The sequence below is a fragment of the Hippopotamus amphibius genome, chromosome 17, assembly GCF_030028045.1.
Source record: "Hippopotamus amphibius kiboko isolate mHipAmp2 chromosome 17, mHipAmp2.hap2, whole genome shotgun sequence".
NCBI lineage: Eukaryota > Metazoa > Chordata > Mammalia > Artiodactyla > Hippopotamidae > Hippopotamus > Hippopotamus amphibius.
Genome location: NC_080202.1, coordinates 25139321 through 25203715, shown reverse-complemented (window position 1 = coordinate 25203715; position 64395 = coordinate 25139321). Strand labels below are relative to the sequence as shown.

The following is a 64395-nucleotide window of genomic DNA, read 5'->3' as shown; positions in this document are numbered from 1 at the left end:
TACTGAGCCTGTGCTCTAGAGCCCGTGAGCCACAACTACGGAAATCCATGTGCCAAGAGCCCGTGCTCTGCAACAAGAGAAGCCACTGCAATGAGAAGCCTGTGTACCGCAACGAAGAGTAGCCTCCACTCTCTGCAACTAGAGAAAGCCCTTGCAGCAGCAATGAAGACCCAACAGAGCCAATAAATAAATAAATATTTTAAAAAATTAAAAAATATGTATCTCTTAGCAACTTTCAAATATACAATATTGTTAACTATGTATAGTCACCATGAAGTACATTACATCCCCAGAACTTATTTATCTTATAACTGGAAGCAAGTACTTTTTGACCACCTTCATCCATTCCCCTCCTACCCATCATCCACTCCACCACCCCACCCACCTCCTCATCTGACAACCATCAATTTGTTCTTTGTTTCTATGTTAGGGTTGTGTTTTGTTTTTTTCTAGATCCACAAATAAATGAAAGCATGCATAAATGAGATAATTCTTGGTAAGGATTTAGCATAGAGTCATACACAGAATAACTAATCTGTTTGATTTTTATTATTATCATTTTTTGACATCCCAAGTAAGAGCTCATTAACACAAATTAATCCCATTTCTACTTTAAAGCCAGAGTATTTTTTTAAGAACTTTTATTGGGATACAATTGACATACAATAAACTGCATATATTTAAAGTGTACAATTTGATATTTTTTTTCTTATTAGTAATGTATATATGGCAATCCCAATCTCCCAATTCACTCCTCCCCACCCCCCACCCCCCGCCGGTTTTCCCCACTTGGTGTCCATATGTTTGTTCTCTACATCTGGCTCTATTTCTAAAGCCAGAGTATTTTTTAAAAAATAAAAAATCTAACTATTTGAACTTCCAGTCAGCTAAATCAAAATCAAACACTGAATTATGGCTTTCCACATTTCTTCAAGGAAGATTTTTTTTTTAATATTACAAATTGAAGAAAGTGTTCATTATAGAAAAATTAGAAAATAGAGATATGAAAATGAGTATGTCTATCCAAAAACCTGCCTACAGATGTTTATAGGATCTTTATTCATAATTTCCAAAACCTGGAAGTAATTAAGATGTCTTTCATTAGATGAATGGATAAACTGTGATACATCCAGATAGTGGAATATTATTCAGCACTAAAAAGAAATGAGCTAGCAAATCATAAAAGACACGGAAGAAACTTATATGCATATTACTAAGTGAAGGAAGCCAATCTGAAACGGCTATGCACTGTATGTATGAGTCCAACTATATGACATTCTAGAGAAGACAAAACTATGGAGACAGTAAAGAGATCAGTGGTTTGGGGGAAGGGAGGAATGAATAGGATTTTTAGGGCACTGAAACTATTCTATATGACACTTTAATGATGGGTACATTTGTCCAAACCCAGAATGCATGACACCAAGAATAAACCCTAATGTAAACTATGGATTTGGGAGTGATAATGATGTGTCAAGGTAGGTTCAGAGGGCTTCCCTGGTGGTGCAGTGGTTAAGAATCTGCCTGCTAATGCAGGGGACACAGGTTCGAGCCCTGGGCCAGGAAGATCCCACATGCCGTGGAGCAACTAAAGCTGTGTGCCACAACTACTGAGCGTGAGCTCTAGAGCCCATGAGCCACAACTACTGAGTCCATCTCTGCAACCATTGAAGCACATGCGCCTAGAGCCCCTGCTCCACAACAAGAGAAGCCACTGCAAAAAGAAACCCTCGCACCGCAATGAAGAGTGGCCCCTGCTTGCTGCAACTAGAGAAAGCCCATGCACAACAACAAAGACCCAATGCATCCAAAAATTAAAAATAAATAAATAAACAATAAAATAAATCTTAAAAAAAAAAAGGTAGGTTCAGAGATTGTAACGAATGTACCACTCTGCAGCCTGGTGTTGATAGTAAAGGAAGCTATGCCTGTGTAGAGGCAGATGGTATATGGGAATTCTCTGTACTTTATGCTCAATCTTGCTATGACCCTAAAACTGCTTTAAAAAAGAAATCCATTTTTTTAAAGCAGGGAAAAAAGAGTAAAGAAAAAAAGTAATCAAATTCCAACACGTTTTAAATATTTTGGTATATATTCTTCTGAGCTCGATAATTTCTTTTTTGTATTCCATAAACCTTTCAAAATCACTGCGTCTTTTTCCATTGATGCGAGTCAAGAGAAATCTGTTCACCTTGCTTTGAAAGATGTTTTTAAAGTGGTGATTCTCAAATTATAAAGTGTGTACAAATCATTAGGGTTTAGTTGAAATACATGTTTTGATTAGTAGGTCTTGAGTGGAATCTAAGATTCTGCATTTCTAAGAAGCTCCTTCTTTGGTCTGCAGACTACATCCTGTACAACAAAGTTCTCAAGCTTAAAGGTAAACACTTTTCTACTTTTTTTTTTTATTGGAATATAATTGCTTTACATTCTTGTACCAACTTTTCTACTTTTAAAAGAGTCACTTTACACTCTTCTGTTGTGGAATTTTTGTATTCCTTGAACTGCAAACTAACTGTTTCCAAGATGCTCAGCATTGCTAATTATCAGATAAATGCAAATCAAAACTACAATGAGGTATCATCACACACTGGTCAGAATGGCCATCATCAAAAAGTCTGCAAATAATAAATGCTTCAGAGTATGTGAAGAACAGGAAACACTCCTACACTGTTGGTGCAAATGTAAATTGGTGCAGCCACTATGGAAAATTGTATGGAGGTTCCTTGGAAAACAGTATGGAGCTTCCTCAAAAAACCTAAAAATAGAGTTACCATTTGATCCAATAATCCCACTCCCAGGAACATACCTGGAGAAGATGAAAACTCTAATTTGAAAAGATACAAGTACCCCAATTGCACTATTTACAGCAGCCAAGACATGGAAGCAACCTAAGTGTCCATCAACAGATGAATGGAAAGAAGATATTACTTGGCTATAAAAAAGAATAAAATATTGCCATTTGCAGCAACACGGATGGACTTAGAGATTATCATACTGAGTGAAGTAAGCCAGACAGAGAAAGAAAAATACATTATTTCACTCATACATGGAATCTAAAAAAGAATACAAACGAACTTATTTACAAAACAGAAATAGACTCACAGGCATAGAAAACAAGCTTATGGTTACCAAAGGGGAATGGGGTGGGGGCCGAGGGGATAAATCAGGAGTATGGGATTAACAGATACACACCACTATACATAAAATAGATAAATAACAGTATTTACTGTATAGCACAGAGAGCTACACTCAGTATGTTGTAATAACCTGTAATGGAAAAGGATCAGAAAAAAATTGTATAACTGAATCAATTTGCTATACACCTGAAACTAATGCAACATTGTAAATCAACTATACTTCAATAAAAATCAAATCACTATTGGTAATGAAAAAAAGTTGGAGGTGAGATGAGTGGGTGGGTGAATAGCTGTATGTCATAAAGAAAATATGATGTAGGAAAGGATTAAAAGGTTAAATATGGTGAAGTCAATTAACCTGTTGTAGATGCTCTATAAATATTCAAGAATTAAATCTAGCATAGTGTGACTATAATTCCTTTTCAAAACCACTTACTTCTGCCTTTACCTTGCATGTAATTATTGTCATTTTAGAACTGTCACAAACACAGCTCTCCTCTTCACTAAAATGACTTTGTAACTTACTCATTAAACGTTGTTGTTTATCAAGAAGAACAAACAAAAAATCTTAACTGCTTCTAAATTTCTTTCTGATATTTAATTTCCTACAGTCTCCGCTTAAGAAAAATCTTAAATTAGCTGTGGTGTAGGACTAGGTAAACCCTTGGCCAAAAAAACTAGGACAGGAGAAGAGAGAAGCGGAACCTAAAGCGAGAGGAAAGCAGGAAATGAAAAAGCGGAGGAGGGATTTCAATCTTGGACAAGAGCCGGTTCCGTTTACCGGACGGACCGGAAGAACTCTAGAGTAGTCTCCGCACCATGGCGGGTCCTGTCAGCTTGCGAGAGCTTCTAATGGGCGCTTCAGCCTGGACAGGCTCTGAAAGTCCCGAGGGGTCCCCTACAGAGGGTGGTGGGAGCGCTGCTGGCGGAGCGGAGCCTCCCTGGCGGGAGGATGAGATTTGCGTGGTGGGAATCTTCGGCAAGACGGCTCTGCGCCTGAATTCCGAGAAGTTTTCACTTGTGAACACGGTGTGCGACCGACAGGTCTTTCCCCTTTTTCGCCACCAAGATCCTGGAGACTCGGGGGCTGGAATCAGGACCGAGGCTGGGGCCGTCGGGGAGGATGGTGGGGCTGGGGACCCTGGGGCCGGGGCCGGGGCCGGGGATCCAGTCCGGGGAGGCGTAGCTGCCGCGGAAGGGAACCGAACTGAGCCAGGTTCCCAGGACTATAGCCTTCTGCAAGCCTATTACAACCAGGAAAGCAAAGTTCTTTATCTTCTCCTCACTTCCATCTGTGACAATTCCCAGCTTCTGCGGGCTTGTCGGGCCCTTCAGAGTGGGGAAGCTGGAGGTGGCCTTTCTTTACCTCATGCAGAAGCGCACGAGTTCTGGAAGCATCAAGAGAAACTGCAGTGCCTCAGTCTCCTTTACCTTTTCTCTGTTTGTCACATCCTGCTTCTGGTCCATCCCACTTGTTCCTTTGACATCACTTATGATCGAGTATTCAGAGCCCTGGATGGACTGAGACAGAAAGTACTGCCCCTCCTCAAAACAGCCATTAAGGATTGTCCGGTTGGCAAAGACTGGAAGCTAAACTGCAGACCTTGCCCACCTCGACTCCTTTTCCTCTTTCAACTCAATGGGGCACTCAAGGTGGAACCGCCTCGGAACCAAGACCCAGCTCATCCAGACAAACCCAAGAAGCATTCTCCCAAAAGGAGACTGCAGCATGCCCTGGAAGACCAGATCTATAGAATCTTCCGGAAGAGTCGTGTCTTGACTAATCAGAGTATCAACTGCCTCTTTACTGTGCCTGCCAATCAAGCTTTTGTGTACATAGTTCCTGGGAGCCAGGAGGAGGACCCAGTAGGCATGTTGCTGGACCAACTTAGGAGTCATTGTACTGTGAAAGACCCTGAATCTTTGCTGGTGGTCCCTGCACCCCTTTCTGGGTCCAGGCGATACCAGGTGATGAGGCAGCACAGCCGACAACAGCTTTCTTTCCACACTGACACCAGCAGTTCCAGTTCTTCGGCACAGCTAGTGGATTTCACTCTCCGGGAATTCCTATGGCAGCATGTAGAGCTAGTACTAAGCAAGAAAGGTTTTGATGACAGTGTGGGCAGGAACCCGCAGCCTTCCCATTTTGAACTTCCTACTTATCAGAAGTGGATCTCAGCAGCTTCAAAACTGTATGAAGTAGCTATCGATGGGAAAGAGGAGGACCCAGGATCTCCCACCGGGGAGCTAACATCTAAGATTTTAAGCAGTATTAAAGTCTTGGAAGGGTTTTTGGATATTGACACAAAGTTCTCAGAGAACCGATGCCAAAAAGCATTACCCATGGCCCATAGTGCCTACCAGTCAAATTTGCCTCATAATTACACGATGACTGTCCATAAGAATCAGCTTGCCCAGGCTCTTCGAGTGTACAGTCAACATGCTAGGGGCCCAGCCTTTCATAAATATGCCATGCAATTACACGAGGACTGCTACAAGTTTTGGAGCAATGGCCATCAGCTCTGTGAGGAGAGGAGTTTAACTGATCAACACTGTGTACATAAATTTCACTCCTTACCTAAATCAGGTAGCTAAAATTTTCTCAGCATTTTGAACTCAAAACTTTGAGCTGTGTTTTTATTCTTGTTTTAAGAGAATTTGTTCACAATGTATTGACATTTTAAAAAGAGAGCCCTACAGAAATTTAGGTACATCAGATTTAAGTTTTCTCTCCTGCTCTAAAAAGAAAAATGACTTCAGGAGCTATGACTCCTAATTTTACGTTCTTGTATTTAAAGAGTGAACCCTAGGGGATTAGTAGATGAGAACTATTAAATAATACAAAGTTTCAGGGATTTCATATTAACATTTTTACCTTGGAGCTTTTGTTTAACTGAAATGAATATATTGAAATGTATGGTCACTGTGATGATGATAAAATTTACTTGGAAACCCTTAAAGTTTAGATTAAAAATATGTATTATTTCATGTATTTTTACTTGCTTCTGTTAGGTGTGTTTAGTCAAGATTTTGTGTTTTTGGTGTTTTGGGATTTTTTCCCTTATCATTTCCAAAGAACTGTTTGGAGAAATTTGGGGGTTAAGATGCAATTGAATGCAAAGTAAATTTAGGTCGCATTGTATGTAAAATTAATAATGACTTACATTTTCCAGGAGAAAAACCAGAGGCTGATAGAAACCCTCCTGTGCTATATCACAATAGCCGAGCTCGATCCACTGGTGCCTGTAACTGTGGAAGGAAACAGGCACCTCGAGATGATCCCTTTGATATCAAGGCAGCTAACTATGACTTTTATCAGGTAGACTCTACATTTTTTTCTTCCTCATCTCTCTCTCCCCTCTCTTTTTTGGCTAACTACCATCTGAGTAAAAATATATTTTTCAGAAGCAAAATATCTAGATAAGTAAATGTGACTTGCAGTGTTATATGTAACAAGGGAAATTTCTTCATATATACTTATTTGCTTACCCATTAACTGTTGATCTTGCTTTTTAGTGTGAAGAATGCATTGTTTTTAATGAAAGGTTCACAGGATTTGTTTGGTTTTTCCCCTTCCTCCATAGCTTCTGGAAGAAAAATGTTGTGGAAAATTGGATCACATCAATTTCCCAGTATTTGAACCAAGTACTCCAGATCCTGCTCCTGCCAAAAACGAATCATCTCCTGCCCCTCCAGATGCAGATGCTGATAAACTTAAAGAAAAAGAACCTCAAACCCAAGGAGAGAGCACAAGCCTGAGTTTAGCTTTAAGTTTAGGCCAATCCACAGATAGTTTAGGTACCTATCCAGCTGATCCACAAGCGGGAGGAGATAATCCAGAAGTTCATGGTCAAGGAGAAGTAAAAACTGAAAAGAGACCAAACTTGGTTGATCGACAGGCATCCACAGTTGAATATCTCCCAGGCATGCTACATTCAAATTGCCCCAAAGGTCTCCTACCCAAGTTCTCCAGCTGGTCTTTGGTGAAACTAGGCCCTGCAAAGTCTTATAACTTTCATACTGGTTTGGACCAACAGGGCTTCATTCCAGGAACAAACTATCTTATGCCTTGGGACATTGTCATCAGGACTAGAGCTGAAGATGAAGGAGACTTAGACACAAATTCTTGGCCTGCTCCAAATAAAGCGATTCCTGGAAAGAGAAGTGCAGTGGTAATGGGAAGAGGGAGACGGCGAGATGACATAGCACGAGCATTTGTGGGCTTTGAATATGAAGACTCTCGAGGTCGAAGATTTATGTGCTCAGGACCTGACAAAGTAATGAAAGTAATGGGAAGTGGGCCCAAGGAATCAGCTTTAAAAGCCCTGAATAGCGATATGCCCTTATACATTCTGTCGTCATCTCAGGGTAGAGGGCTAAAACCACACTATGCTCAACTTATGAGGCTTTTTGTTGTGGTTCCGGATGCTCCTTTGCAGATAATACTGATGCCTCAGGTAAGAAATATAACCCTTTTTGTCCTCAGACAAACAAAAATTGCTGATGCTTGTTTCGATTGTATGAAAAAAGTATAGGGTATCAAACTAATTAAACAGGTCTTAATTTCAAATACCTCTTATACCCAATATTGTTTCTTGAAAAATAAATTGAAGGTGTGTTAATCCGTTCACACTATCAATTCACATCATTTGATTAGAGGCAGAACTCAAAGTTAAAAATCTGTAGAAAAGCAAGATAATATTTGAGATTATTTAATGTAATATCAGTTAAGATTGGAGTTAAGGGTATAAACATCACCTGCTTAATCTTATGTGCCTTTTGAACCTATCCTTTGTTTAGGCACTTATCTTTCAGGTGTTTCTTATTGAAACGTGTTAAAATAATCACATAACCTGTGTTTTTCAGGTTCAGCCAGGCCCACCGCCATGTCCAGTATTCTACCCAGAAAAACAAGAAATCACTCTCCCACCTGATGGCCTCTGGGTTTTGAGATTTCCTTATGCCTACGTGACTGAGAGAGGACCTTGTTTCCCTCCGAAGGAAAATGTGCAGTTGATGAGTTACAAGGTGCTCCGTGGGGTTCTTAAAGCAGTAACACAATAAGTGTTTTCCAGCCAGTGCAGTCCTAAAACTGGAGCTGAGTTTTGGTTTTGGTGTGTATGGGGTGTTTTTTGGTATGTGATACTGTTTCCTTGAACCCAAATTGTGTTTTGGTTATAGGAGTTCAGTATTCGGACAATAATTTTTCCACGATTTCATGATGTTGTTGATATTTATTATAAATGGGGGTACAACTTCCTAATAAACATTGTTTATTCTAGAAAAGGACATAAAATACATGGTTGATACCTCGATTTTCTCTTGTTTCTGTTTCACTGTCCATAATAAAACATATTTCTATTGTAATTGAATGTTGCATTATCATGTTGAGCCAAAGCTTTGTTTTTGCAAAAATGGTGTTTTAGCTGGGATTTTCCTTAAAAAGCTGCACCTGAAATTATCTTTAAAACAAGATGATCCAAAAAAAAAATAAACAAAATGATCCAGTAGATTATCTGGTAATTGTATGAGGACTTAATTGCAAAAAAAAATGCCCTAATGTTTGGCTCACAGTTCTGGTACCTGAGTTACATTGTTTTATTCTCACCATTTTATTCTTGGACTGATGAGATACCATATTTTAAATGAATGCTCTCTGAACTAAAACTTATTTATCCAGAATGTTAGTACACAATTTATTCTTTGAAAATTGCTATACTGTGAAACAGTTTGCTTAGTGATCAAAATTTTTTCAATTCATATCAGTGCTAACTTTCACCAGCATCAGCATGATGACACTAATGTATCACTAATTAGCTAAGTGTGCCAGATAAGTTAATATGCCAGTTCTAGTGTAATTGATTATATTTTCCTGGACACATTCGTTTTGAAATGCTGAGCAAATAGAATTGGAGATTTTAGTTGCAGTATATGAGGGTGAGTCAAAAATTATCTGCACTCCGGTTATATTAAAACTTTTGTAAATTCTACAGCCAGAGTGTGGATAATTTCTGACTCACCCTCATATATGAAATGTAGCATTTGTTTAACACATCTTGCTACCACCTTAAAATAGTTACTTAGGTTTTGACTTTAAAATCTATAGAGAGAAACACATAACTAGCAGCCAATTTAAAACTGATTTAATTAGATGTATTTTTATGCCTATGTTACTGTAGTTTAATTAGGAGGAGAATCTGAGCCAATGTGAACATTAGTCTATATTCTTTCATCCCATCCTTATTTTTCATCCTTTTCCTTTACATCTTTCATTCCTTTTATATCCGTTTTTAAAATCACAGTTACTTTTGTATTAAGCATAGTCCTTTGTTGTTCCATTTGGGAAATATAGCTAGATTGCTCTGTAGGACATGTACTAATAGTTGTTTTGTTTTTTAATAGCCTCTAAGACTTGACTAACAGGTTGTGTGAACTTGTAGGCCAAAAGAACTGTAAGAAAGTAGTTTATGAGAACAGATAGGTTTCAGAAGAGCAAACCTGTGTCTTTTTTGCTTTATTTCTTTTTTGATGTCATTCTACATGGAACAACTTTACATTATTGCTTAAATTAGTAAGTGATTGATTTGGTTATAGAAGCCACCCTAATTTGAATTTCTATAGCATTTTTAAACACCAAACTTTTTTTTTTTTAAAGTATTTACAATGTTGTGTTAGTTTCTGGTGTACAGCAAAGTATTTCAGTTATACACACACATATATATACATATTCTTTTTCACATTCTTTTCCATTATGGTTTATTACAGGATATTGAATATAGTTCCCGGTGCTATACAGTAGGACCTTGTTTATCTTTTTTTTTTTTTCACCCGCACCTTGTGGCTTGTGGGATCTTAATTAGTTCCCCGACCAGGAATTGAACCTGGGCCACAGCACTGAAAGCACAGAGTCCTAACCACTGGACCACTAGGGAAGTCCCTATCATTTTATATAGAGTAGTTTGTATCTGCTAATCCCCAATTCCTAATTTATTCCTCCCCCACTCCCTCCCTTTTGTTAACCATAAGTTTGTTTTCTATGTCTGTGAGTCTGTTTCTGTTTTGTAAATAAGTTCATTTGTGTCATATTTTAGATTCCACATGTAAGATATCGTATGGTATTTGTCTTTCTCCTTCTGACTGACTTCACTTAGTAAATACAAAACTTTTATGCTATTTGTACTTATAACTTGCTTAAGAGACAGTTGGCAGCACTTCTTCATGCTTGTTTTTATCCATAAATAGGTTTACAGGGTGTTATATTAGAGAAATGTGGACTATGCAATCTGTATTGCTTACTACCTTTTTCTTTAGTCATACAAACCTTATTTCAGCAAACTTCAAACGTGATGGCTTTATTAAAGAAATTATATTTCTTCTGGAGCAGCATTTGCATTGTCCTTTGCTTAGTAGATTTTTTTTTTTTTGAGATATAAGCAGATGTTTCAAATTGATTCTTTTTTAAGAATCAGGACAGAAGGGCATCCTTTGGCCTATTGTTAAGTCTTTTGATGTATCCGTGAAAAGTTGTATAGAATTAAAATACTTAGGAAGTAAATCATATTTTGTTTGAGTGCTTACTCTTTACAGAACTACTATGATAAACCTTATAAAGTAAATTACATTAATCTAATTTTTCTAATAGTTTCACATGTTGGTTTACTTAAAGTTAAGTTTCCCCCCGCACCACTTAAACAGTGAATCTGTTTCTTAGTTTAAACAATTAAATTAAAAATTAAAAAGACTTTAAAGGAACAGGAAAAAAATTAGAAAAATGGAACTAGAGAAACCTGATTCATAAAAATAACAATAGCTACTGTGTACTGAATGGCACACAGTAATAATAGCTATTTCATGAATATCCACTTGCTGGGTACTTTAGTAAGCATTTTGCATACATTGCCTCTAATCCTCAAAGCATTGCAAGATGGATATCATCCATATTATCAGGAAAGTAAAGGTTGAAGTGATTAAATAATTTGTTCCAGGTCACATATAGCTAGCGAGTAGCAAAGTCAGAATTTTTTTTAAGCTCTTTATTGGAATATAATTGCTTTATACTGTTGTGCCAGTTTTTGCTGTACACCAAAGTGAATCAGCCATATTTATACATATATCCCCATATCCCCTCCCTCCCTCACTATCCCAGCCCTCTTAAGTCATCACCCATCAGTGAGTTAATCTCCCTGTGTTATGCAGCAGCTTCCCACTAGCTATCTATTTTACATTTGGTGGTGTATATATGTCAGTGCTACTCTCTCACTTTGTCCCAGCTTCGCCTTTGCCACCCCCCATCCCCTGCCGTGTCCTCAAGTCTGTTCTCTACGTGCAAAGTCAGAATTTAAATTAAGGACTTTGATTTCAAAGCTGCACTTTTCCTATGTTCTGCCTTTTTAGAAAATATAATGATAAAAACTGCATGTCAGTTTCTCTAACTGTGTTTTTTAAAATTAATTAATTAATTTGGCTGCGTTGGGTCTTTGTTGCTGTGCACGGGCTTTCTATAGTTGCTCTGCAGCATGTGGTATCTTCCTGGCCTAGGGACTGAACCTGTGTCTCCTGCATTGGCAACGAATTCTTAACCACTATGCCACCAGAGAAGTCCTTAATTTCTTTTAAGAGTGTAAATCTTTTTTTTTTAAGATTGATTTGTTAATTTATTTATTTATGGCTGCCTTGGGTCTTCATTGCTGCGCACAGGCTTTCTTTTGTTGTGGTGCTGGGGCTACTCTTCATTGCAGTGCATGAGCTCCTCATTGCGGTGGCTTCTCCTGTTGCAGAGCACAGGTTCTAGGCACCCGGGCGTCAGTAGTTGCGGTGCGTGGGCTCAGTAGTTGTGGCAGGCAGGCTCTAGAGTGCAGGCTCAGTAGTTGTGGTGCTCTGTGACATGTGAGATCTACCCAGACTAGGCACCAAACCTGTGTCCACTCATCGGCAGGTGGATTCTTAACCACTGCACCACTAGGGAAGTCCAAGAGTATAAATCTTGATTCTCTCTAAAACTGTATTGAAATTTATATTCTTATATCCTCTCCTGTTCCATATTTTCTTCTGTATAAAATAGTGTTATAGTAGATTGAAGCCAAAAAGAGTTGACTCCACCACTTAAGAAACCTGATAGTCTACTTAATCTTTGAGTGTTATTTTCTCTAGAATGGTAATAATTATTATTTATCACAAAGGGTGGTTATGAGGATTGAAGGAGTATATATAAAGCACCTAATAGAGAAATTCTTGATAATAATTATAATTTATCTTAAATTTACTTTTTAAAGGTATCCCATGATTCTAATAGTTTGGGAGTCTTGGTTAGTTTTAGTCCTACATTTTATAATCAGGTAAACAGTGCCTAGTACATGTACCTGTGGTAAGTACCATGACTTATAGCAGTTTTGTAGACTTGACTTGCACCTTTTCTCTTGTACCTTTCTGTGTCTTTTAAAAATTGGGTTTAGTTTTTGTTAGTCTGTTTATGCTTTATATAAAGCAGTCTCTCAAATCCCTTGGCCATTTAATTGCCCCTTGTCTGTTCTATCTCCCACAACTTTGTGTCTGTCCTAAGATGTAGCAAATAGAACTGCACTCAGGTTTTGGAACACTGCTTAATTTTGCACAAATGCCAGCTAATAGTTTGTTTAATTTTTAGTACTCTTAATAATGTTTGTTGGCCTGAGTTGGCACAGCAGCTCATTGGGTTGGTGTCTTGAGATAATTTACTACATCTCCTAACATTGGAGCCCATCTAAAGCTTAAGTGTGTTGTTGATTTGTAAAGTGGAGGTAATAACTCTTTTATCTACCTTAAAGGATTCCTGTGGTTCAAACACTTAAAGAATTCATTAATTGAAATCCTTTACAAACTCTAAACTGTTTTATAAATATAAGGGATTGTTATTATTCCCTGTTTGTAGCTGATAGCTTTGATCCAATCATCTTTTAAATACAATTTAAGTATTTTTCCAAAACCTTTCCATACTGAGAATAATCCTGCCCGTAGGTATAGCAATGGTACAGTTTGACTAGGTATAAGAAAAATTTCTAAAGTGTAAATTATATCCTGTGGTTCTTCTTTATTCCAGACACTTTTAGAAGACTATATGACCACAGTTGCTTATTACTTCCTTTCTCCTACAAAGTTATGTGTACTTGGGTATCGAGTGACTTTTAAAAAAAAAATTTTATTTACTTATTTGGCTGCACTGGGTCTTAGTTGCAGTACATGGGATCTTTGTTGTGGCATGCGGGATCTTTAGTTGGGGCATGTGGGATCTAGTTTCCTGACCAGGGATGGAACCCAGGCCTCCTGAATTAGGAGCCACTGGACCATTAGGGAAGTCCTGAGTATGGAGTGAATTTTATCTTTTATTTTATCCTGGCTATTTTCTAAATATAAAAGCAAGACTCTCTAGTTTATAATCCCATTTAAAACAATTTTTGTTTTTGAACATACCTTTGTTATTTTCGTAAAACAAATATGTAGTTGTTGTACCTGTTATTATTTAACAATTTTTAAAGGAAATATTTATTTATTTATTTGGTCGTGCCAGGTCTTAGTTGCAGCAGGCAGGCTTGTTAATTGCAGCTCCAGGTTTCCTTAGTTGCAGCTCCAGGGATCCTTAGTTGTGGCACATGGGTTCCTTACTTGTGGCATGCGATCTCTTAGTTGCAGCAGGCATGTGGAATCTAATTCTCTGACAGGGATTGAACCCAGACCCCCTGCATTGGGAGCGCTCAGTCTTATCCACTGCTCCCCCAGGGCCACTGCACCACAGGGAAGTCCCAACAATTTTTTTAAAACAAAGATAAGTTTACCTGCAGTTCCACTGCTTTGCTAGTGCTCTGGTAACCACTGTCAGCATTTTAGTGAATGTCCTTCTAAATATCTCATGCATACAGGCACATGTGGATATGTGTTCAGTTTTACGTAATTGCAATCACAGAATACAGCTTGTTCTGTAATCTACTCTTTTTCACTCTACAGTATGTGGTAAACATTTTTCCTCTCAGTGGCTGCATTATTTTCCTTCATCATGACTTATATAATCTGTCCTTTATTGTTTGATATTTAGGTTCTTTTAAATTTAGGACTTCTATGAACGATGGAATACCATGGTGCATATATCTTTTATTCATACTTGTGAAATTTTCTTTGCAGAATAAACTCTTAGGCCTGGGATTGATGGGTCAAGGGATATACACATTTTACATTTTGATATATATTGCTAAATTGACCTGAAGGAAATTGAACCATGCTCTAACCTAGTATCAGATTCTCATTGTTAGAGTTGAGAATCCTAATGGCAGTGTGCCAATCTGTTAGTATCACACTTTAATTTATGGGTTCCTTTAGAACTCTTGGGTAAATGTCTTCTGGTCCCAATGATATATGTTCCTATTCAATTGCATTTGCTATCTAGAACCCTAATAATTTGGGCAATACAATTGTAGATGGGCTTGAAATGACAAGTTAAGGACTCATTTGACTAGCATGAATATTCTTTTCACTATACTACAACCTGAATCTGCTACCTCTGATATGCTTCAAAGGACACTTTTTTTTTTTATAAATTTATTTATTTATTTATTTTATTGGCTGTGTTGGGTCTTCGTTGCTGCACACGGGCTTTCTCTAGTTGTGGCAAGTGGGGGCTACTCTTCGTTGTGGTGCTTGGGCTTCTCATTGCGGTGGCCTTTCTTGTTGCAGAGCACGGGCTCTAGGCACATGGGCTTCAGCAGTTGTGGCACATGGGCTCAATAGCTGTGGCTCACGGGCTTAGTTGCTCCACGGCATGTGGTATCTTCCTGGCACAGGGCTCAAACCCGTGTCCCCTGCAGTGGCAGGCAGATTCTTACCCACTGCGCCACCTAGAAAGTCCCAAAGGACACTTTTTAGGTGGGTATTTCCTTAAAACTATCTTCTATAAAGAGCAAGACTATTTTTCAGAAGATCAATACTATCTTCTCCAACCCCTGAACTGAGTTAAGATTGGTGACCTTGTTGTTATATCAGCCACTAGCTGTATAGTCTTGGGCAAACTACTTAACCTCTCCAGATATCAGTTGTCTCTTCTCAATGAAACAGGCCAGTGATTTCTTTCTTCTTCTTCTTTTTTGTTTTGTTTAAGTTTTTATTTTTCTTTATTTTTAAAATGTTTTTGGCCATTCCGAGCAGCATGTGGGATCTTAGTTTTCCAATAAGGGATCGAATCCATGACCCCTGCAGTGGAAGCATGGAGTCTTAACCACTGGACTGTCAAGGAAGTCCCAGACCAGTGATTTCTGATACTCTTTTCTTTTCTTTTTCTTTTTTTTTTGTTGACATACAATAAAGTGAATATATTTAAAGTGTACAATTTGATATTTTTATTAGTAATGTATATATGGCAATCCCAATCTCCCAATTCATCCCACCTCAACCCCACCACCCGATACTCTTTCTTTTTCAACATTTTCCCCCTCTGATAATTGATTGCTTGTGCTAACTTCCTTTCTTGGCTTAAATAATGTCTTATTAACTTTGGAGCCTCTTGTAAATTTCCCTCAAAATATGGCCTTCATTTTGGAAGACATCTCTCATCATGTTTGCTTCTCTATAGGGTTGACCAAAAAGTTCGTTGGGGTTTTTCTGTAAGATGTTCTGGAAAAACCCAAATGACCTTTTTGGCCAACCCAATACTATTATTCCTCACCTGTTCTTTCATTAGTGTTAATTTTCTTGGGCCTTCACTAAAGCATATGTGCCCCTGCTTGGTTACTTATTTTGAATAACCCTGTATACTTTCCCCAAATTTGTTGCCAAATTCTAACCACTAGGAAACCAGGGGACTCCCTAGGATACTTTTATTGCTTTCATTTTACTTCCTTAGATCCTCAAAACACTGCTCTGAGGTTAGATACTAGTATCCCCCATCTTCCAGATGTGAAACTGAGGCTTAAACTAAGTGATATGCCCTGAATCTCTCAGTTTGAAAGTGGCATAGCTATATCTATGGATTCTAGGGACTTCTCTGGTGGTCCAGTGGTTAAGACTGTGCTTCCAGTGCAGGGGGTATGGGTTTTATCCCTGGTGGAGGAACGAAGGTCCCATGCTGCACGGTGTGGCCAATAAATAAATAAAACCATAAATCTAGGGATTCTAAGTTCAAAGTTCTATCTGCTAAGCCACTGGTGCCTCTATAGCAGAAGGCTAAATGTTCTTAGTTACATTTTTTTTTGCTGTTAATATTTACCATATACATATGTCTATACTAATCATAAAGTCATCAAATTTGAAGAAAAATTGCTGTCAAGTGAGATTTTGGGAAAGGGAAACAGAACCATGAGCACAGCTAATCTATGCAATATAATTTGACAGCCCTAAACAGATACTTTCCTTAATTCCCAACAAGGCATTATTTTTCAACTTGTGAGTTTCCTTAAAATGTTTTTAATTTTAAGTTTGATTGTATTTGGAAATTTTTATACTTAATTCTCTTTCTTCTACAAAAGCTTTATCATTTCTTTGGGTATATTGGTGTTAGACCAAGAAATAAGACTACTATGATGGTAAACATGCAAAAGTCTTTTCCTGCTTTTTAAAATCTAATGAACGCCCTTGTTTTCAAGAATCCTCTAAATTTTATTTACTTTTCTTAAAGGAAGTTGGAATCTTTGGGAAGTCACTATTAACAGAATGTGTGAGTTGGAGATTATCATTTAGTAAAAAATTCCTCATTTTACAGATAAGGAAACAGAAGAGAAATTTGCTTAAGCCTGGAGTCAAGAGTCACATGATTTTAAATAATCACTCTGCATTCTACTGCTGTGGGAGACCAGTTCTTCTGGCCAAATTTTCTCCCTCAGCCCTAGGTTAATTCTTTTGCACTTAAATGTGGCTCCTAGACTTATGGTAGTTTGGAATGTGTGGGATGAAAGGAAATTTAGTTTCCAGTCTTCCCAAAACTTTTAAGTGATAACCTATAACCTTGTCAACGTTTCATTATTTTAAACGGACTTATAATTCAACGAACATTTGACTGCCTGTCGTGTACAAGGCATGAGGTTTGCATTTTCACAATCAAATGCCAGAGGAGAGGAGCCATCTCTCAGATACTTGACTGATAAACTAGTACCTTTTTTGGTATGTGTGCCACAAGGGAAAGTTCCCTCTTGGGTAAACAAATGGGTGTATTTATTATCTGTTTTAGTAAGCCTCAACACCTCCATCCGTAAGAGTTCTTTGCATTTCCTTGGGCTAAAGACGGCGCCCTGGAATCATCCCTTTTCGATGTGGACTTTCTCATCATGTCAGGCCTTCCTGAAGGCTCTCCTTGAATAGCCTTTTCTGTCGGAGTGATGACGAAAGCACTGGCGGGTTTCCAAGCACTCGCTTCAGTTTGCATTGACAGTCGGCCCACAAAGCTGGGTGACCACAGTCAGCTCCGGGACCTCCGCCGGCTCCTGCACCTCCGCCGGCTCCTGCCCCGCAGCCCGAGCGCGCCTGCGTGCCGGAGCCCCTTTGTTGCTCCGCCGCCGGAGTCTGGCTGCGCCTGCGTGGTGGGCGGGCGCCGACAAGTGCGCTGCGCCGCGGGCACCGGCCGGGGGCGAGCAGACTTAGAGCCGCCGCCGCAGCCGTTGCGACCGTCTCAGGGGAGTTCAGAGGGCCGGGCGGCGGGAGACTTCCCACAAGGTGGCTGAGATGTCGTCCACTGCGGCTTTTTATCTTCTTTCCACCGTGGGAGGGTACTTGGTGACTTCCTTCTTGTTGCTCAAATACCCGACCTTGCTGCACCAGAGAAAGAAGCAACGATTCCTCAGTAAACACATCTCTCACCGCGGAGGTGAGAGGGGTCCAGGTGGCGGAGGTGGGGGCGGCTTTTTTTTTTTTTTTCCCACCACGACTAGAGCTGAGGGTCCTCCGCAGAAGGCAGGCGGGTGGAAATACGTGAGAGTTTGAGGAAGGATGGGCGTGTGTGAATACGGGGCTCCCCTGGAGATGAAGGCAATGTGAAGGGGAGGTCGCCTGGAGGAAGGAGAGGGGTCTTGAGACAGACCCAAGGTGGGGATCTCTGGAATGCAGCGATGTCAGGGGTTCTCGGAAGGAGGAAGGAGCAGGGTGAGAGTGAAGGGTAGATGGAGGTTTCTCGGCGGACGGAAGGATGATCGCGAGGTCCCTTCCTAGCAGCGAGGCACAAGTGGGGAGCACCGGGCCGAGCCGAGGGTACCCCGCCGGGGGAACTGGGAACAGACTTGTTCCGAGACAGCCAGTGGCTGAGCTTGTGGGAAGATGGGGCGAACTGCTTCCAGGGCTGAGGAACTGCGTGAACCTGGAGCGTGGTGCAGCCCGGGCATCTGCAGTCCCTGGGGGCCGGTTCCAATTCATTCCTCCATCCCCTCATTCTGAGCATGATAATTGAAAAGAGGAGGAAACCGAGTCCCTGAGCCGGGGACCCTTCCCAAGGTGACGATTATAGCTTGGGCTGGAGTGGGAGAGAAACTGGAGCGTCCTGGTTCCCAAGGCTGCAAACCTCGCAGCTGGCTTTTTCTTTGTTTTTTCTTTTTTTCAACCCCACCTTGCACCCCAGCAGTGACGTGTGGATTTCCAAAAGACAAAAAGATGATTTAGTTTTTGACAGGACCATATTGTTTGAAGAAAACAAAGAAGTTTCTTTTGGAACAGTGTCTTGTCAAAAGGAACCTAGATAGTTCATCCTCTCACTTCCCAGACAGCAGGCCAAACCTTTGCCTCTTCATTATTGTGTAATAATGTCTTTATTTCATTTCAAGCATGATGTATAAGATGTTGTGGGATTGGAGCGTTTCAATCAATTTTAGCTGTTCTTTAGAGATGAATGTTAAACCAAGTTAAAATTGCTTGGAATTTACAGTCTAGTGTTTGAAATGATAAATTCTAGGAGTTTACCGCCTAAAATTTGATTTAATGCCATGACTCCTTTTCTAACAAGAATTGGCTGGGAATAAGGTTCTATTGCCTCTGTAAAATCTGTATAATTTTATCAGTAAAATTTATAGTGCTAAAGAGTGACTTCAGTGGTTATGCTAGTCTCCCATTCATGAAAAGTGTCAAAGGTTTTAAGAGATCTATCACCAGCTAAATGCCATGTTATTTCTTATTTGGTTTGCCTGTATTTTAATAGATACAAAGTTAAACTGTAGGATGACATATGACTACTAATGTGCCTTCAACCACTGGAGCCAAAAAACTTTTAGTGTTTGAGTTGTAGCCATAGAAGTATTTTCAATGGTAGTAGTCCTACTCTGGAGATAGGCAATACCTATCGCAGTTGTATTTACTGATTTAAAAAAAAAACAAAAGTGTGCTTACTAAAAACCCAAACCAAAACAAACCTAGGTCCTTTCTAAAAATTTATAGTACTAAAGAGTGACTTTAAACATCTTCAAACATCTAAACTGTGGGTGATCTAGATTTTATTTTAGAAGAAATAATCTTGTTAACTCTATAGGCTTGAAATAGTCCTAAAACACTGTAGTAAATTCCTGTGTGTTAGTGCTTAACATGCTTTTGTTGAATATGTGTACCAAATAATACAGTTGAATCCAGAGTGATAGAGGATATATTTACTAAAAAACACTTTGTAACCCAAGATACTGAGTTTCTGGAAAATGATAGACTAGGAAGCAGTCAGCTTCTGCTTGCTTTTTGTTTTTGTCTTGGACACTGAAAACAGCAATCAGTATTATCTGCGTGTACTTCTCCGTGCATATCACTAACATTTGGCCTGATTCTCTATCACCCTAACCTGATATTTCATGTAAACCAAGACGTATGATCATTCCAAGATTGAAACATTGATCTTTATATAAAGTATATACACCTGAATTGCTTTAACTTAAAACTCTTAATGTGTACTATATTATGTCTGCTATAAAAGCATTAGCACCTGAATCAGATTCTGGACCTATCACTCATTAGCCTTGGGAGTAAGCCTTAGTTTCCTTGTCTATAAATGGAGACCATTTACCTTGCTTCTCTTTGGGTTGTTATGAGGATTAGGTGTACAGAAAGCACTTTGAACACTGTAAAATTGTTTAGAAATATAAGAATGAATACGGGGGTCACATTCATATTTTGCAATAGAACTTTGAGTTGAGTGAGAAAAAAATGAGATCACTCTATACTTAATGTTTTCAAAGTTTTAATGAACGTGTTTGCCTTTTACTGATTGATTGTCCTTGGAAGTAGAAAATACTCTGTTTTAAAAATTAAATGGTGTAGGCCTGCTTTGTTCTTACCTCATTAAAGCATACATTGTATTACATTATATTGTAGTAGGGCATCTACTTCCCTCATTAGACTATTTATCTGTTTACTTGGCTGTGTTGGGTGTTTGCTGCTGCACACGGACTTTTCTCTCTTTATGGCGAGTGGGGGCAACTCTTCGTTGTGGTGTGCGGGCTCCTCATTGCAGTGGCTTCTCTGGTTGTGGAGCACAGGCTCTAGGTGTGTGGGCTTTAGTAGTTGTGGCAGACAGGCTCAGTAGTTGTGGCACATGGGCTTAGTTGCTCTGCAGCATGTGGGAGCTTCACAGACCAGGGATCGCACCTGTGTCCCCTGCATTGGCTGGCGGATTCTTTATTTTTTTTTCATGTTTATTGGAGTATAGTTGCTTTACAATGTTGTGTTAGTTTCTGCTCTGGCAGGCGGATTCTTAACCACTGCACCACCAGGGAAGCCCCAAGGGCAGATTTTAGATTTTATTAATGCTTGGGTCTCTAGCCTCTGGTGCAGATCCTAACATACACTTAAAATAATAGCTTACTGTCTGCTAGTTATCTACTGTGTGCTAGATACTTTCCGTGTGTTTCCTTATCAATTTGGCCAAAGAACACTTTTTGTAACTACAGTGTATTGATGAAATGCAAATGGGACCAAAGATGTACCCTTTGGATTAAATCGAGAGCAAGCCATACTCTCAAAGGCTATTTTTATTATTTCTCTATGAAATTATGAATTTTATTAATATTTTTACATTTGCATAAGTAACTCATATTCACTGTAGAACATTTGGAAAATATAGAAATGAAAAAAGAAAGAACAGTTCCTCGAATTCACCATCCAGACATAATCTCTGTTAACATTTTGAAGTATGTCCTTTTTTAATATTTATTTTTATTTATTTGGCTGCATCAGGTCTTAGCCACGGTAGGTGGGATCTTGGTTGCCACGTGTGGGATCTAGTTCCCTGACTAGGGGTCAAACCAGGGCCCCCTGCATTGGGAGTGTGAAGTCTAGCCACTGGACCACCAGGGAAGTCCCCTGAAGTATATCCTTTAAGTACATATTTTTCCTGCATTTGGAATCATACTGTATATACACTTATTTCAGATGCTCACTGAGTTAATTAGAGTCAGGATAGCAGGGAAATAACTTTTTCATACTTCCTAACCTATCTCTATGAGCCAATTGAATTAAGCAACAGGCTTTTAAAAAAGAGATCTACTTATTAGGGTTTGGTGGCCAAAGAATTACAAAAAAAAACATCAACTGATAAAGTCCTCACTTCACCTTTTAATCTTTCACCCTTAGTTGCAAGGCAAAGTACTGTCACAATCTGGGCATTTTGCCACAGATTGCTTTCTCAGGTGATAAGTTTGAGGGTAAATATTGTTCACGGACACTGGCTGCTTCTGAGTCCTGAACTTTGTTCAAGGAGGAAATTGAGGCATCAGTTTGAGTCTCAGAGTGTCACTGGAAGTAGTTTTGTTTTGGTTTTGAGCACGTAAAGAGAGGGTAAAAGCAAGGATAAAATATTTGTATTTTCCTGTATTTAAAAAAAATTATACGTATTACAAACTTAGAAGAATTACATATCATTACAGAAAAAGTTGAAAGTATGATAAGATAGATAGCAAAAACCACTTATGGAAAAGAGCACACATGTGGTGGTTAGTTGGTAAATGTTGCTGCTGTATCAATATACACTTTGAATATTGTCCTTCTATGCTATTGATGCGTTTTTTTCCCCCTTACATCTGCAAATATAAATTTCACTAATATTTTCCCCCTTGAAATGTAGAAACAATTCCTCAGTGTTCCAGGGATCCCATATTGAGAAATGCTCCTTTGTATATACCATCTCTAGTCCTTACAAGCTCTTTATGCTCTTATAGAAATCATATATGCTCTTATAGAATCATATATAGTTTCCAGGGTGCACTATAAATACTGAGTGAATGAGTGAATTTAGAAATGAAGAAGGAATTTATTTTGCTGCTTGATTTACTGAATAACTCCATTTTAAGTTGAGATAGGATTATGTCTTCAAACATTAAAATGTGTTTTATTTGCACTAAGCTGTCTTTCCCAGTATCAGAAAATATTTAATTTGGAAGTTATTTTGTGGCTGGTGCACATTGTCATATTTGTCACTGGTTTTATAAACACACACACACACACACACAGCATGTATACAGAAGATGTTAATGATAGTGGTGGTTGGATGATAGCTGTAAAATAAGTCTACAGTGTTTATTGAATGTTTATTGGTATATAAAACATTTGGGAGGTAAAAAGGAAACTAAAAAGATATTTCTTTCCTTTACAGTATTTAAATCTAATTAAAGATACAAAAGAGAATGTTTACTTTTCCTAGCCTAACAGAAATTAACCTATCACAAAGCAATTATGAAACACTATATAAGAGAGGAAAAGCTAACATAGAATGAAAAATTGGGAAGTATAACTTTGTATAGTATTGAGAAGTGAAGCTTTTTCAAACAAGTAAACAATGTGAACTGGTAAAGAGGGAGGCAGGAGGACATAAGCAGAGAAATTATGAACAAATTACAGTAGGATAGCATGTAAAATCTATGATACTCATTCTCATCCACAATTCATGGTTAATTACATAAGTAATTAAAAATTAAACTTGTTTACATGTTGAATGGTTATTTGCAAAGCTAGGCATTAAGCTGCTTGTTGAGGGAAAAGAAAAATTAATGGCAGGTGTGCTCTCTGAATGATATGATGGTAGTTGAAAAGAGAAGGAACTCAAACCATTTCATGGGAGAGGAGCTATCACCAAGTAATTCCTTGGAGAGGAATGGCATACTTTTAAATTAGTCCCTTAGTTACTCTCCAGGCTTTCACCATATGAATCTAACAAGTAATTTGTGGGTATTATCATTGTGGGATTTATCTTCGAGCTTTACAAACAGATATAAGAATATGGAAATAAGGACCAATATGAACAGCTTATCTGTAAAACTGAAATAAGAAGATATGTGAATGGCAGCCTAGAAACTGCAGCATAGTTAGTGATAAAAAGGGAGAGATCTGAAGTCACACTGCTACTGCTTATGCTTGAATCAAGTTCCCCTTGTTGACTAGGTGACCTTACCCCCGATTTTTAAAATATTTATTTATTTATTTACTTGGCTGCGTCGGGTCTTAGTTGTGGCATGTGGGACCTTACATTGCGGTGCGTGCAGGCTGTTTGTTGCAGGCTCTCTAGTTGTGGTGTGTGGGCTTCTCTCTAGTTGCGGCATACAGGTTTTCTTTTCTCTAGTTGTAGCATGAAGGCTTCAGGGCCCGTGGGCTCTGTAGTTATGGCACGCAGGCTCTCTAGTTGAGGCACATGAGCTCAGTAGTTGTGTCAAGAGAGCTTAATTGCCCCATGGCATGTGGGATATTAGTTCCCTGACCAGGAATGGAACCTGCATCCATTGCTTTGGAAGGCAGATTCTTTACCACTAGACCACCAGGGAAGTCCCAACCTTACCCAATTTTATTTCTAGAAATGGTAATACTTGCCATGGTTGTGGGTATTTTAATGCAATAATATATAGAGTATTAGCACAGTGTCTAGTTTCTATTAATTATTAATATCTTGACCACCTTTTCAATACTTTATTTTATTTAGTACTGGCTATTAATTTCATAAACTTATAAAGTAGATCAAAGATCTTAAGTAATAACGTTTTCATGCTTAAGCTGTTAGGGTTAAATGAACTCCTTTCCCTCAAACAAAAAGATCAAACAATAAGTATCTTTTATGCTTTTTATTATGGCAAATTTCAAGCATATACAAAAGTAGTAAGAGTCTGTAACCTAGATACAAACAATTATCGACTCATGCCCGATGTTGTTTCATCTGTATCCCTGACCATTCTTCTCACCTGGATTATTTTGAAACAAATATCATATCTTTTCAAACTTAATAAATATTTGTTGAACACTGTTTTGTGGAATATTCCAGCACATGAGTATTACAAAGCTGTTGCTATTGGAATTTGAGACGGTTTACTTTCCCTTCCCAAGTTTGGAACCAACTTAGAAATAAACTGCATGCATCAGAAAGATAGAGGAGGACTTCCTAGGTGGCGCAGTGGTAAAGAATTCGTCTGCCAAGGCGGGAGACATGGGTTCGAGCCCTGCTCTGGGAAGATTCCACATGCCACAGAGTAGCTAAGCCCGTGTGCCATAAAAAAAAAAAAAAAAAGAAAGAAAGAGGAATGGGACTTACCTGGCGGTCCAGTGGTTAAGACTCAGTGCTTCCACTGCAGGGGACACGGGTTCGATCACTGGTCAGGGAACTAAGATCTGGCATGCAGCGCTGAGCAGCAATTTTGTTCCTTCTGAGGGTGGGCTACTCCAAATTAAGGGGACTGTGAAGGGTTGATGGACAGACAGCTCTTTCTACTATGTCACTTTTGCTCCCATGCGGAGGAGTATATGAGGGAGTAAAGACAGGTTAAAAGTGTTCCTTCCATTCTTTTCCCTCCTTGGGGACTAGATTGGAATTTTCCTTTACTAGGTGGAAACAGATAGTTGGGGATAGATGTTCCTCCCAATACTTGCCTTCAAAAAGCCTTCTCAAGGTTTAGGTGGATGTACCAGAATATAAAAAACATAAGACTTAGAAATAAAGGCTTTAAAAAAAAAGTTTAAGGATAGCATACATTAGTAGCACTAACCTTAAGTGTACAGATTAATATCTTTTTTAATGCATGTGTACATTCAGGTAGCAATTACTCAGATCAAGATTTAGAACATTTCTAGAATCCCATAAGATTCCTTTGGTTCCCTTCCCAGTCTGTCCTCCTCCATCCCCAGAGGTGACCACTCTGACTTTTCTCATCATTGATTATTTAAGATGGTGGTTTCAAAGTGAGGTCTGTGGACTCCTGGGAGTCCCCAAGACCTTTCATGGGCCTACAAGGTCTAAACTATTTTCACACGACATTACTTACCTTTTTCACCTTGTTGACATTTGCACTGATGGCGCAAAAGCAATAGTGGGTAAAGCTGCTGTTGCTTTAGCGCAAATGAAAATATTGGTACCAAATGTACTAGTAGCCATTGTATTCCTCACCACCATGCACTCACAATTTTTTTTTAAAAGGCAGTTTCATTTAAGAATATCTTTGATGTATTATAAAAAATTTTTAATTTTATTAAAGTTTAATCCTTGAGTACACATAAATTTTAATATTCTGTGTGACAAAATTGGGAGTACACAAAAAACACTTTTGGGACTTCCCTGGTGGTGCAGTGATTAAGACTCTGAGCTCCCAATGCAGGGGGCCTGGGTTCGATCCCTGGTCAGGGAACTAGATCCCACTTGCATGCCACAATTAAAGAATTCGAATGCCACAACTAAGGAGCTCTCACAACTAAGATCTGGCGCAACCCATAAAATTTAAAAATAAGTAAAAAATAAAAAAACCCCAAGAAACCACTTTTGCTGCATACCAAATATGAGGATGATTGTCTTGAGGAAAAGCGCTTGTGCAATTGCTTGAATTCTGAGCTGGCTGAGCCTTTTTTCTTTTTCCACAGAACACCATTTTTACTTAAAAAATTGACTAACTCGTTATTCACACTTGAGTATTTGACAGATATGTTCTTGAAAATTAATAAATTGAGTCTGTCATTAGAAGAAAAATAATCTAGTTGCCTTCTATTAAGGCAATACCAATGATTAAATTTGAGCTTTCAAGCAAAAATTAGACTTCTGAAAAACTTGTGTCATCCACTGTGAGCTTGGTACCTTTCCAATTTTTAAAGATTTTCCTGATGATATGAGGTATTAAATGTGATTTTTAAAAAATATTGTCTAATGAGATGTGTAAATGTTTAGAAGATCAGCATAATTGAGTGAATCAATAGTTTCCAAAAAACCAGTGCATTATATTATAAAACCATGAATATCCATTCAAAGTTCAAGATGGACTAATCAATTTTCATGTAATAGAATATGAAGAGGTCATTGATATGATTCAGATTCCACATTACAACTAACTTTCCAGAATCTGCCATTTGTTGAATTTCGGTGCAGTATCAAAGAAGAATCTTTCTTTTCCAACTATCTGTGTGAAGGTTGATATGTATGTATGAAGCAGACATGAGAATCTAACTGTATTCTATTAAGGCAGACTTTAAAGAGATTTGCAAAAGTGTAAAACAATGCCACTCTTAGCATTGAAAAAAAAAAGGCTAATTCAGCTCAGAATTCAAGAAATTGTACAAGTGCTTTCCCTCAAGACAATCATCCTCATACTTTGGTATGCAGCAAAAGTTTTTTTCGGGTTTTTTTTTTTTGATGTTTAAAATTTTTTTTTCTCAGATCGTTATTTTTCATAAACTGTTATGTTAACATGTAATGGATTTATTGTTGTCCGCAAATTTTTAAAATTTGGAAGTCGATTTCTAATATGTAGTTATTAATGGATACAACCCACATAATCAAAACCTCTTTGAGGTACTCAGTAAGAGTCCTGAGAACAAAACGGTTAGGGACTGCTAGTTTAAGGCATTAACTCTCTCTTTTTTGAATAAACTTATTTATTTATTGGTTGCATTGAGTCTTCGTTACTGTGCACCAGCTTTCTCCCGTTGCAGCGAGCAGGGGCTACTCTTTATTGTGGTGCATGGGCTCCTTATTGCGGTGGCTTCTCTTGTTGTGGAGCATGGCTCCAGACATGTGGGCTTCAGTAGTTGTTGCACAGGGGTTCAGTAGTTGTGGCTCTCGGGCTCTAGAGCTCAGGCTCAGTAGTTGTGGTGCACGGGCTTAGTTGCTCCGCGGCATGTGGGATCTTCCTGGAGCAGGGATCAAGCCCATGTCCCCTGAATTGGCAGGCGAATTCTTAACCACTGTGCCACCTAGAAGGTCCTAAGGCATTAACTCTTGACTGTAATAAGAATCATTGTAATCTGAAGTGATTTTTTAAAAAAACTCTTCATAAGGAGTTGAGACATGAACCCCGCCACTCTCCCCACCCACTCTGTGAATGTCTTGTGGGATCTTAGTTCTGAGCCCTTGGCAGTGAAAATGCAGAGTCTTAACCACTGGACTGCCAGGGAATTCCCAAACTGATTGTTTATTGTACCAAAATGCAAGGAAATTAAAAGGACACAGAAGTCAGCTTGAAGGAGCTAATGATGTTGACTTTGATTATTTGGCAAAAGCGGTGTCTGCCAGACTTTTCTGTTGTGAAGGTACTCTTTTTTTCTCTTTGTAATTAGTATTGTTGTAGGAAAGTACTTTGAAACTACATAAACACTCCATTCCTTATCAAACTTTCCATCCATTTATTAAAATAGATTCAGAATATCCTTTTTTTGTTCAGTGGTTTAAAATTTGTTACAATCATTATTTTGATGCTAACATTGTCTCCGGTTTGGCCAGTAAGAGCTCCTTCAAACTGGCCTCTGTTCTATTAACTTCCTTGCTTTTTGGCACAATAATCAGTAGTTTAACCTAATCTACAAATAACCATTTTAGCACTCTTTTCTTTTTGGTAGTATTCTAGAATGCTTTGTCCTTGAATATTGATGATCTGTATATAACATATTTCCTTAGTTTTTGATGAAAACGAACACCAACTGGACTTTTTTTTTTTTTTTTTGGCTGTATTGAGTCTTTGTTGCTGTGCATGGGCTTTCTCTAGTTGTGGCAAGCAGGGGCTACTCTGTTGTGGTGCGAGGGCTTCTCAATGTGGTGACTTCTCTTGTTGCAGAGCATGGGCTCTAGGCACATGGGCTTCAATAGTTGTGGCACGTGGGCTCAGTAGTTGTGGCTCGAGGGCTCTAGAGTGCAGGCTCAGTAGTTACGGCATATGGGCTTAGTTGCTCCTAGGCATGTGGGATCTTCCCAGACCAGGGCTCGAACCTGTGTCCCTTGCATTGATAGGCGGATTCTTAACCTCTGTGCCACCAGGGAAGCCCTAAAATGACTTTTAAAAGTGCAGTCAGGGGATTCCCTGGTGGCGCAGAGGTTAAGAATCTGCCTACCAATGCAGGGGACACAAGTTCGAGCCCTGGTCCAGGAAGATCCCACATGCCTAGGAGCAACTAAGCCCGTGTGCCGTAACTACTGAGCCTGCGCTCTAGAGCCTGCGAGCCACAACTGTGGAGCCCATGTGCCACAACTATTGAAGCCTATGCGCCTAGAGCCCGTGCTCTGCAACAGGAGACGCCACTGCAATGAGAAGCCCGCACACCACAATAAAGAGTAACCCCTGCTCGCTGCAGCTATAGAGCCCACAATGCAGCAACAAAGACCCAACACAGCCAAAAAAAATTAAAATTAAAATTAAAAAAAAGAGAAAATTATTTTTAAAAAGTCATTTTAACCTCAAAAAAGCACTTACTTTTGAAAAAAAAATTTAATCTCCATATTTGCTTCATCTGTTTTCTACTGTGCATCAATTCTAGTAACTAAAGTGAGTCTGTATCAAATTGAGTTAAGTCAATATCTGTGCATGTATGTGTTTGTGTGTGAAAACATAGCCAGAGAATAGAGACACAGAGGTAGAGAACAAACGGGGGGGGGGGGGCCGGGGAGGGGGATGAATTGGTAGATTGAGATCACCATATATACGTTACTAATAAGAAAAAAAAATCAAATTGTACACTTTAAATATATACAGTTTATTGTATGTCAATTATATCTCAATAAAAGTTCTTAAACAAAAAATATCCTGAGCATGCTGCTTTTAAAGCATTAATGAAACTTTCCCATTAAAAAAAAAACATAGCCAGATTCTACGTAACTTTCACAGATTCTCTAACAGAAGAATAAAGCAAAATAAAAAGCCCCCCAAAAAGTGAACCTAAAGTCAAAGTAGCTTTTAAAAAAAAAGAAGATTTTTATTTATTTATTTTGACTGCACTGGGTCTTAGTTGTGGCACAAGGGATCTTTAGTTTCGACATTCAGACTTCTTAGTTGCAGCATGCGAACTCTTAGTTGTGGCATGCATGTGGGATCTAGTTTCCTGACAAGGGATTGAACCCAGGCCCCCTGCATTGGCACCACGGAGTCTTACCCACTGGCCCACCAGGGAAATCCCCAAAGTAGCTTTTTTCACATGCGTATAGCTTTCTCTCCACTAAATTGATGGAACTTTTAGAACATTATGTTAATATATTCATTTCTTCATACCTTGTGTTTCTATTTATTATTAATTAGATTGCCATAAAAATACAGTCTAACAATATAAAAGAAGAAAACTTTAATAGTCTTGCAAGTATGTTCAGATGTTATTGTATATAAGACATTTTAATTGTTATTTGAACAGTACCCTAAACTTGAAGTGCCTCTTTCGTTAAGAAATTGGCTGTTTTTCCAAAGTATTTGGAAAAGTATTTCCAAAGTATTTTCCCTGTGCATTCTATTAATTATTGGGTTGACCAAAAAGTTCATTTGGGTTTTTCTTTTCTTTTTTTAAATATTTATTTATTTTGGCTGCACTGGGTCTTAGTTGCGGCATGCAGGATCTTCGTTGCCACGTGGGATCTTCATTGCCGCATGCGTGTGGGATCTAGTTCTCTGACCAGGGATCGAACCCGGGCCCCCTGCGTTGGGAGTGCCAAGTATTAACCACTGGACCACCAGGGAAGTTGCTCCCCATTTTTTCTTTTTTTCTTTTGGCTGTGTTGGGTCTTCATTGCTGCACACAGGCTTTCTCTGGTTGTGGCAAGCAGAGGCTACTCTTTGTTGTGGTGCATGGGCTTCTCAGTATGGTGGCTTCTCTTGTTGCCTAGCACAGGCTCCTAGGTATGTGGGCTTCAATAATTGCAGCACGCAGCCTCAGTAGTTGTGGCACCCAGGCTTAGTTGCTCCCCGGCATGTGGGATTTTCCCAGACCAGGGCTTGAACCTGTGTCCCCTGCATTGGCAGGCAGATTCTTTTTTTTTTTTTTTAATTTATTTATTTATTGACTGCATTGGGTCTTCATTGCTACACATGGGCTTTCTCTAGTTGCAGAGAGTGGGGGCTACTCTTTGTTGCAGTGTGTGGGCTCCTTGTTGCCATGGCTTCTCTTGTTGCACAGCATGGGCTCTAGGCGCCTGGGCTTCAGTAGTTGTGGCACATGGGCCCAATATTTGTGGCTCATGGGCTCCAGAGCTCAGGCTCAGTAGTTGTGGTGCATGGGCTTAGTTGCTCCGTGGCATGTGGAATCTTGCTGCAGCAGGGATCGAACCCGTGTCCCCTGCTTTGGTAGGTGGATCCTTAACCACCGTGCCAACTAGGAAGCCCAGCAGGTGGATTATTAACCACTGTGCCACCAGGAAAGTCCCACTCCTCCTTCTTAGAGATAGGGAAACTCAGCCACAGAGAGGTGAAGTAATTTTCCCAAGATCACACAAGTATCAAATCGACTTGAGAGCAGAGATCCTAACTCCAGAGCCCCAACCTCAACTACTACATATACTACCCTCAGCCAAGATGATACAGTCACTTCTTTTAAGTAATTAATGGGAAAGGAGGGAGAGAGATGGGTAAACACTTTATGCTATAAATATGATAAATGCCTTAGTAGAGAGATGCATGAGAGACTATGGGGATTCAGAGGAGAGACATTTTAACTCTGAAGAGGTGTATATGTGCCAAGTCCTCTTCTGTCTTTTCTATGAGAAGCAGATATAGCTTAAAAATCATGTTTAGTTTCTTCTAACCCTCCTGCGTTGCTGTGGCTGTTTTTTGCTTTTGTTTTTTTTTTAAGTAGGAAATCTGTTTGTTTATGGTTGTGTTGGGTCTTCGTTGCTACACACCGTCTCTTCTAGTAGCGGTGAGTGGGGGCTACTCTTCCTTGCGGTGCTCGAACTTCTCAGTGCAGTGGCTTTCCTTGTTGCGGAGCATGGGCTGTAGGCAGGTGTGTTTTAGTAGTTGCAGCACACCAGCCCAGTACTTGCGGCATGGGGGCTCAGTAGCTCGCAGGCTCTAGAGCACAGGCTCAGTAGTTATGGCACACAGGCTTCAGTGCTCCATGGTGTGTAGGATCTTCCTGGACCGATTGAACCTGTGTCCCCTGCATTGGCAGGCAGATTCTTTTTTACCTTTTTTTAAAAGTAAATTTATTTATTATTTATTTATTTATTTATTGGCTGCATTGGGTCTTCGTTGCTGCATGCGGGCTTTCTCTAGTTGCTGCGAGCAGGGGCTACTCTTCATTGTGGTGCGCAGGCTCCTCATTGTAGTGGCTTCTCTTGTTGTGGAGCACAGGCCCTAGGCACGTGGGCTTCAATAGTTGCGGCACATGGGCTCAGCAGTTGTGGCTCGTGGGCTCTAGAGCACAGGCTCACTAGTTGTGGCGCATGGGCTTAGTTGCTCCGTGGCATGTGGAATCTTGCCAGGGCAGGGCTCGAACCCATGTCCCCTGTATTGGCAGGCGGATTCTTTACCACTGCACCACCTAGGAAGTCTGGCAGGCAGATTCTTAACCACTGTGCCACCAGGGAAGTCCCTTTCACTGTGTTTTGATCTTTGATTCTTCCTGATGTGACTATAAACAATTCAAAATATCATTACATTCTTTAACACACTTGTAATGTCTACATAGTATATAAACATCATGATTCACTTGATGTATCTTATTTTTTTAGTTTTTAAAAATTAAGTAATTTATTTTTGACTGCTTTGGGTCTTCATTTCTGCACTCGGGCTTTCTCTAGTTGCGGTGAGGGGGCTACTCTTCGTTGTGGTGCGTGGGCTTCTCATTGCAGTGGCTTCTCTTGTTGCAGAACACAGGCTATAGGCATGAGAGCTTCAGTAGTTGTGGCTTTCAGGCTCTAGAGCGCAGGCTCAGTAGTTGTGGTGCACAGGCTTAGTTGCTCTGAGGCATGCGGGATCTTCCCAGACCAGGGATCAAACTCACGTCCCCTGCATTGGCAGGCAGATTCTTAACCACTGTGCCACTAGCTAAGTCCCTGATGTATCTTATTTGGGTGAATTTCTGGAAAAATAAAATGTTCAAATTAGTTTCAATTTCATGTTTTCACAGGTGCTGGAGAAAATTTGGAAAATACGATGGCAGCCTTTCAGCAGTAAGTATATTAAAAGGTATTCTTTTCTTTTACAGTTTATCTTTAAAGTGATGATGATTCACAAAGTGAGGGTAGTATACATATAGCATCCACTTGTGATAGTTGTTTCTATTTTATTAAAATCGCTTTTTTTTTTTAATTTAGTTAGTCTGAAGTGTTGCAAAGAGTGTTTGGCTTCTGCCTGACTGAAAAACTAGATCAGAGTTTTGGGTAATCAAAAGATACTGTAGTTCCAAAGTTGAAAGAAGACATTTGTAACAAGGCATGTACTGTGTGTAATGCTAATTGGTCTCAGAGAGAAAGAGAAAAGGAGAAAATGAAAACACTGTTACACTGGCTGTTGTTTATGAGTAGGATTATGTGTCTTCTGAGTAATTCTTGCACAGACCTGCACCTGTCGTCAGGTCTTTCTTCTTTGAAGCCTTGTGAGTGTCGATCTTATTTTTTTAATAATATAAATTTTTTTTTCAGTCTTGAAATTATTCATATTCCATATAGATGTCTTTTTGATCACTTCACAGAGAAGCAGCAGGAGACACAGGAACGAAAGCTGATTGATACCTTGTTCTTTGTCTTAGAGTAAATGATTATCATCCATTTTGAGAACACTGTTTTCTGTTCCCTGAAAAATAAGACAGGGAATGTGATAAGTTAACCCCCATTAACAACATTACTATCCATATTTAGTAAGAAAAGTATTTTCTTATGTAAGTTTTGAGCCATTTTTATGTATATAATTGGGGCCAATAAATCAGGATAATTTGGCTTAAGTTTTTGTTCTGCTTCTCATCATTCAAAGACACTTTAGAGATCATTTTTCCTGTTATCAGGCCCCAAAATACTGCTTTTTCATAGTCTAGTCTTTTTTGTCTAAATTCTATCCTCCTATATTTTTCATTGCTTAATCTTCCTGTTCTATAATATGATGCCTTTTGACTGTAATCTCAAGCCTTTTACAGCTCTAAAATGCAAAATCTTTCCTCCTGTCACTGACTGAAACAGAATAATTTAATTTACTTTGTCATCTTCCTCCTGAGATTATGTAGCTAGCTCCTATAGCAAAATATACTCAATTTTACGTGAACAGTTTTCACTGCGATATACACACACACACATATACACACCCACACACACCCACATTCACTATCATTTATCAAATATTTGTTGCCTGTGAGGTACTAATATATATTACTTAGGGAAAAACTCCTTATAACTTTGAGTGCTTTTTAGCATTCTTTATGTAAAGGTATATTATTTTATGTTTTTCTCCATATTTTTTTTGCTAAATCTTTACCAACCACCCTTATTTATGAAATTAAACTATTTCTAAGGATGGTACATTTGTGTAATACATTATTTCTAAGGATGGTACCTAAATATTTTTTTTATCTTTGATGATTTTGATCCTCTGAAAGTTTTTTTGATATTCAAAGAATAATTTAGATGGTTTTTACTTGCTAGATACAGCATTTCATTTCCCATCTTCAAAGTCTGTTTTTATATTATTTCGTTCGAACAGTAACTATTGGAGAGTGCCATAGTCTTTATCATGTGGTAGCTTTCTATAACTGTAGTTTTTTGGAGATTTTTCTGGTATTTTAAAAGAAGAAAGCAACTCTTCCATATGTTATCATTAATGTTTGTTAGATATATTTATTTGTAAGGCTGTTTGCTAATTGACTTTGAAATTTATATACAACCTAAATCAAGTAGGCTTTAATTTTAAACTTAAAATTTTTTGGTGGTGGTGGTGATGCTTTTGTTTTTTTGTTTTGTTTTGCCTTATGAATCAGTGCTCTTACTATCAGTGAGCAGTTTTTTAAATTGTACGTTGTTTTCATTTATTTTTTTTAAATCAGTAACTTTATTTTTTTACTAGTTATCTATTTTATACATATTAGCATATATTTGTCAGCCCCAGTCTCCCAATTCATCACATACACTCCCTCCCCACTTCCCCCCCGGTGTGTTTTCATTTATAAATATCCTATTTCTTTAACTGCCAGGACACTTAGAAAGTTTTTTGTTTTTGTTTTTTAATATGCCTACTTCATGAACAACAAGAAGAAAATTGGTTAAGCATGTTATTTTCAAGGTATTGTATACTAAAGAGATAAAGAGTTATAGTACGTAATTGGCAAAAGACAGACATCGTACTTGAGGATGGTATATCCTTGTTAGGATAAGTAGTTGAGGGAGAGGTAGGAAAAATACAGTGAGCAGCTAAAACCTACATCTTATTTCTATATACATTTAGACATATACTTCACCAAGCATGTACATTATGACATGGAGGTGAAGATGATATTAGAGAAAGTATAAATAGTTGGTGTGGGAAGCCTAGTTAAGATTAACCAGAAAGTTGAAAAGTTACCAGGACTAGAAGAGCTATCATTTGGTGGAGAGGAATAAGCTGTTTTAAAAATGTGAAATGTTTGAGGTTAAGATGTGAAGATATGTGGACAAGATACATCTAGAAAATTGAAAGGACCTTAAGAATGTATGGAAAATTAATTAATTATATATTCATTATATTGTAGTAGGGCTAAAGAAGTAATATAGTACTGAGAAAGAGAAATGGTAACATCTCACAATTTATAAAAGTTCTTTAATGTGCTTTGTAAAATAATTTCACAGACACCTTAAGTTATGAATATGGCTCTTCTGGGACTCCTTGGAAGCAAGAATCTTTCCTTATTGATCTCTCAATTCATAACATTTAGCTCTGGTGCTAATGGATTCTCTCTAGTCGCTTACTGCATGATATATGGAAAAGGGAACTCAAGAACAAAGCAAAATATTGGGGGGTGGGATGAATTGGGAGATTGGGATTGACATATATACACTATTGATAGTATGTATAAAATAGATAACTAATGAGAACCTACTGTATACCACAGGGAACTCTACTCAAACTCTGCTCTGTGGTGACCTAAATGAGAAGGAAATCCAAAAAAGGGGGATCTGTGTATACATGTAGCTGATTCACTTTGCTGTACAGTATAAACTAGCACAATATTGTAAAGCAACTCTACTCCAATTAAAAAAAAAAGAAAAAAGAACAATGCAGAATGTTCACAGAAGACAGAGACAGAACGCCGTTCATAATAAGCATGGAACCAAAAATGAAGGAATTGTGCTACAAAGATACACACACACACACACACACACACACACACACACACACACACACACACACACACACACACACACAGTCACTAAGCCCTTGAGTATGTACAATCTGGTTCTTAAGAGCTAATAAAACCAGGTTATTAAACCGGGCTGCCTTTGTAAATACCCATAGGACAGTTTGATCCCTGTGGTATTAACATGAATGGTTAGAGAAAGAAACAAATTGTATTAGCAATAGCTGGAAATGTGAGTTGGCAGACAGTCAAAAAGTAATTAATCAGTGACCTGATTCTCGTGATAAAATTCTTCAGAATGTCTAATTAATACAATATTAATTATCTCATCTCTGGAATGGGAATAGTAATACAACCTCAGTATTTTGGGGAATAATGAGATTCAAATCAATTCTTTAACATAAAGTCAGTTTTAAGTTATGATGCATTGTTTTTGTGAAGTTTGAAGTAATTTCACTTCTTCTTTTAGAGCTAGAATTTTTATATCTTTTCCAGACAATGTTGAAGCCATGGCTTCCCTAACTTTTTTCTGTGTTTGTCATCAGCTTATCAGAAATTCAGCTATAAAATGTCTCATGTTTCAGTTGAAGTAGATGCATATTGTTACTTATGGAAAATTTTGAAGGCCAAAGTGATAAAAAGAAGTTTTCTTTTCTCGCTGTGTTCTAGCTATTTGTGTTATCAAATCTGAGGTAATTTTATTAGAATAATTTACAAATTGTCCTAGATATACTTACTATTGTTTTAAATTTTTACTTATTATCTTGTTAATAAGAGATACACATACAATAAATAGAAAATATTTTTTATATAATTCTTAAACATTTCTAAAAATATCCAACATTTCAGGTAAAGGCAAACGTCACACTTAGAAAGATGTCTTAGGTAATATGAATAATTTTTTTTTAAATACAGGAAAATATAGATAACCCCTGTTCTTACCCTCCCTTTTGGTTTACAAAACCAAAATAAAAGAAAGATGTGTGTGACCGAAAATCAACAGTACCAACAGTACCAATCCTTTTTTTTTTTTTTTTAGCTATATAAAGGATCTTAGAATTTTACTTTAAAACTATTTACTGGCTATATATGTCACTTACAGTGTCTACATTTTTTTATTCTTTAAAAAAAAAACTAAACACAGTATAACAATATTTAAGGGAATTTTAGAATACAGAAAAATAAGTCTACCAAACTAAAACCTATTTTTATTTGCCTATTTTTGGATTTTATTTTTACATATTTGTAGTTCTAGCAAACGCATAATTGGCAAACAGATAATCTCTTTTAAAGGTGGATGTGCTTTAGAAGAGAACACATACAGTTAACAGTTATTTACATCTTAGTAAAAGTTACATTAAGGAGCCAAGTTTGTTTTCCCCTAATAACTGGTGATAATCAACACTGAAAGGGAAGATTATTTAGCGAGGAATAGGGGAGCAGTGTGAGACTTTGGCACAAGGCAGCAAGTCGCCATTGGGTCTTTTTTTTTCCCCCTTTAATTTTATTTATTTATTTATTGGCTGCATTGGGTCTTCATTGCTGCACACGGGCTTTCTCTAGCTGCGGCGAGCAGGGGCTACTCTTCATTGTGGTGTGTGGGCTCCTCATCAAGGTGGCTTCTCTTGTTGTAGAGCACGGGCTTTTGGTGTGCGGGCTTCACTAGTTGCGGCACATGGGCTCAATAGTTGTGGCTCACAGGCTCTAGAGTGCAGCCTCAATAGTTGTGGCACTCGGGCTTAGTTGCTCTGTGGCATGTGGGATCTTCCTGGAGCAGGGATTGAACCTGTGTCCCCTGCATTGGCAGGCGGATTCTTAATCACCGTGCCACCTAGGAAGTCCCCATTGGGTCTTTTGGAGTGGGATTCTGATAGACTTGGATCATCAGAAGGAGACCAAGTAAGAGAAAATTCTGAAGTGGTTGGCTCAAAAGATAAATTTTTGTCAGGCTCATATATATGGGATCATAGCATACCTACTTATTTTTCATTTAGATATCCTCAACGATGACATTCCATGTGAATGCTTTATTCTTTGAAGTATAGTATTTATTATGGCTATGGCTCATCACTGGTGGACATTTAGGTGCTAGCTGCATGATAATTAAAATTTAAAATGTTCATAGATATTGATAACCAAAATATGGCTTCATTCTGCTCATTTAGAAATGTGTGAATACCTGCAATGTGCCCAACATCATAAACGTTGGAAAATACAGAACAGACAGATACTCTTTCTCACTAGGAATTTAGTATCTAGTTGTAGAGACATGACCTTATATGAAAACACTAAGAAGCAATTTAAATGTATGGGAGTACATTACACAAACTGTAATTTATCTACTTTTACATTTTCTCATTCCTGCTTTCTCACTCTGCTCAGCCCAGTTCTTATGCTTTCCATTCCTGAATGTTTTTTAAATTCATTTATTTATTTATTTTTGGCTGTGTTGGGTCTTCATTGCTGTGCGCAGGCTTTCTCTAGTTGTGGAGAGTGGGCGCTACTCTTTGTTGCAGTGCGAGGGCTTCTCATTGCAGTTGGCTTCTCGTGCGTGCGGGCTTCAGTAGTTATGGCAGCGGGCTCAGTAGTTGTAGCTCGTGGACTTAGTTCCTCCGCAGCATGTGGAATCTTCCCAGACCAGGGCTGGAACCTGTGTCCCCCTGCATTGGCAGACAGATTCTTAACCACTGTGCCACCAGGAAAGCCCCCATTCCTGAATTTAAAAAAAAAAAAAATGTTTCTTTCTAAAACTCTCTCCCTGTCCCACCCATGTTTCCTTTTATTTTCATCTTGAAATATCATCAGTAGTAATTGATACATAAAGTGCTTAAAACAACAACAATAACAACAACAAAACAAGGAACTTCCCAGATGGCCCAGTGATTAAGACTGCATATGTCCACTGCAGGGGGCAGGAAACTACGATCCTGCATGCTGCACGGTGCGGCCAAAAATCAAAAAACGACAACAACAAGAAAACAAACATAAAGTGCTATGCAGGCATTTTACATATACAGAGAGCTGTCTCTTTTCATTCATTAATTCAATATTTAACAAATACTTATAGAGTACCTGCTATGCCCAGCCCTGTGCGTAGGCATTAAGAATGCAATAATAAACAAGCCATAGTCCACAAACTCTTTCCTCAAAGGGCACCTGTCTAATTGGGCAAGAAGGGGAAGATAAACAGATATATTCAAAACAGTGTGGTAAGTACTCTGACAGAGTAAACATAGGTGCTACAGGAAGTCCTGGCAATTTGGCGAATAACTGGTAGATAGGACACAAAATCCAGTCTGGGTTGGGGGTGGATTAGCGAAGGTATCTGAAGTGGTAGTGTGGTTTTTTTTTTTTTTTTTTTTTATTGTTTAAAATTTTTTTATTGAAGTATAGTTGACATACAACATTATATTAATTTCACATCTACAACATAATGATCCTATATTTGTATATATTGTGAAATGATTATCACAAAAAGTCTAGTTAACATCAGTCACCATACATAGTTAAAAAAATTTTTTTTTCTTCCAGTGAGAGGTTTTACGATCTATTCTCTAAGCAACTTTCAAATAAGCAATATAGTATTATTTGTCTTCAGATCTTTATTGGAATATAATTGTTTTACACTGTTGTGCCAGTTTCCGCTGTACAACAAAGTGCATCAGCCATATTTATATATACATCCCTAAATCCCCTCCCTCTTGAGCCTCCCTTCCACCCTCCCTATCCCACCCCTCTAGGTCATCACCAATCATCAAGTTGATCTCCCTGTGTTATACAGCAGCTTCCTGCTAGCTATCTATTTTACATTTAGTAGTGTATATATGTTAGTGCTACTCTCTCACTTTGTCCCACCTTCCCCTTCCCCCACACCTGAAGGTCGAGTAAGAGTTAGCAGATAAGGGGAAGAAGAAAGACTTTTTAAAAAACTGCTATTGTAGTGCATATAATATACATTCAGTAATATGCACAAATCTTAAGTGCACAACCCAAAGAATTTTAATGTATGTATATGCCTTTGTGACCACGACCCAGATAAAAATATAAAACATTTCTAGCACCCCTGAATGCATCGTTGTGACCTTTCCCAGTCTGTATGCCTTTCCCCTACATAACCATTATTTTAGTTTTTATTACAATAAATTGACTTTGTTCCTGATAACATAAATATCATCATACAGTATTTACACTTTTGTCTCTGGCTTTTCTTTCTTTCAGTTAGTATCTGTAAGCTTCATCCATGATGTGTGAAATAATCTTGTACATGTTTTTTAATGGTCAGTTGCATTCTCTCTCAGATATATACTTAGCAGAAGTTGAATTGCTCTGTCATAGGGTAGGTGGATATTTATACCTTTCAAAGGATTATAGCAACTTATACTCCCACCAGCAATGTAGGAGAGTTCCATTTACTCCACTGTCTTGCTAACTTATTGTCAGTCCCTTTAATTTTAGGCATTTTGATGGATATATAGTGCTGTCTCATTGTGGTTTTAATTTCCATTTCCATGTTGAATTTTGATGTCGAACTCCTGTTCATATGCTTATTGGCCACTTGGAAATTCTCATTTGTGAAGTGCCTGTTCAAGTTTGTGTCCCTTATTTTATTGTACTTTGTTTTTCTGTGAAAGACATTTGAGGCAGAAGAAGTATTTAGAGAGCATGGGGCTGCCTGGAGTGTAGGTACAGGGTGGGGAGGAGGTGAAGAGAACGAATATTATCATTGCTGTTTTGCAAATAAGGAAACAAGCATAAGGAAGCTGAAAAACTTGCCTAAGTAAGTGGCAGGGCCAGGGTTTGAATGCAGACTCCAATGTCTGTGCTTTTTTTTCCCCCCCAGCTTTATTGAGGTATAATTGACAACATTATGATATATTTAAAGTGTACAATGTGGTAAATGATAACATGTGTACATTGTGAAAGGATTCTCACTGAGTTAATTAGCACATCCATCACCTCACATATTTACCTTTTTTTTCTTTTCAGTGTTTGTGCTCTTAACCACTGTGGTAAACCCTCTAAAAATCGTAAGATCTTAGAGGTGAAAGGAAGCTTAGAGATTATCTGTTCTAATCTTTTCAATTTTTTGCTCTTTTTAAAACAATTAAAAATTTTTGTCTTATTATGGTAAAATTTATGTAACATAAAATTTGCCATTTTAGCCATTTTTAAGTGTGCAGTACAGTAGCATTAAGTACATCACATTCTTTTTTTTTTTTTATTGGTGAATTTTTATTTTATTATTTTTTTTTTTATTTTTTTTTTGGGGGGGGTACATCAGGTTCAATCATCTGTTTTTATACACATATCCCCGTATTCCCTCCCTTCCTTGACTCCCCCCCTCGATTCCCCCCCACCCTCCCTGCCCCAGTCCTCTAAGGCATCTTCCATCCTCGAGTTGGACTCCCTTTGTTATACAAGTACATCACATTCTTATGCAACCATTACCACTCTCCATCTCTACAACTTGTTCTTTTTTCAACTTTTATTTTTTTCAGTTCTATTGAGAAATAATTGACATACATCACTGTATAAATTTAAGGCATACAGCATGATGGTTTCATTTACATATATTGTGAAATGACCACCACAGTAGGTTCAGCTAACATGCATTCTCTCATATGGATACAATAAAAAGAATAAAGGAAAAAAATTCTCCTTGTGAAAAGAACTCTTAGGATTTACTCTCTTAACAATTTTCTTATGTATGATAACAACAGTTAGGTGTAGTCATCATGTTATACATTACATCCCTAGTACTTATTTATCTTATAACTAGAAGTTTATACCTTTCATCTCCAGAAATTTTTAATCATCTCCTATTAATCTGTACCCATTACATAATAACTCCCCAGCCTCTCCACCCCACAGCCTTGGTAACCACCATTATACTTTGTCTCTGTTAATTAAACTGTTCTAGGTACCTTGTATAAGTAGAATCATAGATTCTGGTACTTTTGTTTCTGTTTTCACCTAACTTCATGTCTGCAAGGCTCATCCATATTGTGGTATATATCAGAATTTTCTTCCTTTTTAAAACTGAATACTATTCAGTACGTATGTGCCATATTTTGTTTGTCCATTTATCAGCTGATGGACATTTGGTTTGTTTCTACTTTCAGCTATTATGAATAATGCTTCTATGAGCATGGGTTTACAGTATCTCTTCAAGTACCTGCTTTCAATTCTCTTCTATATATAAGCAGAAGTGGAATTACTGTATCATATGGTAAATCTGTGTTTAGTTTTTTGAGGAATCACCATATTGTTTTCCATAGTGGTGGCACCATTTTACATTCACACCAACAATGTAGAAGGGTTCCAGTTTTTTCACGTCTTGGCCAATGCTTGTTTTTGTTTGTTTGTTTGTTTTTCTTTTCCTCTCTTCCTTCCTTCCCTCTTTTCGTTCTTTTTTTTTAATAATAGCCATTTGAATGAGAGTGAAGCATCTCATTGTGGTTTTGATTGCATTTCTCTAGTAATTAATGATGTTGAGCATCTTTTCATGTGCTACACATCTTCTTTGCAAAACATCTCTTCATTTTTTAGTCTGATTGTTTTTGTTGTTGTTAATTCTTTATGAGATAGGTGATTCCCATTCTATGGGTTGCCTTTTTAGTCTGTGCTTTTGGTGTCACATCCAAGAAATCATTGCCAAATCTAACATCATGAAGATTTTTCTGCGTCTTTTCTTTTCTTTTCTTTTTAAGATTTCTTTTCTTGGGGTAAGGGGTGCTCCATCGGGTCTTAGTTGCAACACAAAGGATCAACGTTGTGGCATGCGGGATCTTTCATTGCAGTGCACAAGCTCTTTGTTGTGGTATGGGCTTCTCTAGTTGCAACATGCAGGTTTCTCTCTAGTTAGAGCAGGCTCAATAATTGCAGCACATGGGCTCTCTAGTTGTGGCACGTGGGCTCAGTAGTTGCAGCGCATGGGTTTCTCTCTAGTTGTGGTAAGCCAGCTCCAAAGTGTGTGGGCTCAGTAGCTGCAGCGCGCGGGCTTAGTTGCCCTAAGGCATGTAGGATCTTAGTTCCCTGATCAAGGATCAAACCCTCATTCCCTGCATTGGAAGGCGGATTCTCAACCACTGACTGGGCCACCAGAGAAGTCCCTTTTCTGTATGTTTTCTTCTGAGATTTGTAGTAAGCTTGAAATTAGGAACTGTGAGTCTTCCAACTTTGTTATTCTTTTTCAAGGTTGTTTTGCTATTCAAGGTTCCTTGAGATTCCATATGAATTTTAGGATGGATTTTCTATTTCTGCAAAGAACATCATTGGGATTTTGATAAGAGTTACATTAAACCTGTAGATCAATGTAGTTTTTACATCTTAACAATATTAAGTATTCCAATCCATGAACATGGGGTGTCTTTCCATTTATTTATATCTTCTTTCATTTCTTTCAACAGTGTTTTGTATTTTTCATTATACAAGTCTTTCACCTCTTTAGTTAATTCCTGTTTGTATTCTTTTTTTTCTGATTCTTTTCCATTATAATTTATTACAAGATATTGAATATTGTTCCCTGTGCTGCACAGTAGTTCCTTGGTTTTTTTATTTTTTTATTTTTTTAATTTTTTATTTATTTAAATTTTTTAATTTTATTTTTTAAGAACTTTTGTGTATTCTTTTTGATGCTACTGTAAATGGAATTATTTCATGATTTCCTTTTCAGATTTTCATTATTAGTGTATAGAAATAAAACTGATTTTTGTATGTTTTGTGTTCTACAACTCTAGAGTTCGTTTATTAGTTCTGACAGTGGTGTGCATGGAACCTTTATTTCTACATATAAGATTATGTCATCTACAAATAGAGATGATTTTACTTCTTTTCCAATTTGGATTTTTTTTTTCTTGCTTAATTACCCTTCTAGAACTTCTAATCCTATGCTGAATTTAAGTGGCAAATGTGGGCATCCTTATCTTGTTCTATAAGCTTTCATTTTATAGATGTGGAAATGTAGGTTCAGAGAGGTGCTGTTACTTACCCAAAGTTACCCAGCAAGTTTATAGCAAAGCAGGAACTCGTGCCCAAATGTCAACTTCTGGTCCAGTTTTCTTTCCTTTATATTGGGTTACCAGAATTAAGGATTGCTAGTTATGGAAAGGAGGCAACATGAGTCTGTTATTCTAAGTTCACTTAGAATATTGTTATATCAATTATTCATAATAGGTTAACAGTCTTGAGGATAAATTTTAGTATTATGGCATTTTCTACTATTCTGATTTGTAACTCTGAACTTTTTCATCTAATGTATGTAACCTAAATGTTTGCTTATGTTTCAGAATGTCATTATTCTTCTTTGTATTTCTTCAGTGCAGTTACAGTTGGAACTGATATGTTGGAATTGGACTGCCATATCACAAAAGATGAACAAGTTGTAGTGTCACATGATGAGAACCTAAAGAGATCAACTGGCGTCAATGTAAACATCTCTGATCTCAAGTACTGTGTAAGTGAAAATGCATGATAAACTAATAAGTAATAGGTATTAGGGCCTGTAGGATTTTTAAAAACCGTGAGTACCAGATAGCGCTTCAATAAATAATATTTTAAGATAATGTTTTTTTTATTTTTAATTTTTAAAATATTTTTATTTATATATTTATTTTGTCTGTGTTGGGTCTTCGTTGCTTCATGTGGGCTTTCTCTAGTTGTGGTGAGTGGGCTTCTCAGTGCAGGGGCTTCTCTTGTTGCAGAGCGTGGGCTCAGTAGTTGGGGCTCACAGGCTCTAGAGCACAGGCTCAGTAGTTGTGGAGCATGGGCTTAGTTACATGTGGGACCTTCCTGGACCAGGGATCAAACCTGTGTTCCCTGCATTGACAGGAGGATTCTTAATCACTGCGCCACCAGGGAAGTCCCAAGATAATGTTTAAATAATGAATGTCAAGGGAAAGTTAAAAAACTATTCTGACTTCCAGTGAAGATTTGTTATCATTATGTACATCCGTGGAGACTTATTTTGATAACTATTTCAACAAAATTACCAAAGTCCTCCAATGTAAAACTACTGGAGTTCAACTTGTTTGATGTATTCTATAATTTATTTGATTCAGATTAAATATATAAATTAGTTTTAGTCTTCAGTATAGGAAAGAGCCCTTTAAAAATCTGATGTTAGTAGTTTACGTGCTCATTGTAGTAAATACTGATAAATGGAAGGAAAAATAACGCCTAATTCTACCACCTAAAAAACACTTATGGGGCTTCCTTGGTAGCACAGTGGTTAAGAATCTGCCTGCCAGTGCAAGGGACATGGGTTCGATCCCTGGGCTGGGAAGATCCCGCATGCCGTGGAGCAACTAAGCCCCTGTGCCACAACTACTGAGCCTGAGCTCTAGAACCCTTGAGCCACAACTAAAGAGCCCATGCTCCACAACTACTGAAGCTCAGGCACCTAGAGACTCTGCTCCGCAACAAGAGAAGCCACTGCAGTGAGAAGCCTGTGCACCACAACAAAGAGTAGCCCCTGCTCTCTGCAACTAGAGGAAGCCTGCGCACAGCAACAAAGACCCAATGCAGCCAATAAATAAAAATAAGTAAATAAATTGATTAAAAAAAAAAACTTATGTTAAAGAATACTATCTGTATATATACCCTGAATGTTTTTAACATAGTTGTGTTCTCACTGTATATTATTTATATTGTATTTTTAAACACTTTAACATTATGGCATGATATACATTTTTCTTTCTTTTTTTTAATAGACTTATTTTTTAGAACAGTTATAGATTCACGACAAAATTGATCAGAAAATATAGAGAAAACATACTTTCTGACCTCACACAGGTAGAGCCTCCCCCCTCTGTCAACATTCTGCACCAGAGTGGTACATTTGCAACAGTTGATGAAAGTACACTGATACATCGTCATCACCCAAAATTCATAGCTTACATTAGGATTTATTCTCAGTATAGTACATTCTATGAGTTTTGATATGACATTCATGAAAATGACATGTATCCACTAATATAATATCAGATAGCATAGTTTCACTGTCTAAAAATGCTCTGTGCTGTGCCTATTCATCCTTCTTGACCTCGCAACCCCTGACACTCACTAATCTTTTTACTGTCACCATAGTTTTGCTTTTTCCAAAATGTCATATAGTTGGAATCACACAATATTTAGCCTCTTCAGATTCTCTGCTTATTTTTCATAAACATTTCAAATGACTGGTTATTCCATTGAGTGGATATATAGTTGTCTTTAACCATTCCTCTGTCGTTGGGCATTTGAATTAGTTCTGTTTTCACCATTTTAGATAACACTGCACTGAACATCTATATTGTAAAGATAAAGTTTTCTCTATATTTAAAATTATTTCCCTAAATTAATTCTCAGAGGGGAAATTATTGGGCAAAAGATTAGGAATATTATAGTTTCTTGATATGTATTGAAACTTGCTGTTGCCAACTTGCTTTTTTAAAGTGTTTGAAAGACTTTTTATATCTGATATTAAAAGAGTTCCAAGTTTGCCACACCCTTACCATTTGAAGCATTATAATTATACCAAGAATTTCTTAATTTGCTAGATTAAATTTTAATTAGCATTTGCTTATTAGTGAGTTTGAAGATTTTTCTTTGTGATTTTTTTCCCCTTTGAATTGTCTCTTTCTGACATTTGTCTACCAAAATCTTTGTGTATCTATCATTGACACATGCTCCATATCAGATAGTACAGATTTCTTAGAGGTCATGAAAGTAAGTAATTATATGGTTTATTTGCCATTGGGGGTGTTCTGCTAAAGAGTTCTCTGTATAAACATTTGTTGTATTTCATTTTTGTATTTTTCAAAGAAGCAAATCTTTATGTCTTAATGTAAGACACTAAAATAGTTTCATTTTTTGAGAGCTAACTTTTCTCAATCATATCTTTTAAAGGAACTCCCACCTTACCTTGGAAAACTGGATGTCTCATTTCAAAAAGGTAATAATTTACTTTTGCAGATTAAACATTTACACTAAAATGCATTCATTTATGCTGAGAATTAGAAATACATGTGTATTATCTTGTAATAAGAAGTTCCAGATATTATCCTCAAAGCTTGTTTGCTCAGGCCTACAAATCTGAAATCTTCATGGTCATTTGACCCTGAGATGATGATGCCCAAAGATTTGACTGACTCATTCTGTCTAAATTTATATACAGTTCATTTAAGCCTGAATATTAATAACTTGTAGTAAATGATCCATCATAAATAAGAAGAATAAGTGAAAAGAAATTGAAGGGACCCCTTTCAGATCCTTACTGATTCTATAATTTTTTTCATTCTATGTTATTTAGCTATTCCATATTTTAAATTATTAAGAGAATTCCGTTACTCAAGTGAACCATTTCTTAGTCATCTTTACTTTTTAATCACCAGCATAGCAGTTTGTTTTTTTTTTTCTTTTGAGGGACCATTTCTCACAAAGAGACATGTCTCTTGGCCCAAAGTGTCAGTTATGTTAGGACGGAACGTGTTAGGATGGAAAATACACCACCTTGAGATACAGGTGCTGAGCTCCCTCACCTTCACAATTCAGCCTCATGTTTTGAATGATTCGCATGTAGCTCAGGAAAACTGCAAGATGCTCATGTTATGGTCCTTGGTATGGCTTGCATATATTTGAAACCTTGGTTAAATGTCAAGGGTCTATTGATATTAGTTTTCAAAAAGGACTGTAACTGCTCTGTGAGCTAAATTTAAAATTAGCTGGTATAATTTCTTCTTGATTAAGAAACCTTAGAAAGCCAAATAAAAATCAAAAAACTGTTTGCCTCAGCTATCTCTAGGAGACGTTTCAATCTGACGTTTATTTGACTTTGCCTTCCAGGTATCATTAAGCTTTTGTTGATTTGAGGAAACACTTTTCATTCTTATAATTAATAGGATTATACTTGCAAAGCTATTCAGTATTGGTGTTAATTGTTGACTTGGGAAGGTTAAGGAAATTTCGTAAGTGAAGTTTTTCCTAGTTTTCCCTTTGTAGAGGGCAAAGCCAAAGCCTCACAAAGATTATCAGATGCTTTGAGAAAAAATATGTTTTAATTTTTTTTCTGGTTTTATATCTCCCACATAAAGTCATAAAACTTTTGAACATGAAGAGACTTTTGAAACCATCTAATCCTGTCTCTTCCTGTTACAGGAAGGAAACTGAGTCCTAAAGATGTAGATTAACTTGATTAAGGTCATACAACAAATAAATGACAGAGCTGGGATTTGAAACTAGGTCTTCTCCTTACCAGGCCAGTGTTCAGCAATCTGTACTGTCTTTCTATCTGCAGAATCTCTTCAAATCCCATATTAATAGTAGCAATGCCACATACTTTCAAATTTAATAATTAACAATAATTAACTTTTGTTCATATTGTGTTCAACACATATTTAAAGACTGTGCCTCAAATGTGAAGTTTACTGCGTTTGAAACAGACTAATATATAGTGCTGTAAAAACTTGACACAGATTAGGCAGAAAGTTGTTCCATTTTTTTCTCTTCTATCCCCTGCTCAGAACTCTTGTTTTCTTTTCTTTAAATACTGGGGGTTGGGGGTGGGGGTGGGGGCCGGGGGAGAGTGCAGAGAGAGAGAAAGAGAGAATGACTATCAACTCTCAGAGGAATACGCATTTCCGGCCTCTTGCTTTCTTTGTGGTTCACAATTTAACTGGAGAAGAATTAAGTGTTTTCTTTTAAAAGGTGCTTTAATGTGCCACAGGCTGTGTTAAAAAGTAAACTTAAAGAAGGAATATAAAAATGTGTTAAGCAAAGGGTTCATTATTATCTATCCTGCTTACTTGAAAGCAGCCTCTTTTTCATGGAAGATACATAATTTGGATAATCTAGAGTGGACTATGATGATCAATTTTAAAGTTCTAGCATGCTCCAGAGCCACTTCCCTTGTTCCATCACCCAGCACATCCAATGGCATGCTCTGGGTCTAGTGTTCTTGTTTTCCTGTTATTGTCATTTTTCCCTTTTGGTAGTATTTCCCAGCTGGTTATTCTCTGCCCAAAACAATATCCGGGAAAAACTTCTTCCTGCAACTCTTATTCTACATCTTGTGCTGGCTGAGTCATCTAATTTAAGTATCTTCACATCAGTTTAGCACACATTTTTTTCTTAGCACTTTTTTATTTTCTTGTCTCCCACACTATTTGATGCAATATTATTCTCATTGTGTAATGTGTCATTTTGCTGTTCCAAAGTTAGTTTTGTCTGTTTGACCTTTTTCTAAGTTGGTCCTTGAATACATCTTACTTGGGTGTGAATAGCTATTGCCCATGGTAATTCTTTTTTTTTTTTTTAAGAGTTGGTAACGCCATTTATTTATTCATAAAATGGAGAGAGTAATGCCTCCCTGGCAGGGAGATTATGAGAATTGAATACAATTACATATGTAAAAGTGCTGAGCAGTGGGCCTGGCATATAGTAGGACTTCAGTAACCATGAAGGTAATTCTTTTAACTGCAAAATTTAATTTTTTCACACTTAATAAGCTAACAAAAATTTTATTTAACTAGAACAGCATTGTCTAAATAGAGCTTTTTATATTGATAGGAATATTCTACATTTGCACTGTCCAATACAACAGTCAATAGCCACATGTGACAGTTGAGCACTTGAAATGTGGCTAGTACACCTGAGTATCTGAATTTTGAATTTTATTTCATTTTAATTTAAATAGCCCTATGTGGCTAGTGGCTACCGTGTTGGACTGTGCTGATAGAACATCATGTTCAGACTTTTTAGGTTATAAGTAACAGAAACCAGTTTACACTAGCTTAACGGGAAAAAAAGACATTTCTTTGTATCATTAACTCTCTATGTTGTGGTGGATCTGATATTAAACATTATTGGATCCTTGGGTACAGAAAGGACTCTTTTTGCCTTATTCCATTGTTCTGCTTCTCTTGGGTCTTATTCTCTTTTACTGTAGGTGGATTTTGGCCATGTGGCAGGAACATGATCACTGACAACTATAAATTCACATCCTGCCTGTGCTGTGACCCCAGGGAAAGGAAAAGTTCTAGAGAAGGACACTGATTGGCCCAGCTTGGGTCATGTGTCCATCTTGAACTGTTCACTGTGGACAAACAGATAGGCTGTTATGATTGGCCAGACCTAGGTCATATACCTACTCGTGAGAGTAAGTGGGGAGTGGGTCCTGTTTTTGACAGCCCAACCAGAACAATTTGGAATGAAGGAAGGGAAGACAGGATGCTAGGCAGGTAAAAAAGTAGGTAAATTTTTATGTGTTAACATAATTAATTTTTATAGTAAAGTTCTGTAGTCTAAGTTCAAAGTCTTTGAGTTTTAAGTACTTGAAATCCATCTCAAGATGGTTTGAGAAAAGTTTATAAAAAAGAATTTATTGGCTCTCACAACTAAACTCTCTAGGGGTTATATGCCTTCAAGCATAGCTGATTCCAGTTGCTCAAGCAATAATTTCTCTCTTACCTCCATTTCTTGGTTCCACCTTCATCTATGTTAGCTTTGTTCTCAGGCACACCTTCTTCACATAAAGAGGGACCTCTGATAACATCAAAAGTACATGATCCATTCCACTGAGGATTTTAGGCAACATCTCCTGTGGTCCATATTGTTAATGCTTAAAAGGTCATGTGCTCTCTCTGTGGCCAGGGAGAAAAGCCAAATGGTTGACAATCCCATCAGAATGACTCAGAGCCATATCTGAATTACAAGGAGTAGTAAAAAGGCAATAAGAATACAATAGAGGGGCTTCCCTGGCAGCCCAGTGGTTAAGACTCTATGCTACCAATGCAGGGGGCACGGGTTTGATCCCTGGTTGGGGAGCTAAGATCCCACATGTCGCATCCTGCATGCCGCATCCTGCATGCTGCATCTCACATGGCATTGCAAAATAATAATAATAATAATAATAATAATAATAATAATAATAGAATATAGAACAGACAAAACAGTAACAGATTTTTTTCTTTTTTTTTTTCCCCCATTCACATGCTGCTTTTCACATGAGCCTTTATTAAAAGTTTTCTGACATGGATTTAATTTACTTTTTTGATATGCTTCTTTGCTTTGATTTGCCATACAATAAGGATGAAATAAAGGACCTTTCACCATTTTTTATTCACAAATTAGTGGAATTGAAGTTTCAGGTGGAAGGGAAAATTTTATAATAGTTATATAGTATGTATAGTATATAAGCAATTATAGGCAAAAGGAACTAGGGAAAGAATAAAGAAAATAACCCTCAGGAAATAAAATGAATGACTAAAATCCCCTTCTGATTTTTTTTCATGACTCAGTTTTCTTTGAATAACTGCACTGATATAATTTTTCAACCCATTACTGAATCAGCATGTATTTCCCTTGCCTAAACATATTGTTCTTAATCTCTGAAAAAGTCAATGATATCATAGCAAAACTTTAGAAACAATCTCAGTTTCCACTAGTATGGTCTAGGGGAGGAAAACATTTTTTTCTTCTGTCCTTTTAGGTTCTCAGCTGGACTCTGTAACAAAAAAGAGATTAACAAGAGAAAAACAGAAGTTTATTAATATGTATATGTCATGGGAGAAACTTGGGGATAAATAACTCAAAGGCGTGGCTAGGACTTGAGTTTATTTAGCATCTTAAACAAAAAAACAAAACAGAACAAACCAATAAATTTTCAGAGAAGTAAGAAGACAAAAGAAAAGCACTTTGTCTAGGGTGGCAAATTGTGGGAAGGTAAATGTATGGGGGACTAATGGAAGATGCAGGCTAGTCAGTAGTTATGTAGAGTCCTTTGGTGCTGCTAAGGGTTAGGATTGGCGCTGATTAATTTTTGTATAATTTAATTCTTGTTTTTAGGCAGATAGGAGAAGGGCAGAGAGCTTTTCTTGTATCTGCTTCCTCTCAGTTGCCTTCACTTCAAAATAATCCTCATGCCAAAATGGCATATTTTGGAGTGGCAAACTATGTAACCCTTCAAGGGGAATGGTTAAATTTAAAAAATTAAATTGTTGTATAGCTACTCAGTGGAGTATTTTAAAACCTTTCAAAATAATAATTACAGAATAGGGGACTTCTCTGGTGGTCCAGTGGTTAAGAACCTGCCTTCCAATGCAGTGGGTACGGGTTTGATCCCTAATCAGGAAACTAAGATGCCACATGCCATGGGGCAACTAAGTCTGCGTGCCGCAACTACTGGGCCCGCGCACCAAAGGAAGATCCTGCATGCCTCAACTGAAACCCAATGCAGCCAAATAAATAAATAAATAAATAAATAATTTTTTTTTAAATTACAGAATAGGATCAGTGGACAATATCAATGTCAATATCATGGTTATGATATTGTGCTATAGTTTTGCAAGAGGTTACCATTGGGGAATCTGATAATGCCTGCACAGATCTCTCTGTTATTTCTTACAACTGCATGTGAATCTACAGTTATCTCAAAGAACTTAGTGGAAAAAATTTAATCATAAACACAGTATATTAACATACAATATTTATTTTTGCTTATGTGAAAAGATCAGGTTAATATCTAAAGGGATACTGTATTATAACTCTCTTAGATTATGCATAGGGAAAAAAGAGGAGAGAAAATAAACCAAATGGTCGGGTCGCAGTGGTTCTATCTTAAGTTGTTGGATTTTTTGAAGTTTTTCCTTTGCTTTTTTATACTTCTCATCATTTTGTAAATGTCCTATTATAACTACATACTTTAACTTTTCTAATCATCAAAAAACTGGAAGTTACCTTATAAAAATACATTTGAAAATCTTGCTTTCTCAGCATGCCAATGTGAAGGAAAAGATAACCGAATTCCATTACTGAAGGAAGTTTTTGAGGCCTTTCCTAACACTCCTATTAACATCGATATCAAAGTCAACAACAGTTTGCTGATTAAGAAGGTACTTAAGGCATTGCCTCCTCTGAGTATGTTGCATCCGATTTCCTCCAAACTAAATAAGGCTAGAGTAGGTGCCTGCATAGGTTGATAATATCCAAGGAAATGTGATACTCTAGGGATCAGTATTGTTTTAAATACTGCCCTGGTAGAAGAGATCCCTGTACTGTAGGAAAGCCTGTTTTCAGAGTGACTTATCATGTCTCAGTCATGGATAAAAGTGAGTTCCTGTGAACCCATCGCTCTGGCATTTATGTAGTTCTTCCAGTTTCACTTGTTTCATTTGTACATAGTTTATGTCAAATTATTAAATAGTTGTATTCTATTAGATAAATCATGTAATGGTAAAATTTAATTTCTTATACTTTATAGAATAATCTGAATTTATATATCAGTTCTAGGCACTGGCAGATAGTCAGTTGTAATCCTTTTTTTTTTTTTAAGTGAAATCATGTAAGTGAATTTACAAATGGGCACATGCATAAAATTTTGAATTTTCACATATAGGTTTCAGACTTGGTGAAGCAGTACAGACGAGAACACATAACAGTGTGGGGTAATGCCAGTTATGAAATTGTAGAAAAGTGCTACAAAGAGGTAAGCTTCAAAAATGATACAGAATGATCTTTGTTGTTGTTATTGTTGTGTATCTATAAATGTTAAGTAATTAGAGTAGTAATATTTTAAAAATAGCTTATTTCGTAGCCTTGATACAAAGACAGATGGTACTGAGTAGAAGCAGCTAACCAGAAGTTTACTAATAGTATAGATAATGGATTTAGTAGAGATAATGGACCTTGTAATTTAAGTTCAATATAATTGGACTGGCTCAGAGAATTACTATTTTCACATGGTAATATTTATTGCCAACATTTTATTAATTTTATTATGTATATTATAAAACAACATATGATTTATGTCTTTTAGTGTCTGATTTTTGTTAGGTAATCAAAATGTTTTGTGTGTAATTTTGAATTAAGGGAAGTATTTAGTACCTAAACTCTATAGCTCAAGCTTTTGTTTATCCTGCTTCCCAAATAGAATTAATCAAATTAAGCTAGGATCATGATTATCAGGTAGTGTATAAAAGTAGGGCCATCCACCAAATGAAATTTTTCTGTTTGAATAAAGTATATCTATACTTTATTCATATAAAAATTAATGTACTATACATATAAAAATTAATATGATATATTTTGAAATGGTACATAAAGCCTCTATAAGCAACTTAAGCTATATAGTCAGCTAAGAGGATTTGAAATGCACAGTGTTAAAAAATCTTAAGCATTGAAGATTCTCTTTCAGAATACAAGTGATGGTGCAGAAGGAATATCATCACACAAGTAGCAGTTCTAAAACACAAAGAATTCTTCTGAGAAGCCCTTCCTTCTTAGCAAAGAAGGGAAAGCATAGATCTGAGATCAGTACTATTACAATTAAAAGTAATGAGGCTCTTATTAAGGGAAGTAAATTTTATTTATGTGCAGCAGGCTCTGTGATATCCCAAGGTATCTTTGTACAAAAGGAGAGGGCAGAATAATCAATGGGCTGAGTCATTTCAGATCCTCAAGAATTTAGAACTGAGACTTCCATAACTAATTATGATAGTATTTTCACATGTTGTTAAAAAAGAGATAATATCCTGGAGGCTTCATGACCTGCTGATCTTTTTACATCATTCAAATTTATTTTTCCAATTAAAAAATAGTGATAATAGACTGAGCTCTGCCCACCCAGCCCTACCCACCATCAGTCCCTCCCACCAGGAAGCACACAGGAGGCTCCTAGATAGCTTCCTCCACAAGAGGGCAGACAGCAGTATCAAGCAGTATCAGCAGTATTTCGTCTTGTGGAACTGAAAACCATAGCCACAGAAAGATAGAGAAAATGAAAAAGCAGAGGACTTTGTACCAGATGAAGGGATAGGCACCCTTACAGAAAAAGAATTCAGAATAATGATGGTGAAGATGATCCAGGACTTTGAAAAAAGACTGGATGCAAAGATCAAAAAGTTTACCAAAGACCTAGAAGAAGTAAAGAGCAAACAAACAGAGATATGCAACACAATAACGGAAATGAAAAATACACTAGAAGGAACCAACAGCAGATTAACTGAGGCAGAAGGGCGAATAAGTGACCTGGAAGACAGAATGGTGATCATCACTGATGCAGAAAAGAATAAGGAAAAAAGAATGGAAAGAACTGAAGACAGCCTAAGAGACCTCTGGGACAATGTTAAACATGCCAACATTCGCATTATAGGGGTCCCAGAAGGAGGAGAGAGAGAGAAAGGACCTGAGAAAATATTGGAAGAGATTCTAGTTGAAAACTTCCCTAACATGGGAAAGGAAAGAGCTACCCAAGTCCAGGAAGTGCAGAGGGTGCCAGGCAGGATAAACCCAAGGAGGAGCACACCAAGACATATAGTAGTCAAATTGATAAAATGAAAGACAGAGAAATGTCATTAAAAGCAAAAAGGGAAAAATGACAAATAACATACAAGGGAACTCCCATAAGGGTAACAGCTGATTTCTCAGCAGAAACTCTACAAGCCAGAAGGGAGTGGCACAATATATTTCAAGTGATGAAAGGGAAGAACCTACAACCAAGAATTCTCTACCCAGCAAGGATCTCATTCAGATTTGATGGAGAAATCAAAAGCTTTACAGACAAGCAACAGCTAAAAGAATTCAGCACCACCAAACCAGCCCTACAACACATGCTAAAGGAACTTCTCTAAGCAGGAAACAGAAGAGAAGAAAAGGACCTACAAAAACAACAACAAAACAATGAAGAAAATGGTAATAGGAACATACATATCGACAATTACCTTGAATGTAAATGGACTAAATGCACCAACCAGAAGACAGAGACTGGCTGAATGGATACAAAAACAAGACCCATATATATGCTGTCTCGAAGAGACCCACTTCTGACCTAGGCACACATACAGATGGAAAGTGAGGGGATGGAAAAAGATATTCCATGCAAATGGAAATCAAAAGAAAGCTGGAGTGGCAATACTCATATCAGATAAAATAGACTTTAAAATAAAAAATGTTACAAGAGACAAGAAAGGATATTACATAAAGATCAAGGGATCCATCCAAGAAGAGGAGATAATTATAAATATATATGCACCCAATATAGGAGCCCCTCAATACATAAGGCAAATGCTAACAACTATGAAAGAGGAAATGTGAGGCAGAAATAGAGACAGATGTAGAGAACAAACACATGGACACCAAGTGGGGAAAGTGGGGAGGGTTGGGGGGGAATGAATTGGGAGATTGAGACACCACATTGTACACTCTAAATATATACTGTTTATTGTCTGTAAACTGTATCTCAATAAAAGTTCTAAAAAAAAAATAGTGATAATAGCAAATGCTGGAGAAGATGAGGAGAAACTGGACCTCACATGCATCGCTGGTGGGAATGTAAAATAGAACAGCCACTCTCTTAATTAGTTGGGTAGTTTCTTGCAAAACTAAACATACACTTAGCATATTAACCACCAATCTTACTCTTGGGCATTTATCTCAGAAAAATGAAAACCATGCATGCAAAACCCCATACATGAATGATTGTAGCAGCTTTATTCATGATACCAAAATACTAGAAACAAGCCAGATGCCCTTCGGTGGGCAAGCTGACAGGTCCATACAATGTAATACTATTCGGCAGTAACAGGGAATGAATTATCCATATATGCAACAACCTGGATGGTCCTCCTTGAAGACATTTTGCTTAGTGAAAACAATTAACCTCAGATGGTTATGTGATTACATGTATATAACATTCTCACGTCTACAGACATGAAGAGCAGATTCATGACTTCCAGGGGACAGGGACTTGATGTGGGTGCAAATACAAAGAAATAGCAGGAGGGAGTTCTCTGTGGTGATGGAACACTTCTGTATCTTGATTGTGGTGGTGATTACGTGAATCTATACATGGGTTAAAATTACATCGAACTATACACATGTACAGATGAACCAGGTTTTAAAAATGGTGAAAACTGAATAAGATCTACAGTCTAATTAACAGTAATATATCAATGTCAGTTCCTGGTTTTGCTACATCTGGTTACATCAAATGTCACTATTTGGGGCAGCTGGGTTAAGGATATATGGGACTCTACTATATTTTTACAACTTCCTGTGAATCTATAATTATTTCAAAATAAAGTTCACTTTTGGTCCAGAAACACAGAACTTTTCCCTTGATTCACATATTTTTCTTGAAGCCACTCGCTTTCTGTCATTTTCGAATTTAAAAACTTCAAAATTTTCAGCAGTGATTTTCAAACACCATAGTAAGAATGTCTCAACGATAATTGGCATTTGTATTATCAACATGCTATATAATTAAGTCATGTATCTTTTACAATTCTTAAAGTAGGATTTATAAGAATTTCATATTAGCTCTTTAATTCCCAGATGCTAGAAACTAAAAATATAAAAATAAAAGGAAGTGGGGGACACAGTGGTGCTGGGAAGACGTGGTACTTGTTCTCATCTAATGACTTTTTATTCACTCATACTTAATGCAGTTGTTCTAAATCTTGGCTGTATATTGGGATTACGTGAATCATTTCAGAAAATACTAATGCCTGGGTCCCATCCCAGATATTCTAATGTAAAAGTTATAGGGGGCAGCCAGTTGGTATGCCAGCAGTATGCCAGCATACCGCTCCCAGCCCTCTCCCATCAGCAACCTTGCATGGCTCTCCAGAAGTACCAATTACTGTTTTTATTTCTCTGGTTCCAAAGTTGCATACGTTTTGAGGATCAGCCCCTAGCCCTACTTCCTCCTATGAGCTCTGTTATTCTTAGTGTGTAAATTTGCAGAAATCAAAGTTTTTTCAGGGACTTGCATACTGTGTTGCAGCTGGAACAATACCTGTATATAAATAAACTGAAAATATTACAAAGCAACATGTGAACTTAGGAGCAAAAGAAGTCCTCAAACTTATTAACTCCATTTTAAAAAAATAAGTTTTTTTAACTTATTTACAGCCAGCACTTAAAATTAATTATGTTTTTGCATGAGTTTTGATATATTACTTTTATACAGAAAAATTCAAATTTATTATAATTTTTATTTGTTTTAAAGACAGAGAGGAGGACCTGGGGGCGGGGGATATGGGAAGTTGCTTACTGGGTATAGAGTTTCAGTTTTGCAAGATGAAAAGAGTTCACATATATGTGAAGCTTGCATTCTAAGGGTTTGGGGATCTTGATGAACACATTTTTTAATAGAAACTTAAAATGGTGGTTAGATTCTTGGACTAGTATACAAAGTCCTATTTACATTTGAAAATATGTATGTGTAGCTGAAAGGTGGCATATTTGCAACACTATTAATATATATCTATATTCATATCTGTATCATATACTATTTAAAAATATGTAACTATATGCATGGTTATTGAATATATAGAAGGTTACTGAATATTTCATTTCTTTATCTTGCCCCATTAAATTCGGTGTGTTTAATCACCAGTGGTAAGGACTAGTACTAACAGACAGAAGTGGTGTTGCAAAAGCAGTGAGTAGGGAATAGAGAAACTTGAGTATCAATTATTACTCTGGGGCTCCAAGATAGATCCAGACCCATTTGTCAAGGACTAGTCATTTCTAAGTGTGATGTGTTGGAAATGGATGTCGATAATTCAGGGAGTACTTTTAACAGATGTCAAGATAAGAGTCTTGCGAAATTTTGAAGGTTGCAAAATGATCCTCTTTATTTGAACAGTTATAAAGTAACATACAATATTGTTTGTGTCTGTCTTTTAGAATTCAGAAATTCCTATACTCTTCAGTTTACAACGTGTTCTGCTCATTCTTGGCCTGTTCTTCACTGGCCTCTTGCCCTTCGTGCCCATTCGAGAACAGTTTTTTGAAATCCCAATGCCTTCTATCATATTGAAGTAAGTGGTTACCCTGTTTTCATCAATTGTCAATTACAGGAAAACTAAGATGATGGCTTAATATCACTATCAATGATAAAGAAGAGATTGCTGTAGTTATTCCCACATTTGATTAGCTGACCTTTTGATATAATTAAGATACATTCTCTAAAATGAATAATGAAGGTTTTTAAGCGTTTAACCTGGACCCGTTTCAGATAACAATGACTTTCGGTGCCTGTGTCCTCAGAAGTCAGGTAAAAAGAATTGAGCTTAATCATTGAAACTTAACTATTTTATTCTGATGTCTAATAGCAATTGCCCTCCAACTTCCCTTACTTTTCTACTTGATTGACAATTATACCCAGCTGAAATTCCATTAAACTCCAAATGTACTACTAGTATTAATACAGTTAGGAAGAAAAATCACCACCACCACCACCACCGCAACAACAACCCAAAAAACCTCTGGAGGTAGGAGAAAGAAAAGGATAGAGTTAGTTTGTATAAGATAGTTCCATATTTATGTAATTTCTCTACTGGGTATATAAAAGCCTTGCTTTACACACACTAATTTACTACAAAGATGAAAATATATAAAACACTTAGTATGCTTGGCAAATAATCAGCACTCAATCAATGATGGCTTTTATTCTTAAATTCTGTTTATCAATCCTGTACCCTTATAATGTCATTCCTAGCTGTAAATTTCTAATAATAACTGAATCATGACAAAGGAATTTGGAGCTTTTGGGGAGATCATGTAAATGTGATTTCACCTGCACGAAAACTTTTTGCATCCGCACAGAATTTTAAAAAACCAAGCTGAACATTAGTACATCAGTCATTAGAAAATATTGGTAAGAAAAACAAGTTGGTCAGTACCCTTGTACTCAGCATTTTTCATGCTTGTATTCCAATTTGAGTTTGTTACTGATGAGTATGTTTATTTGATCTATTCCCAGTTATATTTACTAGCAGTCTTTGTAGCTGTTTCTCAGACAAAACAGCAGAAATCACTTGTCTACAAATAAACCATTTTTGTTTGCTAGGTTAAAATAATTCCTAACCACTTATTTCTAAAGTACTTAGCTTTCCTCTGGTCGAGAATGGACTGTTGTGCTCTCTAGGTCATCTCCGTGTGTTCCTTTGAGAAGCAAATATTATTAAAACTTCATAGAATTAATTTTTTTTTTTCCTAAAAAGTGCTTATGGATTAAGACACTGGTAGAATATTATGTGTTTAGATATTTTATTATTTTTTCTAATGAAAAGGGGGTACTTCCTAAGACAACGTAATAATTTGTGTTTACTGAAGTAACTAGTATTTTGAGTTATTAAATTCTTGGGATTCCTGAAATTGTAATCAGGACTTTCTACCTGGGCTAGAGTTGGGGGAGGGGGGAGGGGGAAGGAGTTTATTTAGAGAGCTTCAAATAAAAACTGAATTCAGAGAAAAAGACAAAAAATGAACTTAGGAGGCGTTAGAAAGGAAACAAGAAATGAAGATGTGGGGAGAATAAAAATCACTCTGTGCTGTTTAACTTAGAAAGAAGCTAAGGTTCTTCATAGTAGAGAGACTGACTAATCAGAGATGTCTCTGGGCACAACCTAAAGTGAATGACACAGGTGCTGCTCTAGGCATCAAAGAGGTTCAAGAAGGAACTCAGCTTAGGTCTAAAAGTCAAGTATACTCTTTCAGTAGGGAAGATATTTTAAAAGGACAGGGCCTAGGTCTTCAAATATTGAAAGTGAAAGGAAAAAAAATGCATTTAGGGTTTTTTTAGTCTAATTTTTACCCCAAATATCTTTTTTTTTAAGCTCTTTATTGGAATATAATTGCTTTACACTCTTGTACCAGCTTTTGAGGTACACCAAAGTGAATCAGCTGTATTTATACATATATCCCCATATCCCCTCCCTCGACTCCCTCCCACCCTCCCTGTCCTGGCCCAAATATCTTTTAATCCATAGTGAAGTTTGGTTGTGTGTTTAAATCTACTACATACAAAATTACAGCAGACAAAGCAAGAGGGAGGCTTCACCAAAAAAGAGAAGATACATGAGTTCTGGGCACCCAGGGTCTCTGGAAAGATAACTTATTAATTTGAACCTTTGAATAGTGGTAGCAAAAAATTAGCTTGAAATCAATGAATATAGAGAGCCAAGATGGGCTTTGTTCTAATTTATTTTTGTCCTTTTCCAAGTACTTTTTAAGCATATACTACGTGCAAGCAAGGCACTGCTTTCGTTTTTGGACTTGTTTGATTTTATCACACTGATGTATTCCTGTGTTTCTAATTTATGATTTAAATTTTATCTTGCCTCAGGCTAAAAGAACCACACACCATGTCCAGAAGTCAAAAGTTTCTCATCTGGCTTTCTGATATGTAAGAATTTTATTTTCTTGATATACAAGTTATTGTTTTAACTCTATTAAATACAGTGCTTTTAATTTAGAGCAGGCTTTCTACATGTAATTTGTAACAAGGATGTGTTGAACATCTACTATACAAATGGATGTGTATGAATCATTTAGAACTAGCTTAATTATTGGTCACAAAACCTTAGGAAGAAATGGGAGATAATTTCATCCAACTCAGGAGAAAACTGAGCACCCACCAACCTGAAGTTAAATGATTTACAGTTCTTGGCATTATGTAGCTATTTAGTGGCAGAGCTGGGATATATACCCATCCCCTTCTACTTATTCACTGTTTCCAGGAGCCTGCAGTCAAAAACATGGTGAAAAGAAGTGTGTATAGCAATGCAATATATATGAGTGTATATTGACTAATGGCACATTTCTCAGGAAAATCTGCACTGAGACTTAACAGCAGAAAGGAAGCCGCACCTATACAGTGGGCATCTACTTTAGAGAAAACGCCTTAATTCTAAGACAGGTTGAGTTTAATTTTAAGTAAAACCCACAAAATTATTGTGCTGTACTTTGCTTTAAAATGGAACCTTGAAATGCTAAAATAATAGTCATAAATCACAACCTTTTTTTACTGTCTCCTCTTTCATAGAGTTGGAAAACTAGTTTTATCTTTTCTCTGTGCCACAAGGTTTCTTCTTTTTGGCTTTATTCCTGATTTAATTTCTAGTTTTTAAGGGTGTATTTTTAATTGGTGTTAAATGCATATGATTTTTAGTTTTTGTTACTTAATCATTCTAATAGACATAAACAGAATAGAAATAATATGTATAACTTTTCAGTACAATAATTTCCCGTCTTGCTCAAGTTGATTTGTATTCTAAAAGTTCACTTTTAAGTTAGTTATTTGGAACTAAACAAAATGCTTTTTTTTTTTTCCCTATATAAAGGATAGTGTAATGAATGGACATTAGGTTTCTAAGATAGCTCACAAAAGACTAATTCATTTTGTTTGTAAGTGGACTGTGATGTTATAGAGTTTGACCCAAGTTCACTGCCTTATTTTAACTTGGAAAGTTAGGAAAACAGACTTCCTGGTTCTTTCTCACTCTCATTATGGTGCCAGCAGGGAAGGTGAGGAAGCCTCTTCTCCACTAAGCTGCTTCAATAAGAATGCATCTCCTGGGGATCTGATGGCAGCAAAGGTAGAGAGGAGGTCCAGCAGTTAAGATACAGGTGCATCCATGGCAGTTGTTATTGCTTGAGGCGGTTGCTTATATTGCAAAACACTGGGATTAAATTCACATAGGAATTATAACTTGTAAATTGACTAAATTAGAACTGAGGACTTATTTTAATCCTTCCTTAGGGCTAAAGAGTACCTAAATCTGTTGTGCTTTTCTTTTCTAGTCTACTAATGAGAAAAGCTTTGTTCAACCACCTCACTGCCCGAGGCATTCAGGTAAGTTTCTGGGATGATGCATTTTAGAAACAGCATAGTTTAGCAGCTTAACGGAAGTTTAAAGGGCAGGAACTTTTAACTGACTTAATTTGGTTCTGACTCTGCTGCTGCTGCTTTACTGGTTCTCACATGAAGACCTTAAGCTCTGCCTTACAGTTAACAAGAAAGTATTGGCGTTTCAGTAGCTAGAGTTCATCTATGTGTACGTGAGAATAGCTGAAGCCAGAAGGGTGGGAAGTCATATTTAATGCGCAAAGTGGACAGTCATATTTAATGAGCAAAAAGCTCAATGACTTCTTAAAATTGCAGGTTATTGAAAGGTTATTTTTAAGTGGACTGAGATTGCAGTGGATAAATGCTACCATAAAAATAATTTTCTATTTTAACATTTCTTCTCATATTTCTCATGTTTCTAATTTTCAGGTGTATGTTTGGGTATTAAATGAAGAGCAGGAATACAAAAGAGCTTTTGATTTGGGAGCAACTGGGGTGATGACAGACTATCCAACAAAGCTTAAGGATTTTTTACATAATTTTTCAGAATAGAAAAGGAGGTACTCAGAAGCATTCGAAGAAAACATGAAAAGACCTAAGGAAAAAAAATTGTTATTATTTCCCTAAGCCATTTCCAGAACAGTAAAAGGTTTAATCAGTTAAGTGTTTATTACCTCATTTTTAAGCCTGTCTGAGAATGTAGAAACTATATATTGTATATTTATTTTAAACAAGATTGCATATTTTACATTTGTAAATAGTTTGTTTAGAAAGATAACTGGTTATGAGATGTAAGTAGAAGATTATTGATCAAGATTTCTGTATATGATGCAGTATTCTACTATTGTAAGTAATTCTGAAATCAAAGACTATTGGATGACTTTGACATTAGCCTTCACTGGAATAAGATCAACTAATTAGTAAGACAGAATTATTGAAGGCCATTACAGCTATCCGAGTTGTCTTGTTATTTCCAGGTACATCTTAGTTAAAGGGGAAAAATACAGTAGAAAGAGAGCTTGGAAATCAGTGATGTAGTTGTCTGACGAGTTGTACATTTTTAATAGAAAGCAGACTCAAAGAAATAACTGAAAGTTTATTACATGATCAGAAATAAAATCTATAGACTGAATTCGAATTTCTTGTTTGCTGTTGTCAATAGAGACATTCTATTTGGACTCTTTTCAGGTGTATAGTAATGCTACTGTGTCTTTTTTTTTTTTGTAAACATTAAAATTGGACTTAATAATTATAAATTAAGACAAGATGCAAATAGTCACATTTTTGTTTCCTCTAAAGAAATGTACATTTTTCATTGTTGGCAATAACTGTCTGGGCCTACATCCAGACTTTAAATAACATCTTGAATCCTAATAATCATATGAAACTGATGAAAGTGCATATCGTTGTGTTTAATACTTATAGTATAAACCACCTGCTCCTGATCTTTAAGAATTTATTCTTCTGAGTATTAAGTGGAAACAGAATTCCTCAAAGCATTAGGCATCACTTTCTCAGATTTCCTGATGTGACTTCATGTAAATGTTTCTAATCTTTTTGACTTATTTTCATGATCTCTTTGGGAGGTAAGTGTAATCTGGAACAATAAGCATCTTATCCCTAGATTACATCTCTCATTTGAAGTTTGCCAGCTAACAGCTACAAAGGGTGATCATACTCTCCCTCCCATCCCTGAATGACAGAAATGACATTTGTTTTTTTTTTTTGTTTAAACTGAAATAAAATTTTCAAGAACAAAATAAGGGTTCTTCATTGGTGGTGTTTTGTTTGCTTTTTTTTGTTTTGCAGTTGTAATTCCAAATATGCTTTATACTTTTTTTCCCAGAATTTAATGAGGTGGTAAATTGATAACATAAGTAAACACACCAGAGACTTCTCTCTAGCATAAGGAAAATAAAATATGGAAACACTTTTGTGGTAAAGAAATAGCCTCTTGGCATTTGAATAGGTAACTTGGGCAGGTAATCCATTAAATCTGTCATTTTTACTTTCACTTATACTAATTTATAATTATAGTTGCTAGAGATCATTTTGATCATCTTCGATATAATTCTTTTTGCAATTTCCACCTTCCAAATTTTGCATTGTTATGATTCAGTTATTTTTTTAATTAATTAATTTATTGGCTGCTTTGGGTCTTTGTTGCTGCGCCTGGGCTTTCTGTAGTTGCAGTGCGCAGGGGCTACTCTT

At 37.1% G+C, this 64395-nt stretch overlaps 2 protein-coding genes across 2 annotated transcripts; both read left to right on the top strand.

Moving 5' to 3' along the window:
- The first annotated feature begins 3944 nt into the window (after positions 1–3944).
- SMG8 (SMG8 nonsense mediated mRNA decay factor) lies at positions 3945–10622 on the top strand. Its single transcript, XM_057717195.1, has 4 exons — positions 3945–5727; positions 6314–6459; positions 6725–7597; positions 8007–10622. The coding sequence occupies exons 1-4, from the start codon at positions 3960–3962 to the stop codon at positions 8202–8204; spliced, it is 2985 nt and encodes a 994-aa protein (XP_057573178.1). The 5' UTR covers positions 3945–3959; the 3' UTR covers positions 8205–10622.
- Positions 10623–17470: 6848 nt separating this feature from the next.
- Positions 17471–63879, top strand: GDPD1 (glycerophosphodiester phosphodiesterase domain containing 1). Its single transcript, XM_057715835.1, is given in 11 exon segments — positions 17471–17730; positions 17732–17955; positions 32385–32427; positions 43893–44028; positions 46461–46506; positions 52323–52441; positions 52945–53034; positions 58239–58372; positions 60682–60741; positions 62139–62190; positions 62614–63879. Coding segments are annotated over 11 exon segments (1287 nt in total). The 3' UTR covers positions 62737–63879.
- Positions 63880–64395: the final 516 nt, after the last annotated feature.

Excerpts from the sequence above, each read along its gene's own strand:
- SMG8 (XM_057717195.1), top strand. The coding sequence starts at position 3,960 with ATGGCGGGTCCTGTCAGCTTGCGAGAGCTTCTAATGGGCGCTTCAGCC. Across the intron at positions 6,460-6,724 it reads CTAACTATGACTTTTATCAG|CTTCTGGAAGAAAAATGTTG; the intron begins GTAGACTCTACA and ends CTTCCTCCATAG. Across the intron at positions 7,598-8,006 it reads AGATAATACTGATGCCTCAG|GTTCAGCCAGGCCCACCGCC; the intron begins GTAAGAAATATA and ends TGTGTTTTTCAG.